At 46.2% G+C, this 71,612-nt stretch overlaps 2 protein-coding genes across 3 annotated transcripts; both read right to left on the bottom strand.

The window, feature by feature from the left end:
- Nucleotides 1-20,057: 20,057 nt before the first annotated feature.
- Nucleotides 20,058-29,853, bottom strand: SLC38A7 (solute carrier family 38 member 7; the record flags this gene model as incomplete). Its single annotated transcript, XM_084256659.1, has 10 exons — nt 20,058-20,160; nt 22,794-22,848; nt 24,923-25,122; nt 25,637-25,784; nt 26,389-26,503; nt 26,703-26,760; nt 27,394-27,492; nt 28,368-28,512; nt 28,732-28,930; nt 29,584-29,853. 10 exons carry the CDS (start codon nt 29,851-29,853, stop codon nt 20,058-20,060), a joined length of 1,392 nt encoding a protein of 463 aa, XP_084112785.1.
- An 11,290-nt stretch (nt 29,854-41,143) lies between these two features.
- On the bottom strand, nt 41,144-60,780 carry GOT2 (glutamic-oxaloacetic transaminase 2; the record flags this gene model as incomplete). Of its 2 annotated transcripts, XM_084257464.1 has the most annotated exons (10): nt 41,144-41,266; nt 41,735-41,885; nt 44,325-44,490; nt 45,041-45,191; nt 45,753-45,857; nt 46,390-46,551; nt 47,327-47,386; nt 49,312-49,440; nt 50,424-50,580; nt 60,441-60,780. In XM_084257464.1, the coding sequence occupies 10 exons, from the start codon at nt 60,527-60,529 to the stop codon at nt 41,144-41,146; spliced, it is 1,293 nt and encodes a 430-aa protein (XP_084113590.1). The 2 variants fall into 2 exon arrangements, with proteins under 2 accessions (XP_084113590.1, XP_084113589.1); XM_084257463.1 differs by lacking the exon at nt 49,312-49,440 and having other exon boundaries at nt 60,441-60,529.
- Nucleotides 60,781-71,612: the final 10,832 nt, after the last annotated feature.

Here is a 71,612-nt window from a genome sequence, read left to right as displayed (position 1 = left end):
CATGTGGGTCAGCTTCCTGACCGGGGATTGAACTCATGCCATAGTGGCTGGCAATAGCTTGATAGCGCTGAGACTTTAACCCCTGCACCAGCAGGGAGGCCCTCTTCACAACAACTTTTAAGGTAAGTTTTATTGTTTCCATTTCTCAGATGAGAAAGCTGAGACCCAGACAGTTTTATTTGCTCAAGAGCACATAACTTAGTATATGGCAGTGTCCAAATTTGAACTAAGCAGCCTGTTTCCAGGATACACATTATGCTAAACTCCTAAATAATCTAAATCCTCACAATGCTAATGTTCTTAATGCCCATTTTATAGATGAGGAAGCTGAGGGCTGCCGAGGCTCAGTACCTTGGTCAAGCTCCCCACTGCTCAGAGGTGCTGGAGGTAGGATTTGCCCCACCTCTGTTTTATCTGAGCACATGATCTGACCCTGCAGCTTTCAGTACTGCTCCAGAGTGTTTGTTTTCTGTGGAATTTTACTCGCCTGATTCTAAAATTTCCACAAGGCAATTGATGGGTGAAAAAAGCCCAGGCCTCTTTCCACCACAGGGAGAGGCTTGCTCTTCTGTTGCCTTCCCAGAGTATGTGGCTTTGAGCCTCACTGACCCCGCCTCCAGCCCTGACTGCCTGACACCAGGTTGAATCAAGCCCCTCAGCTGCCCTGCCTGTAGCTCTGGTTTAGATCAGTAGGGAAAAGTAGGCCAGATCCTCCTGCCCGACCCAGCAGTGCTGGGAGGTGGGGTGCAGGAAGACACCCCTGACCACAAACACACCCCCAATAGGGCCCATTCTCAGCCAGAATTCCCTCCATGGGGCTAGTGCCAGGACTGCCCCTCAGCCACGCACCAGACATTCTGATGCAGGGTTCTCTTGGGACTCCCCAAATCTGAAGGGAAAGTAATCCCCTGGCCTGGTGTTCCAGGGTGGCCAGGCAGGGCCAACTTCACCAGCATGCGAGAGGGCATTGTGCGGTCACAAGACTCTGTGCACACAAAGTGCCCACTCTTGGTTTACTGCTCTGCTGTCATTGTCTTGAAATTCTTCATAACTTTTGAACGAGGGCCCGACAAATCATACAGCAGATCCTGTGATCAGGAGATCACCCGTCTGCTTGGAAGAGAGCCTCTCTTTGCTTTTCCCCCAGGAGTCTTGTGTTGGCCAGGAAAGCTTGGCAAAGACACCTTTGTTTTCTAGGGTTCTTGCTGAGAACTCGCATTGCAAAAGTTCTTGTAGATGGTTCCTGGCCTGACTGCAGTGCCATCAGCCGTATGTGGTAGGTTGGGGGTTAGGGGGTTGGGTCTATAAGGTCAGTTGGTGGCAAACTCCAACTAGGACCACAGGGTTCCCAAGTCAGAGGACCTCAGCAGACATCTAGTAGAACCCTCCCACTGTAGAGGAAAGATACGTGTGTGAGGTTGCATCCCAGGGGGTGCTTGGGTTAACAGAGTGCTGCTTTCATTTCTGCCTGTATCCTGCTGGAGACAGACAAGCAGTGAAGAGGAGCTTTCATTTTATGCTGGGCTGGGTCTTATTAAACTGTGTGAAGTTAGATTTTAGCTCCTGGCAGGAGGGATCCCTGCAGGCTGTGAGCAACCCTGCCTAGGATTCAATAAAAGAAGCAAGGCCTGGGCCTCCCTGGTGGCGCGGCGCGTTGAGCGCAGCTCAACCAGCCTCTGCAGCGCTGGTTTGATTCCCGGTCGGCCAGGGAGATACCCACATGGTGGAGCAGACCTCTCCTGTCTCGCCTGCTGCTCCCCTCAGCAGTGTACTTCGGTCCATCTGCCTGTTCTGTTCCCCGCTCTGTCTCTGGTGAATCCTCTCACCCCCCTCCCCCGCACCGCTGACCTGTACCCCAGTTCTTGTATAAAAATAATAAATAAATTTACAAAAAGAATTGAAATCCTAAATTATGCCTTACATTAAAAAAAAAAAAAAAAAAAAGCAAGGCCTGGCCAAACTGGAGTAAAAGGTTCTTTTCTTTCTTTCTTTCTTTCTTTCTTTCTTTCTTTCTTTCTTTCTTTCTTTCTTTCTTTCTTTCTTTCTTTCTTTCTTTCTTTCTTTCTTTCTTTCTTTCTTTTTTTTTGATGAGCAGATTTTATTTTTGCAGGTAAAATTGCAGCAAAAACAATCTAAAGTTAATTTTTAAACTGTGACCTCACAATGTCCAGGTGACTCTCATCCTGAAGAGGGCTGAGAATCCTAAGTTTGATAGGTTCAGGTTTAGGTCTATAGTCACAATGCTGGAGATTCTTCCAAGTGATATCAAAAGACCCAGCAAGCGTGGTGGGTGGTTGGAATTTTTTTTTTTTTACAAGAGCCCGGGTACAGACCAGATGCGTGGGAGGGTGAGTGGATTCACCAGAGACAGAATGGGGAGCAGAACAGGCAGACTGATTGAAATACACTGCTGAGGGGAGCAGCGGGCGAGACAGGAGAGATCTGCAGTGCCATGTGTGTTGTTCTGAGGCCGGTGGGGATCGAACTGGCACTGCAGAGGCTGTGGAGAACTTCACAGCACTGTACTCAACTGCCTGTGCTACCAGGGAGGCCCTGGAATTTTTTTTTTAACAAATATTTTATTGTAGTACCATTGGTTTACTTTGTTGCTAGTATTTTGGAAGTATAGGATCTCCTGGGGCCTCCCTGGGGTGGGGGGGGGGTACAAGGGATTAAGTCTCAGCACTATGAAGCTATCAGCAGCATGAGTTTGATGCCCGGCCAGGGAGCTACCCACATGGTGCAGCAGACCTCTCGTGTCTCGCCCAATGCTCCCCTCAGCAGTGGATTTCAGTAGATCTGCCTGTTCTGCTCCCCACTCTGTCTCTGGTGAATCCTCTCACCCCCCCCACCCCTGTACCTCTGGTCTATACCCCAGCTCTTGTATGCATAAATAAATAAAATAAATCTTTTTTTAAAAAGTATAGGATCTCCTCCCTCAGGTATACTCTTCGAAAGTAGCGTACCCACCAAGGTACGCTCAGCCTGAGTCTGGAATCTTTTGCTGACTTTGCTGCTTGGGATTGGTGGCAATTCTTTCCACTCTTTCCTGTCTCTGCAGAGGAAAGCTATAGGAGCAAGTCCTTTGAAACGCTCATGCTTCTAGCAGCATGGCCTTTATTCAGCATCCCAGATTGTCTTTGCTAGAGCAAAAAATGGGGAGCCCTGGCTGTGACACTGGCAGTCCAGGTGAGGAGCTGGGTATAGGTGGAGGGTTCATTGGGCATAAGCTTCTTTGAAAACTGAGAAAAAATGAGGTGGGGGAGAATCAAGATATTACAAAAAGAGAGGAAAATTCAAAATCCAAACCTGATTACCCAGCAGAGCCCCTCGGCAGAACATGCTTGGCAGAGTGGCATGTCCTGGCTGCCACATCAGCTGTGCATACACCCTGGGCCAGGCCCAGTGCTGAGTGAGGACTTTCTACCACTGAGTGCACTTAATCCACTCAACAAACCTGTCAGATACTGCTTTTGTTTCCACCTTGCAGATGAAGAAATTGGGGATTAGGGAGGTAAAGTGCCTTTCGTGGGATTTCTTAGGCAATGCTTTTAGAGCCCAGATCAGATGAGATAATGCATGAAGTGTTGGACACAATGCCACATGCATAGTAAATGCCCAGTAATGGCTGGGCCTCTAAGACCAGCAGAAATGGGAGAGTCTGACTCCAACGTAGACCTGACCAATGCCAACTCTGTACTCGTCTTCCTGCTGGAATAGAGCTGCTGAGTGCCTGAGCCTTGTTAAACCTCTACTGATGTGAACTCAGCCACCTAAAGCTCACAGTTAGGTTGATTTTTTTTTCTCCCCCTGACCTTTCAACTCAGAAGAGTCAAAAAAAAAAAAAAAAAAAAAGCAAATCCACAACAAACAACTAGGATTCATAAGTCCATGAGGCAATTTCTCAGGGCTGTTCTGCAGTTAGCACCTTCTCCAGCTCACTATGCTTTTTCTGCCCTCAAGTCTCGACAGAGAGTGACACATTGTAGGTGTTTAAAAACAACATGGGGGCCTCCCCAGTGGTGCAGCGGTTGAGCGCTGGGTTGCGAAGCTGCCCGCAGCCTCTGAAGCGCCGGTTGGATCCCCGGCTGCTCCCCTGCCACCGGAGGAGGGTCCCACATGGCGCGCAGACCTCTCCTGCCACCCGCTGCTCCCCTCAGCAGTGTACTTCGGTCCTTCTGCCTGCTCTGCTCCCCGCTCTGGCTCTGGTGAATTCTCTCACCCTCCCGCACTTCTGACTGTACCCAGTGCTTGTGTAAATAAATAAATAAATAAATCTAAAAAAAATTAAAAAATAAAAACAACACGAAGTAAGGAAGGAAAGGAGGGAGGGAGGGAAGAAGGGGCTTAGCGAGATCTTGCGAGCAATAAAGATTTCAGTTATATCTATAATATAGTTTTTGCTAAAGAAGAAAGAATTCCTAACACATTTTAGAATTTTTTTATTTTAAACGTACGGTATATATGGTTCAGGCATTAACTCATGTTAACCAGGAATTCAGTAAACAGAAAGGTTGAACATTGGATCTGGCTACTTGTAGGTCCAGCTATAAAACACAGCCCCGAGGAAGCCTCCCTTATACTAACATTCATGGTGCCCAGGGACCTGGCTCCAGAGAAGGCAGAGTCAAACTTCTCCCTGGGCTCCTTAGCCACAAACAGCCAGATAAGCAGGGAAGATGTCAGGGCCCTGTGAACTGCCAAAGTTCAATGGTGAAACCAGGAGGCTGCATCTACCTCACCTCACTTCCTCCATGGTCCTGGCTATTGTCTCTGGCCAGTGCAGTCCCTTCATTTGCCTGAGCTTCTGAACAGAGGCTGGTAGGACACCTGACTCTGGTTCAGGCACCTGCTCATCCTCTGGCTTGTCAGAGACTGGGGGCAGATGCTAGGTTGAGGGGGAGCACAGTGGTGGGCTGTGATTGGCTAATTTGGCTCCAAGTAAATTGCAGAGCTCCCAAACTCAGATATACCTCGGACCAGGCAGGGAACACACAGGCGAAAAACTGACAGGTCAGCACTGTAGTGAACTGGAGAGCAGTGTCCACCCAGCTCTAGAGGGTGACTTCTAAAAGTGACCAGATAGCTAGTTTCTCAGACAAGCTGACATCAGAGTTTCTATGTAACGGCTTTTATTTATTTATTTTTAAGATTTATTTTATTTATGCATATAAGAACTAGGGTACAAGCCAGAGGTGTGGAGGGTGAGAGGGTTCACCAGAGACAGAGTGGGGAGCAGAACAGGCAGATTGAAATACACTGCTGAGGGGAGCAGCAGGTGAGTGAGGAGAGGTCTGCTGTGCCGTGTGGGTAGCTCCCTGGCCGGGGATCGAACTCGTGCTGCAGTGGCTACGGGTAGCTTCATAGGTTGCATCTTAACCCCTTGTGCCACCAGGGAGGCCCTGTAATGACTTTTAATTTTAAAATTCTCTCTCCCTTTTCTCTCATTCATTTTCCTTCTTCTCCTTTTCCTTTTTACAAAATATACACACAAGGGTTTCTTTTTACAGCCCTTGGGATGAGGATCTGGGGAGGAAAAGGCTGAGGACAGTACAAGGAGCCAGACCTGGAGAAACCACAGAATCATCCTCGCCATCTCATTTCACAGATGAGGGACCAGAGGTAGCAGGACATGCCCGAAGTGACCCCTTGGGCAGTGCAGGAGGCAGCCCTGGACACTTGAACTCAGGCTCAATCTGGAGGGAACATGGAGAACTGAGACAGGGCAGAGGGCACCCCAGTTTCCTCAACCAGGTCCCTCTTTATAAAGCTTGCACCCTAACTCACTCATCTCAGTCCCAGAGCTGCTGCATCCCTGCTGACTTGGTCATTTGTTCCATCTGCTCCGGGTGGTGCCTACCTCTATTCTGAGGGTGTCTCAGTCCACATTGGACATTTGCTTTGGGAAAATCTTTCCCTTTATTCTTTTTAAATGGATCTTACACCCACATTTGGCTGAGTTCCCAGTTCAAAGAATCCAGATGGTCACTACTAAACATGGAGTGCCTTAGTTGTTTGGTGAATGAACGTCAGTAGGTAAACTCAGGTGGTGAAAGGAAATAATCATTTGTCTACACCTGGGAGCCTTGATACTCAGAAAATGTGGTATCTCCCTTTGGCTTTAGGCTCTCTGGCCTCAGAGGACCTCTGAGCTAAGATTTTGTGGGTCTCACCAGAGCCTCCCTGTCAGCACCCCCTTGAGTCCTTTTCCTATGGCCACAGCTGCAGTGGGGGGAGGGGGCTGGAGAAACCAAGGAGGGGCACATTCTGCAACTTCTACCCATGGACAAGCTTCGTCTTCAAATTGATCACTGCTGAGTCTCTGTTCTTTTGGGGGGGAAAGACAGAGGAGGGCCCCAGGGTTTTCCCTTCCTAGTCATGTCCATCTTCCATCCCTCTATCCTCTGGAGTGAGCATTAAAGACATAAGGAGCTAAGTAAGTCAGAGTAAGTCAATAAGTCAGAGGAGATCAGACACTAGGCAGGGAGGCTCAAGGCCTGACTTTCCAGGCTGCCATTAACTGCTGTTGGCCTTAGTAAGTCACCTTTACTACACCTCAGTTTCCTCCTTGTTTTAGCATGGGTGCTTGTTTTGATCAGGTACCCAGATTTGGAAATTTCATTGAAAGTAAAAGTTCTTACTTTTACTTACTTTTACCCCCAGTCCCCAAAGGTTAAGATGTATACAGTGTTGAAATATTTTTGCAAATATGGGCATTTTATTTAAAAAAAATAATTTCTACTATTATCATAAAACCTAGTTTCAACTATCTTTTATAAAAGAAAATAATATGGATACTAAAAATTAGAAGGAAGTAACAGAAAAAAAGGGCTTTTTTTTTAAAGATTTATTTATTTATGCATACAGAACTGGGGTATGGGCCAGAGATGCGGGGGGTGAGAGGATTCACCAGAGACAGAGTTGGGAGCAGAATAGGTACATTTCACTGAAATACACTGCTGAGGGGAGCAGTGGGCAGACAAGAGAGGTCTGCTGTGCCATGTGGGTAGCTTCCTGGCCAGAAAAGGAATTCAGTCCATAGGGGTGATAGAGCTGAGACTTAACCCCTAGGCCACGGGGAGGCCCACAATGAATAATTCTGCATATGGTTTTGCACATGAATCTTTGTGCGTATTTCTGTTTCCTTAGGATATGTAGTGAGACATGGAATAGCTAGGTCAAAGGCCATGTGGATCATTAATGCTCTTTTTGCCAAAGAATCTTCTGAAATGGGTGTGCCAACCATTAGGGTTTGAGAGTGGGCTTTTGACTTCCAACCATAACCACAGCGCTAATAGGGAATGTTTTTGGCCTTCCTGTGGGGCTTGCTACTGCTAAGTGCTCTGTAAGCGTGATCTTTTTTTTTTTTTTTAAGATTTATTTATGTATGAGACCAGAGGTGTGGGGTGGGGTGGGGGGTAAGAGGATTCACCAGAGACAGAGTGGGGAGCAGAACAGGTGGATCCACTGAAATACACTGCTGAGGGGAGCATCGGGTGAGACAGGAGAGGTCTGCACCATATGTGGGTCAGCTCCCTGGCTGGGAATTGAGCTTGCCACAGTGGCTGGCAATAACTTCATAGTGCTGAGACTTTAACCCCTGCACCACCAGGGAGACCCTAGAGTGGGAATTTGAATCTGGATCAGACTCTGGACCCTGTACCCTTCCACCTCCCCAACCCCTTGACCAGATGAGGCCCTGTTACTGAGTGTGCTGGTGCCTGACACCTCAGCCATGTGGTTTCCTCTACTTTGTGGCTGATTCTCAGGGCCTCGTGGGTCACTCTCATCCTGCCACTCAAGGTTCATTACTGTGATAATGAAAAATCATTATTTATGGTAAAGACTGTCTTCTCTCCAGGATCAAGGAAAGGCAAGACTCTAAGATGACCTCTGCAGGATAGTCTCTATTCCCAGAAGCCCAGAGCTAGTTGTTCCTGTTTGGAAAGAAGCCTTGGCCCACATCCTTGGGTCTCCCTGGGAGAGGCTGTGGACAACTGCAGGAAGCCACAGCAGTCTGAGAGAGTGTGGTTTGTGCAACCACCGTGGGAGTCACTTTGGCATTGCCTTGTTACACAGCGTTGAAACCTGTCAACTTGGGAAGCTCTGCCTGGCAGGAGAAGACTTTCATTTTGAGTCCAAAGCTCTCTATTCCCCCAGACTCCCACTCCCAAGGCTTTGACTTTGAGCAATCTTTATGTAGTGTGATGTGATAGAAAGATTCACACAGTGGAATATTATTCAGACAGGAAAAAGGAATAGGCTAGTGACACATGTTACAACATGGATGAACCTTAAAAACATGCTGAGTGAAAGAAGCCAGTCACAAAAAACCTCACATTGATGTAAAATATCCAGGATAGGGAATTCTATAGAGACAGAAATAAGACTAGTGGTTGCCCAGGACTTGAATGGGGACTGACTGCTGATGGGCACAGGGTTTCCTTTCATGAAAATGTTCTAAAATCGATTGCAGTGATGATTGGACAAGTCTGTAAATATGCTAGAAACCACTGACTTATACACTTAAATGCATGGTGTGATACATGAATTTTATCTCTATAAAGTTGTCATTAATATCTAACTAGAGCCCCCATCATTGTATAGCATGTCAGTCTGCTTCTCTCAGAGTGTGTTACTACTTGATCTTATTGTGTGTTTACTGCTCCTCCATAAGACTCAACTCTAGATGGCAGGGATCCCTATATATCCTTAGTATTTAGTTCAATTCTTGGCTCATGGTAACTACTCAAACATTTGTTGAGTAAGTTAATGAACAAACAAATAACTAATGGACACACCACCTCATTCCTCCATCCTTGGGTCTTTTATGGAGGTTTCTGCACATCAGCATGATTGATGTGAATTCAGTCTCCATTTCCTCTCCTCTTCCTAGAGGCTGGGCAAGTGGGGTGGGTGGCCTGAAAGTCCCAAACTTCTTATCTTGGCGTGATCTTTCTGGTGACCAGCCCCCACCCTGAAGCTATCCAGGAGCTCACCAAGGGTTACCTTCCTGAAACACAGTGCACTCTGATCACACAGGAAATTTTTAGGAATTTAGAAGCTCTGTGTCAGCAATAGGGGTCAGATACCAAATATTAGAACAAAAGATCCTCTCAGAGGTCTTATCACTTAGGAAATTGCAAGGGTTTTAGAAACTCTATGCCGGAAACTGGGAGCAGAGACCAATACATGTATTTTCTGTTATTTCACACATTTTATTGAATGAGGAAGGGGGCACGCAGTCTTCACTGCAACAACTTTTGTAATATATAGGTGAGAAAAATCAGAGGCCAAATGATTTCAGTAACTGCCTACTACAATAAGTAGCAAAGCTAGAATTCATGACCTATATACCTCCCTTATTTAAAAATAGTTTGTAGCTCTTTAATAAAAGCAAACTAGTCATGAATCTAGTTTAAAAAAAAAAAAACCCAATGGTACTAAAAACTTTTTACATAATTGCCAGCAGTTGTATCTATCTGACAGACTTGGAGCCATTATTGTCTGTGCCAAGGTTTCCAAAGTACATGCAAGAAAAAAGTGTTCTTGTGCTTTCTGTCTGCCTCATAAGTTTGTACCCAAGATTGAATGGGGAACTGTAGGGGGGGAAATGCCAGCAGTTCCTTGTCTTTGTCTGCCACTAGCCAGTCCTTTGCTCTACCTTCCCCTCTTTTAAGTTGGTTCAAACGTTTATCTCAGTATTTTACTTCTTTTTTTTTTTTTTTATAGAGGCATGCTTTTATTTATTTATTTATTATATTTGTTTGTTTGTTTTGTTTATACATGCACTGGGTACAGTCAGAAGCGCGGGAGGGTGAGAGAATTCACCAGAGCCAGAGTGGGGAGCAGAGCAGGCAGAAGGACTGAAGTACACTGCTGAGGGGAGCAGCGGGTGGCAGGAGAGGTCTGCGCACCATGTGGGATCCTCCTCCGGTGGCCGGGGAGCAGCCGGGGATCGAACCTGCGCCGCAGAGGCCGCGGGCAGCTTCGCAACCCAGCGCTCAACCGCTGCGCCACCGGGGAGGCCCTATCTCAGTATTTTAAAATAATGCACTTATACTATTCCTTGATTTTAAAGTTAAAAGCAGTAATTACTGATTTAACTTTGTTACACTTGACCCCTGAATTTCCTTTCTCTTGTTTTGAAACATCATACTGCAACCTTTAGGGTTAAGTAATCAGTGTGTGCAAATTATTATGAGCACATAAATATTGTTCATTGTTTTTGCTCGTTTACTAAACTTACATTTACTTTCTTGTAAAGCTTTTTGGTTTTCCTGGAGTTAATAATTGCTACATTTTCCCATTTGCTATTAATGTACATACTTATCCAATGTTCCAGCAGACCTGCCATCATTCATTCCAGATGCTTAGACAAATCAGGCATCCTCTTAGCTTTATTTTTCCCTGCAGCTCTTCACATTCGTGTTCCAACTGAACTGGCCACCTTTTGTTCAGCTCCCCAGCTGCTATTCCAGAACCACCGTGGTCAATTTTTTGAGACTGATCTATTTCCTGAATGCTTTGTCTTCCTCTTTGTTGCATAAAGCTCTGTTTTGCTGAAGCATATTCTGCAGTGATTTTCTAAGAAAGGGTGCATTGGATGCAAATTTATTTACTCCTTACTTATCTGAAAATATTTTGATGTTAGCTTCACAATTAATTGAGAGTTCAATTGTTTACTGAAACCCTAGGTTGAAAATTTTCACTCAGGATTGTGAAGTCATTGATCTTTGAGTTTGCTGAGAAGTGATGCTAAAAAGTATTACTTCCCTGCCCTCTACTGTCTAGTACACTGTTCTTAAAATTTTAATTTATTGTTGTAAATGTGGAACCTCATGTCTTTCAGTTATGGGAAGTTTTCTTAAATTGGTTCTTTGATAATATCCCTTTTCTCTCTGGCCCTGTCTATCTTCTCTGTTCTCTATTTCTGGAAATCAGATGTTGGACCTGAGTTTAAAACTCAAATTTTCTCCTGAGTTAAAACTCAAATTTTCTTATCTCTTCTTCTCTATCTCTGCCTTTTTGTTCTGCTTTCTGGGAGATTTTCTTAACTATCTTCAACTCTTCTTTTGATTTACTTTTTGACTCTTTTAATGTTCAAGTGCCATTTTTTATCACGTTCATTTTTTAAAGCATTCTTTCCTTGTTTTATGATTGTAATATCATCTTTATTTCATTTTTCTTCTCTCTAAAGAGCTTTTAACACTCCTTTAAGGCAAATCTATGGACAACAGATTCCTGTAAAACTTTTTTTTTCCTCTATAGGTAAGGTGTTCTTCTTTTGTTGTATATCAGAATATTTTTTTCTTTACCCTAGTTATTTTTCCTATGACGATATAATTAGGTGTTATATTTTGGGGCATTTATCCTGATTGGTGTTCTCTGAACTTCCTGAATCTGTGGTTTGCTCTCTGACATTAATTTGGGGGAAATTCTCACTTACTGTTTCAAATATTTCCTCTTTTTTTTTGCTCCTGATATCCTTATTGTGCATATATTACTCCCTTTGTAGTTGTTTCACAGTTCTTGGATTTCCTATCCTCCTTTCTGTGTGCTTTTCAGTTTCAGAAATAGCATCAGAGATAGCTCCTCAAGCTCAAAGATTTTTTTCCTCTCAGTCTTGGCCAATCTGCTGTTGAGCCTATCCAAAGCATTCTTAATCTGCATTAGGGTTTTTTTTTTTCTCTCTCTAGCATTCTTTCTGGTTCATTTTTAAACATTTCTCTCTCTGCTGACATTGCATGCTGCCTACTTTATCCACTAGTGCCCTAGCGAATCAGTCATAGTCATTTTAAATTCCTTGTTTGGGGCCTCCCTGGTGGCGCAGTGGTTGAGCGCTGGGTTGCGAAGCTGCCCGCAGCCTCGGCAACGCTGGTTCGATCCCCGGCTGCTCCCTGGCTGCCGGAGGAGGGTCCCACATGGCGCGCAGACCTCTCCTGCCGCCCGCTGCTCCCCTCAGCAGTGTACTTCGGTCCTTCTGCCTGCTCTGCTCCCCGCTCTGGCTCTATTGGGTTCTCTCACCCTCCCGAGCTTCTGACTGTACCCAGTGCTTGTATAAATAAATAAATCTTTTTTTTTTTAAAGATTTATTTATTTATTTATTTATTTATACAAGCACTGGGTACAGTCAGAAGCACGGGAGGGTGAGAGAATTCACCAGAGCCAGAGCGGGGAGCAGAGCAGGCAGAAGGACCGAAGTACCTGCTGAGGGGAGCAGCGGGTGGCAGGAGAGGTCTGCCCGCCATGTGGGACCCTCCTCTGGTGGCCAGGGAGCAGCCGGGGATGGAACCGGCACTGCAGAGGCTGCGGGCAGCTTCGCAACCCAGCGCTCAACCGCTTCGCCACCGGGGAGGCCCAATAAATAAATCTTTAAAAAAAAAAAATCCTTGTTTGGAAATTAATTCCAACACCCCTGCTATATCTGTCTAGCCGTGATACTTGCTTTGTTTCTTCAAACTATGTTTTTTGCCTCTTATAATTTTTTCTTGGTAGCCAGACTTAAAATACCGGGTTAAAAGGAACTGTTGTTAATAGCCCTTTAGGGGCCCTCCTTGGTGGTGCAAGGGGTTAAGACACAGCACTATGAAGCAATCCACAGCCACTGCAGCATGAGTTCAATCCCCGACCAGGGAGGTGACCCACATGGCACAGCAGACCTCTCTTATCTCGCCCACTGCTCCCCTCAGCAGTGTATTTCAGTCAGTCTGCCTGTTCTGTTCCCCACACTGTCTCTGGTGAATCCTGTCACCCCACCCACACACCTCTGGCCTGTACCCCAGTTCTTGTATGCATAAATAAATAAATCTTTAAAAAAAAAAAGCCCTTTAGTAATGTGGTTGTAAGAGGAAGCATTTTGTGATTATATCTTATCTTATTATCTTATCTTATTATTATCTTATATTATTATGTCTTTTAGTCAGCCCATGTGCTGCTAGGTTATGAACATCACTCCTACTTCAGTTTACCCCCATCCCTCTTTGGTGTGAAGTCAGTGTGGCTAGCGTGCTCTGGAATTGTGTGTATTTTCCCTCCTCACATGGAAAAATCTAGGGTTGGCTGGAGTAGGGTATTTCTCTTCCCCTAGGCCAGTTAGGCTCAGATAAAACCCTAGCAGGTGAGACTCTGGTTAAATTTTAAGTTTCTCCTGAGGGGAGATCTTGTTAAGAAGAACAGAATGCTATGATACATTTCAGAATGTTCGTTTTTACCCTCCCCTGCCCTAAGCACGAGGGGAATTTTCTCTGAGGCTTACTGTGAGAATCTAGTAGAACTCCAGGAGGCAAAACTCCAGAAGGTATTTGGGTCCTCCTGATGTCTGGGTGTCCTGGTGTTTTTTTCTCTCAGACTTGCCCACACTGAGCCTCCAGCATTTCACTAATCACACTACTGGTTTTCCTCCTTTGCCACTGATTCCTGCAGAGGTTTCTGCCTGTGGGTTTGTGTCTGCATTTGCCTGTCACCCTCCAATTTTGGGTTAGTGATGTGCCCTGTAACTGGAGTTATATTACAGAATTAAGAAGATAGAATTAGAGGGTCTCCCTGGTGGCGCAAGGGGTTAAGGACGGCACTGTGAAGCTATCCGCAGCCCCTGCAGCATAAGTTCGATACCTGGACGGCCAGGGAGCTACCCACATGGCACAGCAGACCTCTCCTGTCTCGCCCGCTGCTCCCCTCAGCAGTGTATTTCAGTCAGTCTGCCTGTTCTGCTCCCCACTCTGTCTCTGGTGAATCCTCTTACCCCCCTGCATCTCTGACTTGTACCCCAGCTCTTGTATACATAAACAAATAAATCTTCAAAAAAAGATGCAATTAGAGATTTGTGGCTGAACTTAATGTAATATATGCTAGTTGATTCTCAGTGATACACACCTGTAACTTAAATGCTATTAGAATGCAATGTTACTTCTATTATAAAAAAGAAAGAAAAGTTGTTGAATTAGCACTAAACCTGTTCAGCTTTTTACTTGTTAGGATAGAGTGACCATTTCCAACCTTTTTACATGCAAGACTGGAAGTATCAGTTTCATTTTGAATGGCCATTGACCAATCGAATGGATCTTGGGCCTATCTGCCTTCCTCCCCCCACAACACAAAGGGTTAAGGATAGTGTCTGCCTTCTCCTGGTGAAATATCTCTGGTCTTACTTCACATCTACTTAAAAAGTTTCCATTGTATCAGCAATGTAATTCATTAGCGAATCTGGATTTATGATATCTAATCTACATTTAGCATATGTACCTACACAATTAGTTTCTGTGATTTGATCTAATTCTTCCCATCAGACTACAGAGCATGACCTTGAGGTGGTTTTGTCCCACAATCAGGATGCTAAAAAGAAGAACCAAACAAACAAAAAAAGAGGTAACAGTTCCAAAATGGAGTAATTTTACACTAAGTCCCATATCACAAACTGAGATTTAATACCTAACTTAAGGACAGTTTCTGCCTCTCCTTGGAATGGAATCTTAACTGAGTCAATCTAGAATTACCCAGATAATATTAGTGAGGTAATCTGCCAGATAGAACCCTGCCCTCCTCTAACGGAGATGACCTTATTACAACCACTCTGCTTCTTAACAGTGTCATGTCCTTGTCCCACTCCCTTCTGCCTATAAAACCTTTCTTTTTGTACAGTTTCTTGGAGCTCCTTTCTGTCTGCTAGGTGGTGCTAGATGGACTGCCCAACTCATGAATCATAGGATAAAGTCAACAAGATCTTTAGCATTTTCCCAGTTGAAGCATGTGTTTGTGTATAGAAGAACTGGGGTGTAGGCCAGAGATGGGGGGCAGTGAGAGGATTTACCAGAGACAGAGTGGGGAGCAGTGAAAGACACTGCTAAGGGAAGCAGCAGGCGAGACAGGAGAGGTCTGCTGTACTATATGTGGGTTATCTGCCTGGCCAGGGATCGAACTCAGGCTGTAGTGATAATAGCACTAAACCTGAGGCTACCAGGGAGGTCCTGAAGTGTGTCTTTTAAACTGGGTTGTTACTCAGATGTACTGGGCAGCTGCTGAGCCACCAGGAGGCCGGCTGACTCAGAGGCTTGGAGTTTTGAGGCTGCAGGCTTGGCACTTTCCTTAACAGAAATGACACATGGATGACCTCTATTGGTCAAAGGCAGAAACTGCAAATGAACACTCCTTAACTGACAAAATCCCTGCTATCTGCCAGGCACTTCACATGTATTATGTCATTTGTCTTACAGTTGTCCCTCAGGATCCCTGGAGGATTGGTTCCATGACCCCTTTCTATAAAATGTCATAGTGTTTGCCTTACCTTTTATACATCCTCTCCTAAATTTTAAACCATCTTTAGATTATTTTTAATACCTAATACTGTGTAAATGCTACGTAGACAGTAGCTGTGCTCTACTGTCTAGGAAATACGGGCAAGATAAAAGGCCTGTGTATGTTCAGCAGAGATGAAATCATTGTAGACCTAACTACATAGTAGTACTTTCAACCCACTGTTGGTTGAATCTGCACAGTTAGAAGTTGCAAATATGGAGGGCTATGTATCTACAAGGTGGGCACTATCACTCTCATTTTATGTTGGAAAAAAAAGAGGATTCAGACGCCTAGGTCTTCACTGTGTGAGTGGCGTTGCTGAGATCCAAGCCAGGTCTGTCTGAATCCATACGTTTGCTCTGTCCACTAATCCCCTGCAATTCAAAGTGTGGTCTGAGAACCAGAGCAAGGGCACACGGGGACCCACTGAATCAGAATCTGTACCCTAAAGGGATAAAAATTTTGTATGTACATTTCAGTTGAAGAAAGGCAAACCCTGATGGGGGTAGGTAGATGGGGTGGGTGAGGGGGTTGACCCGGTTTGTGAGTCATCACCGGGCACTTCATATAGGATAAAGGCCTCCCTGGTGGTGTAGAAGATAAGTCTCAGCACGATCACCTCTACCACCTGAGTTTGATCAGGGCACAGCAGACCTATTCTGTCTCTCCCGCTGCTCCCCTCAGCAGTGTATTTCAGTAGATCCGCCTGTTCTGCTCCCTATTCTGTCTCTAGTGAATCCTCTCAGTGAATCCTCTCAAACTCCTCCCACCCCTGCACTTCTGGCCTATACCTATTCTTGTATGCATAAATAAAAATAAATCTTAAAAAAATGGGACAAAACCCAAAAGCAGATTTACATTAGGAGTGAGGAAAGGGAGGCCTAAGGGAGAAAAGAAGAAAATTTACTGGCTGGCATGTGTTCATCAGCTGAACAGAAACTGGGGTGCACGTGGAAACCAAGAAAGAGCCTAGCTGACCTGTGTTGAGTAATTTAAGGTCCACATTGTGACTCTGCTGCAGCTCTAGTTCCCAGAAGCCCCCATTCAGGGAGTCAGAAAGCATCACCTTTTACCAGCGAGTTGGCTGTGAGTGCCCTGGGTACCACCCAGTGGCACAGAGGTTGCATGCACCTCACTCTTACAGAAGCACCGACTCCTGGGAAGGGTTGGAGACTCCCCTGCTTATGTGCTGTGGAGAGACTGAGTTTTCTCCCTTTGTAAATGAGAATTTCTGGACACAAAGTACTTTTTATTTTTAATGTATTCTTTACATCAGCTCTCCTCTGTGAAGTAAATAACAGTAGTGATTGTCATCCTTAACTCAGTTTTAGAAACAAAAGCCCAGAGAGTTGAAACAAGTTGCCCAGACCCCCTAGTTAGCCGCCTGCAACTGCTTGATGTGGCCTGGCTGGGAGAGTGACCAGGGGTTCCCAGCATGCGGGTCACAGATTCCTGTGCCTGCCTTTTGGGGTCAGAAATCACCAGGCTGGCCCAAAGGGAGCCTTCTGCACACTTTTATTCATGCATGCATAGCAGGAATGTTCTGGCTTTAATTTTACTTCTTGTGCATCTCTGGGCAAAGTAGTTCACCTCTCAGCTTTGCTTCTTCACAGTTGTGAGAATCAAGTGAGGATGATGCAAGTGCTGCATAAGATAGGAGTTCAACGAACATTAGGTGACACCCACCCATTCAATAACTACTGAACCCTGCTTATCATATGCCAGGTACTGGGCTAAGAAACCTGATGGACGAGGTGGATGTGGCCCTGCTCCTGTTGCGCTTACAGTGTAACGGGGGAGACACACTGATCAAGTACTTGTGAGTATGGTGAGCAACAGACAGACAGGGCAGGAGTTAAAATGGATGCATTTGGCTTTCGCAAAGAAGTAGCCTTTTCTTCCCTCTGTTCAGAAAGTGAAACCAAACCTCAAGTTTAGTTCTCTAGATAGGTGTGAACATGGCTCAAAGCTGTCCTATCTTCCTAGCCCTTTGGTAGTGTTTTGTCCTTGATAGAGTCCCCAACGCCACCAGAGAGGATTCTGGAAGAGGGAGGAGTGGGGTGGAAGATGAGCTGGTTGGACTTTACTCCAAGGACCAGGGAGAGCTATTGAATATCATCTTAGAATGTTTTAGTCTTAACTTGTGATGTATCCCCCAAATCCAGTTGCCCTCCCACACCCAGGCAATGTTCCCCCTACAATGGCCACACTTTAGTGTCTCAACCAACCATGTTCCTCCCTCCACAGGGCCTTTGCACATGCAAGTCTCATGAACTGAAAAGGTCTCCCTGCCTCTCTTTACTCAGGAGGTCTCCCCCTCTTTATCACTCAGGGGTTAGCTCAAATGTCATTTGCTCCAGGAAGACTTCCTTGACTCCTCAGACAAGCTCTAGGTTCTCCAACAACATTTTATGTTTTCCTTTCCTGTCACTGACACAATTTGCAAGTAAAGTCATATGTTGCTTAACAACAGATTCAAAGAAATGTAAGATGATTTCATCATTGTGTGAACGTCACAGAAGGTACTTAAACCTAAATGGTATAGTTTACTGCATACCTAAGGATATACATGGACCTCCTTTGTGTACGTGGCCCATCATTGATCAAAGCATCATTCTGCAGTGCATGCTTTAAATATTCCTGTGACCTCTTGCTTAGCAATAGACCCAGAGACTCAGCAGATCCAGAACAAAGCTGGTGTTTGTTTTACTGAGTATCTTCTCACCAGCATTCAGCATGGTGATTTACTCCTCCACCGGGACACCAGGGTTGCACACACATGCCTCTGACATGATGGGGGTGTTGATTCTCAGGTGTTTAACTCATCCCCAAATATAAGGCCAGGGAGGGACAGGCAGCAGGACAAGAGACAGAGACAAATTCCCAAGTCAGCAGAGAAAGGCTGATGGGATGTGGGAAGAGAAGGGAGCTGTCAAGAACCACTTACAGTTTCAGGTGTGGGAAGAAGAGTGTGGTAGTGCCCATTCCTGAGATGGGGGTCACAGGTGGTGAAGCTTAAAGGGCTTGCTACACACCCTGCCTTTGCAGCCCCTTGTCCTCCCATCAGTGGCCTGGACTGTGTCCCAGCACCAAACACAGGTCTCATGGCTCAGCAGCACAAGCCCCTTTTTATTAACCATCCTCCCTGGTTTGAATGTGCATGGTTAGAACAGGAACAGTAGAAGAGCCTGGCAGGGAGGGGAGGGTGTGAGCTCCTGAGGTTAGGCCAAGAGGCTGGATTCTTGCTTCTCCTGACTGGTTCTTTGTGATGACCCTTTAAATGTCCCCTACTCCCACTAACCAAGTTAGAGGCTGTGCAGCCCAGCTGCTTACTGTGCTGTCCTGACCGTGTCAGGGATGGGTACTGGCGGGGTCTGGTGCTGGGCAGCAGGTTGCAAGACAACAGCAGGGTTGAGAGGAAAGGTGCGTCACCCAGTCTGGGGACTGAGCAGACGCCTATCCAGTCTCCGCTGCTTTGATTTCACTGCCTTAGGTGGTGCGCTGCTGGGCAGGGAGGGGAATACAGGTCTTGGGCAGCTGCCAAGGTCGGGCCTGGTGGAACTGAGGACGTTGACAACAGAAACTTTGGTACCCCTTCACCTTCACACTTTGGCGAGCAGGAGACTAAGCTATGTGGAAAATGGGTGGGGGTGAAAAAGGGATGGGGGTGTGCAGGAGAGATCCAGGTTGCATGACTACACTCATATGTTGCCCCATCAGTGGGCGTTCAGCTGTCTTTCTGCTCTCTGGAGAAGCGGTGGTGCTGAGGATGGATGGATGGGGAAGGGGGAAGAAGCACACAGGGCAGAGAAGCAATCACTGAAAAAGAAGGTCTCAGAGATTCCCCTTGATCCTGACCCAGCCTGCATCGGTCTGAAAGGTTCCCACAATCTTTTCCATCATCCACTCTGTGCCTCTAAAAAGAAAGACCCATCTGGACTCTGAGCAAGGAAAGCAAACTCCCCCTGTGGGGGGCCTAACAGAGGAGTACTCAGCACCGTGGCACGGGCGGCCCTGGTCCCTGGCTCAGAGCCAGGCTGGCACCGCCTGTAAACATTAGACTTGGTGATGTCCAGGGATGGAGGAGGAGAGAGCTACCTGGACCATCAGGTTTGCAGGAAGAGACAGGGTGAGGCCCTGAAAGGCTGAGGAAATGCCAAATAGCCACAGAAAGAGGGGTATCAGGCTCACTGTGGTCCAGGAGGGAGTGGACAAGGCATGACTCTGCCTCTGTGCATCCACGTGACTTCAGTGTTTCCTTTGGATGTTGCCAGACAGGTCCCAGACGAACACTGCCAGCTGGGCTGCTCACGGACTCGAGCAGCTCCGGGTCCCAGGGTAATGAGTACAGTCCCTAATCAGGAGAGGCCACACGGGAGGACAGTGGCCTTTTACCCACAATCTTTCTCCAGAGGGAAGTCAGGCTGGGTTCCTCCTTCTGAGACTGGCTGATCCCTTCATCTATGGATTCCAGGCATGGAGATGTGGTGAGCTGGCGCGGTGGGTAGTGTAGTCTCCTCTGCAACATGAGACCTCCTCCCACCATCCTCGGCACTGCCAGGGCAGGGGATCAGCTAGGAGGGTGGGTCTGAGCTGTCTAGGTGTGGGGGTCTGATTTGGCCCCAAAATTATCCCTGGAAGAGGATGTCCAGATGTCATCCCATCAGCAGAGGGGAATGATGCCAGACTTTGGATGGTCCCACAGCTCTATGTGACAAGTTCTTGCAGCCGATGGTCAACGTGTGTTCCCTGGGAACTGGTGGTTATGCCAAGAGATCCACAAAGATGGCATTGGCTGTGGTCTGCCCGAAGATGAAGGCTCCCAGGGTGACTAAGAGGACTCCGTAACTGACCAGTGCCCACCAGCTGCAGGGCAGAGGGAGAGAGCAGCCTGGTCATTCAACCCACCATGACTCTGCAGACTTCATATGTATGTATACACACACACACACACACACACACACACAAGCACATAAAGCTGACCCTTGAACAATGTCAAGGTTGCGGTGCTAACCCTTCACACAAAAATCCATGTAGGAACCTCCCTGGTGATGCAGGGGTTAGGTCTCAGCATGATGAAGCTGTTGCTAGCCACTCCTTGGCCTGTGACCAGCCAAGGAGCTAACCACATGGTGCAGGAGGCCTCTCATGACTTGCCCGCTGCTCCCCTCAGCAGTGTATTTCAGTAGATCCTCCTGTTCTGCTCCCCACTCTGTCTCTGATGAATCCTCTCATGCCTCCCCCACCCCCTGCATCTCTGGCCTACACCCCAGATTGTCTATGAATAAATAAATTTTTAAAAAAATCCACGTAGACATTATAGCCAACCCTCTGTATACACAGGTCCTGTATCCCCCTTCATAGTCAACCTACTAACACCTGTAGTTGGCTGAATCTGTGATGTGAACCCCTTGGATAGAGAAACATCTGAGCATAAGTGGAGCTGTGTTGTTCAAAGGTCAACTATATGCCAGTTAATTACTGTAATTACTTAAACCACTTCTATGGGTAGAGTACTTTGTACTTCTCAAGGACTTTGCATACAAAGGTATGTGGGGCCAGATACATGAGCCCCCATCCATGGGGAAGGAGACCAAGACCAAATGGGATTAAATGACTAGTCACAGCAAGACCAGGACAGGATCAGGATTAAAATGCAGGTCTCTTGGGCCTCCCTGGTGGTGCAGCGGGTTGAGCGCAGTGCCTTGAAGCTGTCTGCAGCCTCTGCAGCGTGGCTTCTATTCCCTGCTGGCCAGGGAGATTCCCACATAGCACAGCAGACCTCTCCTGTCTCACCCAGCAGTGTATTTCGGTCCATCTGCCTGTTCTGTTCCCCGCTCTGTCTCTGGTGAATCCTCTCACCCTCCTGCACCTCTGGCCTGTACCCCAGTTCGTGTATAAAAATAAATAAATCTTTAAAAAAAATGCAGGTCTCTTGACATTGGAAAGAGAGTCAGGACTGTGGGTCATGTGTTTTTTTCATTAAAAAAAAAAAAAACCAACCCACAGATATCTGCAAATATATGCATCAAAAGTAGTAACAATTATAGGTGGGTATTGGGATTGAGGTGAATTTATTCCTTAGATTTGCCTATCTCTTTTAAGTTTTCACTAATGAATGAATATTACTCACACAATATGCAACCTTTTCTCAACCTCTCTACTATTCAGGGAACTATGCATATTTAAACAAGCTTTCCAGGGGGCCTCCCCGGTGGCGCAGCGGTTGAGCGCTGGGTTGCGAAGCTGCCCGCAGCCTCAGCGGCGCCGGTTCAATCCCCGGCTGCTCCCCGGCCACCGGAGGAGGGTCCCACATGGTGCGCAGACCTCTCCTGCCGCCCGCTGCTCCCCTCAGCAGTGTACTTCGGTCCTTCTGCCTGCTCTGTTCTCCGCTCTGGCTCTGGTGAATTCTCTCACCCTCCCGTGCTTCTGACTGTACCCAGTGCATGTATAAACAAAACAAACAAACAAACAAATAAATAAATAAACATGCCTCTATTAAAAAAAAAAAAAAAACCGAATGAAGTTTAAAAAAAAAAAAAATAAACAAGCTTTCCATCCATCAGGGTGATGGAGCTACAGAGCTGGCATGGGTATGGGAAGAGGGCACTTACTGCTGCTGGCACCACCTTTTTTGGAGGGTACTTTGAACCCTTGTGCCTATATAAAACAGAGCATGTGTTGTGCTCCAGAAACTCCCTTTTAAGAATTGAGCATACCAGATTCTTGAGCAGGAATGCTAAGAGGTATATGTGCAAGCGTGTTCACACATTTTGTGTTCATACCACAAAATACTCAGTAAGCATAAAAAAAAGAAGTATATCTTCTTGTTCTGACATAGAGTGCTCCCTAAAACATACTGTACAATGGGAAAAAAAAAAGTAAGTGGCAGAAGAATGTGTCTGGCATAAAACCATTTATCATTTTTTAAAAAAGAAACTAGTAAAATCCCACAAGTCTGTGTATACGTGGGCATAGTGTGCATAGACACAAACTTGCACTGACATGGAGCCTGGGAACATGGTGGGGAGGCCTCTGGGAAAAGAGGGAGAGTTCCACTTTGTTCTCTAAAGTCCTTCAGTTCTTCAGGTGGAACCATTAAAACTAGCATGTGTTACCCGTTAAAAGTATGCAAGTCATGGGCCTCCCTGGTGGCGCAGCGGTTGAGCGCTGGGTTGCGAAGCTGCCCGCAGCCTCTGTGACGCCGGTTCGATCCCCAGCCAAAGCGCGAGAGTCCCACATGGCGTGCAGACCTCTCCTGCCTCCCACTGCAATGTACTTCGTCAGTCTGCCTGTTCTGCTCCCCGCTCTGGCTCTGGTGAATTCTTTCACCCTCCCGCACTTCTGACTGTACCCAGTGCTTATATAAATAAATTAATTAATCTTTAAAATAAATAAATAAAAATAAAGGTACGCAAGTCTCCTGACCCTCACTCCTGACCCCTTCCCCCTGCATTCAGTAGCACCCCAAGAGGACCATGGGACAGTTCCTACTTTACCTGGCTGGTTTGACTTCCTCCATCTCTGAGAGTTTGGCTTGAATGAGGCACAGCCCTGGAAGAAAAGAAGTGGCCCCCGAGAGAGTTTGGGTGGGCTCCCTGCCTCATGCCCAGCCTCCCTCCTTAGCAAGAGGCAGTGTGATGGAGAAAGGCCTAAGTTAACTCTTCCAGATGTTTTATTCCCCCCTACTCCACACCTGACTAGAGGCCTGGTACCTGCTCTCCCAGGAGAGACCATTGTCTGACAGGCACCACTTGGGGTGCACAGAAAAATGAGAGCTAAAGGGGCAATATTGGAAGGTGACTCAGTGGTGCCCACATCCCAGGGCCCTTTCTACTGCACTTTTTTTTTTTTAAGATTTTATTTAGGGCCTCCCCTGGTGGCGCAGCGGTTGAGCGCTGGGCTGTGAGGCTGCCCGCAGCCTCTGCAGCGCCGTTTAGATCCCCGGCCGCAGGCGAGGGTCCCAAATGGTGCGCAGACCTCTCCTGCTGCCTGCTGCTCCCCTCAGCAGTGTACTTCGGTCCTTCTGCCTGTCCTGCTCCCCGCTCTGGCTCTGGTGAATTCTCTCACCCTCCTGCGCTTCTGACTGTACCCAGTGCTTGTATAAATAAATAAATAAATATTTATAAAAAAAAGATTTTATTTATTTATGCATACAAGAACTGCGGGGTAGGCCAGAAGTGCACACGGGGAGTGAGAGGATTCACCAGAGACAGAGTTGGTAACAGAACAGGCAGACTGACTGAAATACACTGCTGAGGGGAGCAGCAGGCGAGGCAGGAGAGGTGTGCTGTGCCACGTGGGCCAGCTCCCTGAAGGGGGATCAAACTTGTACTGCAGTGGCTGGGGATTGCTTCATAGTACTGAGACTTAACCCCTGTGCCACCAGGGAGTCCATTCCCACTGCAATTTTTTTTTTTTAGCATAACTGAAAATTTATTATAAATATAACCATAAGCAGACTTGAATCACCAAATAATTATTTAATGTTAGAGTCATGAATCCAGAAGTGTGGTCACAGTTATCAGGCTCATTAACTTTACTTTTTTCAGATCTAATTATCAAATTTATAGATTATTTTACTTTTCCTTCCATTTCACTGCTGACTAGCTTTTAGCAGAGAATGGGAAGGTATTCAGAATATTATTAACTCTGGCAAAATGTTTGATGAAGAACCTTTAATTAACTGGTTTGAGGTCTATCCTGTTTGGCTTATTATAGCTATCTGTATTTCTGACACCGCAGGTTACTAAAATGCACTTTTAAACAGACATGGGTCCCTGTTCCATGCAAAGTGACAAGGGCTTTCATCTCCTGGATAGAAGCAAGCTCAGCACAGGCAGAACTCATGCTGGGCAGACAGGACAATTTTCCAGGGATCTGGCAGAAGACTTGTGCCTGAAACTCAGGTTTCCCAGCTTCTGCATTAGGGTGCTGTCACCACTCCCCACTGCCCACTGCTATAATGGGCTGAACCAACCAGATCCCTGGTAGTCAAGCAGCAAGAGACATGATCAGCCCTCGAGAGCCGATATTTCCCGTGCAGAGCAGTCTGTTCCGTGTTCAACCAACTGTGGACTGAAAGTACATACTGGGGCCTCCCTGGTGCCACAGGGGTTAAAGTCTCAGTGCTATTAAGCTATTGCCAGTCACTGTGGCATGAGTTCGATCCCCGGCTGGCCATGGGTTCACATGGTGCAACAGACCTCTCCTGCCTCGCCCGCTGCTCCCCTCAGCAGTGTATTTCAGAAGATCTGCCTGTTCTGCTCCCCACTCTCTCTGGTGAATCCTCTCACCCCCCCACACCTCTGGCCTGTACCCCAGTACTTGCATGCATAAATAAATAAATCTAAAAAAAAAAAAGAAGTATAAATTGTGGACCTAGACAGATTTGGGTTTGAAAAGGTCCTGTCACTCATTAATTGAGTTGTTAACCTCTATGCAAGTTTGTTATCCAATCTGTACCTCACATCTCATGAGTAAAATGGACATAATTATACTTTCTTTTTGGAATCCAATGCTTAGACAGCACATGGCCCGCGAGAGGGATCAATAAATGCTGGTGGTTATTCTCCCCAACAGGTGAGTGAGTGAGCTGCTGAGGCCAGGGAGAGCCAGGGGTGCAGACCTGGGAAGACGAAGATGAAGCAGGCAGCCAGGCCTCCGATGACTGAGATGACCTTGCCGATGTCAGGGATGAAGAGTGCCAGCAGCAGGGTGAGCAGGAACCAGACCAGTGTCTGCAGCACGCGCCGCCGCCTCTCCCGCCCCACGTCCTCCTCCACTGGCATCCCCTGGTAGCGTAGCCACAGGCCTTCGACCACCGCCCTGTCCACACAAAAAGGGGCTCAGAGATGCCCCTGATAACTGCCTCCCACCTCCAGGTCACAGAGTCAGACTCCAGTCTGGGTAGATTGTGGGTGGGTCAGGTCTTATCCCCAAGCCTCTGTTTCCTCTTCTGTAAAATGGACCTAGCAGCACTGTTCTGAGGTTGCCATGGAAACCAGATGAGATGGGGAATGCTTGGCCCAGGATGTGCTCACCGCGTGGGAACTGATATTCTTAAACAACAACTAAAGAGCAAGCATCTAGGGTACCCAGAAGGCTGGGGATTCAGGAAAGAACTGGACTGGAGATTTTTCGAGGGGACCCTGTGACAAAGGCGAGCCCGAAGACCCAGCTGGGGCACTAGCAGGCTCATTCTAGGTACTGACTTTTTCCTACAGGCTTTAATTTCTCCCAAAAAATGGGTTGCACACAGGACCCAAGCACCAGAGGGCTTTGGGGGCCTCAGGGGTCCTGGTTGGAGGGAGCTCCGCAGTGGGGTGAGGAAGGGGCTCACCGCCCACAGAAGTGCAGGATGGGGTAGGAGGTGAGCACACTCAGGATGATGAAGGCTCGGGCAACGGCCACCGCTATGTCCTCCGAGGGGTAAGACAGGAGCACGTCGGGGTCCACAGCAGCTCCAAAGGTCAGGAAGCCACAGATGCCTGGGGGCAGGGACAAGTGGGCTGGGCTGGGGCACCCCTAGGAGGGAACAGCGGCTGGAGCATTGGAGCAGCTATGGAGGCTCAGAGGCGGGTAGGGGCTGGGATCAGAAGCCTCCTCCCTGTCTTCAAGTTCCCTGTCCTAGTGCTGCCATCTTCCTGACCCCGAACTCCCCCTGCAGATGCCTGCAGAGCTTCTGCTCTATGTTCTGTCACCATTCACGCTGCCACCTCCTATCAGGCCTCAGGAAAAGATGTCCTTTTCCTCAGAGAAGGTGTCCCAACAACCATCTCCCTCCCCAGGCTTTCTCTCAAGTTTTATTGTTTTATAGTTTTTTTTTCTCCTACTTGTGTACTGTGTCTCACAAACTAGAACATGAGCCCCAGAACAACCGGGATTCTATTTGCCTCTCTTGTTCTGGCTTTGTCCTCTGAGGCTAGAAGAGTACCCCCCAAGAACTATCTGTGGGAGCAATCACAGAGCCAGTCTTCCAGATCTCTGGGTCCTGCTCCCTCATCCAAACCATTCTCCACACAGCCATCTGTTACTGAGCCACGTCCCTCTTGGGGAGCAGCCCAAGCCCAGCCCTGGGAGGGGTGTACTCACCTGTGCCCAGATAGACAGCGAGGGCTATGACCATGGCGGCTGTGACCACCCAGCCCCAGGTCTTCACCTCGGGGTGCCGCATGCTGTTGAAGACAGGCACACTGCTCACGTGGCACTATAGGGTGAAGGGCGCAGTTATGATGGGGAAGTGACCTCACCCTCCATTTACAAAGGAAGGTATCCTGGGGACAAGGGCAAGTCCTGGGCTCCCTATTCCATCCTTCCTTTCAGGATACCCCAGACTGTTGCATCATGGGTTCCATCCTAGGGTGGGAAGTGAGCTAAGGGGACCACAGGGACCTTGCAACTGGTACCTGAAATCCGAAGCAGATGGTGGGCATGGCATTGAACACAGAAACCCAAGAAGTCGGCCTGTGGACAGATATAGCAAGTGCGGCTGATGAACCCTCAGAGCCATCAAGTGCCCCCCCACCCCAAGTTCCTATTCTGCATTCAGCCCACCATGATCTCTACCAACTAGCATTCCACACTGAGATCACATAAGTCTGGGCACAGGAAGATGGCACATCTCCATTTCAGAGGTCAGTAAATGAAGGCTCTCGAAGGCCCTTCTGGGACCCAAATCCCGAATGCCTGGCTCCTGCACCAAGCTTTTGCTTTTCTGGCTTGTTCCTTTCAAAAAAAGGGAAACTTTTCTCTTAAGTAACAAAAAAGAGTTTCATCCCCATATAGAAGATACAAAAATTACAGACAAGCACAAGTTGGAAAATGTGCCGTTTGGCCCTGGTAGTCACCATAACCTGGGGCCTAGTCTCATTTGGCTCTAGCTGGAGTTTGGTGGCAAAGTCTCCCCTGTCTCTGGTTCTCACTTTTCCCTCCAGTAAAAAGAGATCAGGACATCTGTCTCCTTCCCATCATGGCCAATGAGCTGAGCCCCATTGAGCAAGTAAGCCCAGGAGAGCACCTGTGTGACCTTTGGATGCCTGGCCAAGGGGACTGAGCAGCCGCATCTCCCCCCTAGTATCTCCTGGGGCCCTCACCCACCTGGTCAGGATGTCCCCTGGGGTCATTTCTCTGTCTGGCCAGATGTATTTTATGATGACGATGGCAGTGACGTACCAGGTGCCCACGACACTCAGGAAGCTGCCGGAAAGGAGGGATGAGTTTCTTCCTCCCCAGCCCCAGCTGTCCTTTCTTTGCTTCCATCCCAGGGGCATCCACCCCCATCTCTAGTGACCATAAGTGTTAATGGAACAATATGGGAGACTCTGACTCAGGAATTGCACAAGAAATAAGTCTCAGGGGAATTGGCCATGGCTAGGAGGAAACTGGTCTCCAACAGGGGACCAGGCATCTGACATTTGTAGCCATCGAAAGGTATCAGCTGAACAATAAGGCTGAGACTGTGGCAGGGGCCTGGTTTTCAAAGCACATCTCCTTCAGTTAGAGCAGCCCAGACCTGGCAGGGAATGCAAGCAGGGCCATTGAGAACAAGGAGAAGCTGGAGGTAAAAGGGTTATAAGTAGAAATCGTGGAATGTCAGCATAAAAGGAGACCTCAGAGACAGCTGAGTGTGACCCTTTCGATTACAGATCAGAGGAAACAGTCTAGAATCCCACAGCTTTTTAGACCCAGAGATAGGAAGCTGTTCCTCTCTCTTCATACCAAGCTACATGCACCACCAGGCTGACAATCCCAAATAATCAAAGACCCCGTCCTCCCTGGGAAAGCCAAGATCCAGGCCAGGAGCTGCCTTCACATTCCTATCATCCATCCTTTCTCTGACCAGGACATTTGGAATGGAGTCTCTCGCTGATGTCCAGGGCCACGTCTCCCTCACTGCTAACAGAAACGAAGTTTATGTTTGAACCTCTGCAAGCCCTGGTGTGCCCTGCCTTGCTCGTTGTGGCTACCCCAGAGGTAAGACAGCCTGGAGGGAACAGGCTTCCCAGCAGCCTGTCTCCAGCTCCCTGGATCAGAGCTTCTGTCTGGCCTAGGCTGGGATGGGGTCTTCGAACCTGGCATATTTCTGGAAGCCGATCTCCCTGGGGATGGAGAGAGGCAGGATGAAGAGGAAAGCAGTGAGGCTGATGGTGAACTTTCGGTCTGTGTACCAGGGGCCACCGCTGGCGCCCTCAGGCTCCTTTGTCATCACAGCTATAACTGCACAGGGAGGAAGCAAGGAACGTCATGCCAGTCTACCACGGGGCGCAGCCTTCCTGCTCTGCTGAGCCTCTGCCTGTCCAATGGGCCAAGCAGACAGGAGGCAGGCTTCCCAGATGAATGCTGAGCCTGGACTTGGGCAGAGGTTGACACCCCCCATCCTTGCCCCCAGGGCCCCCCAAAGGGAGAGATGAGGTAGGAACTGTGGGGGACGCTCACTCTTGTCCTGCTGGTCCCCGATGATGATGAGGAAGGCGATGCAGGTGCCGAAGGTGTAGATGGCAATGGCCACCTCACACAGCACGCCTGTCAGCTTGCCGCACACAGCCCACACCACCTCCTGGTAGGTCCTCTCATTGCTGGCCTGGGAGCAGTAGGCCAGGATGACGAGGCCGCTGATGATGAACACCAGCATTCCCTGCAGGCAGGGGCAGAGCAAGAGGGTGTGGGCAAGGCTGGACAGCAGAGGGCAGTCTGGTCTCGCTCAGCCTTTACTGGCTCCATGCCCACAGCCAGTTTGGCAAAGCAGTCTCATTTCATAGGTTAATTTTAATAGATTACTAAATTAATTATTAGATTACTAATATTAATAGATTGCCAAGTTAAGATTTTCTTTAAAAACAGATGTGGTTTTGTGGAATATTCTAAACACAAGCGTAGACAGAAGAGTATCATGGGCTCACAGGTACCCATCACTCAACTTTAAAAGTGAACAACGAAAGGCCTATATTGTTTCACCTATTCTCTCTCCCACACTGGATTAACTTGAAAATGTGATTTATTTTAGCATGCAGATGTAGTTCTAAAAGATAAAAGTACACTTTTAAAACACAATCATGAAATGGTTAAATATGTGGCCCTCTCTGGTTCCTGGGGAGGCTTGTGAAGCCTCACCTGAGCTCAGAGGAAAGAATGCTAGAATTGATTAGTAATGTCTGCCATGTGTGAGGGCAGGGAGAGGGGCAGCACATGTCATTTCCCAACCATCCCTGATCCAAAGCCTCCCCTATAAGACAAAAAGCTCAGACCCACCACCCAAATGGCATCTTTGCCCTCCCAGCCAACACTTACCATCTGCAGCGTGATGCCGGCTGCCACGCCCCCCGCGGTGCTGAAGGCTGCTGGGAAGTTGAGCAGCCCTGCACCCAGGCAGGCATTGACTACGATGAAGATGGCCCCAAGAGTGGAAGTGGTGCCCCTGGCCGGACCCCCTGGAGAGGCCTGCCCCTCATTCTTGGGGGCTGTGTCTACACAGGGACTCTGCAGCAGACGTGCCCGCTCCCCAGAGTCTGAGCTTGAGGCCCACTCGCCATAGTCATTGTTGATGCTGACCTGGGCCATGGCCCTGGGAGCCCCCTTGCTGTAGGGTCAGCTGGTTCTTTGTCACGACCACATCCCCTGCGCAGCTGGAGGGTGGCACCAGCCTGTTCAGGGCTGTTATTCTAAGAGGCCTGTGGACTCCTGCTCTTCTCAACCTAGATGGGATAAAAGAAAGAGGACAGATATGCTGAGGTGAGCACAGAAAGGTGGGACATAAAGAAGGGAAAAACTGGGCCTCCCCGGTGGCACAGCAGTTGAGCGCTGGGTTGTGAAGCTGCCCGTCAGCCTCTGCAGTGCTGGTTCGATCCCCGGCTGCTCCCTGGCCACCGGAGGAAGGTCCCACATGGCGTGCAGACCTCTCCTGCCGCCTGCTGCTCCCCTCAGCAGTGTACTTCGGTCCTTCTGCCTGTTCTGCTCCCCACTCTGGCTCTGGTGAATTCTCTTACCCTCCCGCACTTCTGACTGTATCCAGTGCTTGTATAAAATAAATAAATAAATCTTAAAAAATTAAAAAAAAAAAACCTCACAATAAAGGACTCCTCAAAAAAAAAAAAAAGAGGGGAAAAACTGCTCCGAGGTCACACAGTTAGGAGGCAGACCCAGGTGTGCCTCTGGGCAGCATGCTGCTTTGGGTGTGGGTGGCAGAGACAGACCATGTCAGATGCAAATCCTGCTGGCTTCAAATTTATGGACCCATCGGGTAAGACATAAGCAGAAAAGAGAGGCGTGCTAGCACATCAGGGGTACTGACACCCTAGAGAGAAGCCATCACTGGGCAGGTGTGTGATGGATGTATCTTATCTCTTTCAGTCCTATGACTCTGGTCATAAGTTTCAGAGAGATTAAATCACTGACCAAGGTCACATACTATGAGTTACAAAGCAGGATCCAGATCATCTGTGTGACTTCTCAGCCTGCTTCCACTCGACAGGGTCCCAAGAACATGGGGTCATCTACGACCACGGATATTTCAGTGAATCAGAGCTCACCACATCTCCCTCTGGCCCAGAGTCTAAATTATGTCGCAGGCCAATTCTCACTCTTTGCCCACTTGGCAAGCTCCACCAACCTTGTCATGTTTGGGTCCTAGGGAAAACAACCACAGATCCTGTGCTAGGAAGGCTCCTAGCCCCTTTGCTAGTCCCCCTTCCAGGTCCCACTTCTCGGACACTTACTGAGATCTTTTTGGTGCCATCAGGCCCTGCGGTCCAGCATTGCTCAGGCTGGTTTCCTCAAAGTAGTCTCTCACCTGCCAGAATTTCACAGATACCAGGCTTGCCCTCCTAAGCGAGACGCCAGGCTCTGATGCCAAACAAGTATTTTTTTTTTAGGTTTTGTGTGTGTGTGTGTGTGTGTGTAGAAGAACTGGGGTATAGGCCAGAGATGTGGGGGTTGAGCGGATCCACTAGAGATAGGATGGAGAGCAAGACAGGTGAATTTATTGAAATACGCTGCTAAAGGCAGTAGCGGGTGTCATAGCAGTGATAGCGCTGAGACTTAACCCAGGGAGACCCCCAAACAAGTATTGTTACAATCAACTGCTGCTGCTGCAGATATGGAAGTGCTTTATTGCATTCAATTCTCAAAATAGCCCTACAAAGCAGGCATGACTGTTACCCCTTAACTAAGGAGGAAACGGAATTCCAGAGGGGTTAAGGGTTTACCCTAAGTTACATAGTGGTCAGAGGTGAAGCTGAGATTCAGCTCAGTCTGGTCTCACCCTAGAGCAGTCTCTGTATTTGTCTCATCCCTGGGCTCACCATGATGCCTTAGGCAGGACTCAGTTAACCAACTTGTCACCCACTGACTGTCTTTACTATCTGGAAAACACAGGTGACTTAGAGCTGCTTCTCTGGCTTTGATTTTCTTCCTTAACAACTAGGAAGAAGCTTCCAGCTTCCTCTTTTCAGAATCTTGAGATACTCTGAGGACCCCAGGCCTGAAAAATGATCTTCATTATTTTCAGGGTTCAGCTTACAGCCTGAGAGCCTCAAGAGAAATGATGGTCATGAAGATCCAAGTCCATCAGATCGAAGCTGCCCTAAGCAGGGAGGTTTTGTGATCCGGGATTCTGTTTGGGTTCTGAAGTCAGAATGCTGACTCCTCCATGCTCCAGCTGTGTGACCTCAGGCAAGTCACTTTATCTCTCTGAGTCTTTACATCATCAGTTACTGTGAGGCATGCATTATTATTAGTATGGGTGTAATGCTCAATACAAGGTCATTGCTACTGCTGTTTTTTGTGTTTTTTTTTTTTAAAGAGTTATTTTATTCATACAAGAACTAGGGTACAGGCCAGATGTGTGGAAGGGTGAGAGGATTCACCAGAGACAGAGTGGGGAACAGAACAGGTAGACAGACCGAAATACACTGCTGAGGGGAGCAGCGGGAGAGACAGGAAAGGTCTGCTTGCCATGTGGGCTGCTCCAAGGCCAGCGGGGATCGAACCAGCACTGCAGAGGCTGCGGACAGCTTCACAGCGCTGCGCTTAAACACCTGCGCCACCAGGGAGGCCTGCTACTGCTGTTTTTGCAGATGCCCTTTCTCATGCTGCCTATCTCCGGAATGCCTAGGAATTCTCAATCCTAAGCAAGCACAGAGCAAAAAACTGATCAAAACTAGGTCTAGTGCTACTTGCCAGGTAAAAATGGGCACAAATGCACTGGGATAGCTAATGGAAGGAAGAGCAACATGAAGCCCAGATTAGAAGGCAAGTGCTGGGTGGGTAGTAAGGAGCTACGTTTGGCCTTCCCCAAAGGCTGCTTACTGGCAGTTACTACTCAAAATGGGAACTGTACCAAAGGCTCCCCCACCCCAGAGATTCCTCCCTTCTGAGACCCGAGCCTATACTATTCACACAAAACTCTGCATTTTACACTCTATTCTTTGCAGCCCATGGAGAAGGGGACTGATCATATTTGGTCATAATGACTGAGCTAAATACTTTCTACCACAGGGGCCTCCCTGGTGGTGCAAGGGGTTAAGATGCAGCACTATGAAGCTGTCTGCAGCCACTGCAGCACAAGTTTGATCCCCAGCCAGGGAGGTGACCCACATGGCACAACAGACCTCTGCTGCCTCATCCACTGCTCCCCTCAGCAGTGTATTTCAGTACATCTGCCTGTTCTGTTCCCCACTCTGTCTCTGGCGAATCCTCTCACCCCCCCCCCACCTCTGGCCTGCACCCCAGTTCTTGGATGCATAAATAAATAAATCTTTAAAAAAGTACTGTCCAGCACAGAGACACACCCCTTGATGGCCTCAGCACACTGGGGGTGGGGGGTGTATGAGTTTAGAATGGTAACAAAGCTCCCAGGTAGTCAGATGCTTTCCTTTGTTCCTCCTGGTGAGGCTCTCTCACATCATGGAAAATGGAAAAGTTCAGGTGCTCTCAGACATTGGTCACCAAACAAGAAAATCAGTTCCAGAGGAAATATCCCTCCGCTGGCTCCAACTCCAGAAAGATCAGTCAGATGCCAGAGGGCTTCCTCTTGTGCAATCTGCCACCCAGCCAGCAACTCAGCAAAAAATGAAAGCAGTCAGTAGTGAGGTAGAGTTTAGGGCTCCGGGGCTGGAGCATAGCCCCTGCGAGCCTGTGAAGTGGGTGCTGCAGCAGCTGTGAGCCCTCCACCTGGCCCACATCTCAGGCGCAGGGTCTCTACACTGGTCCAAGAAGTCTCAGCCTCCCCTCCCCCAAATCATTCAGCTCCATTTCCCACCTTACCTGATCCACTACGGTGCGGGGCTGGGAGGCTCTTCCTTACAGTTTCTTCTCCCAGAGATCTGAAGCCTGGATTCTCCTCACTTCCTTCTCTGGCCCCAATTTCTTCTTTCTCAAGACTTTACATAAAATCTGCTGGCTGCTGAGAAAAGAGTTTGGGCTGTTTCTGTGCTAGTCAGCAGAGTGAAGGGAACTGCACCTCTAACTCAGAATGGAGCATCAGATCAGATATGAAAACAGGTTTCGGGAGGAAAAGAGGAAGAACCAGTTGCCTGATGGCCACATACTCAGGCCGGAGCTGCAGGCCTTGCAGGAGGCCCCTCAGATCCCAACAGTAGCAGGTTCAAGCCCACTTCGGGACTAGATCCCAGGAATACGTGGGGCGGGCTGCATTGGCAGGCGTTTCTGGACAACCCGGGGTGGGTGGGTGGAGGGACGATCCCCAGACCTGAAGGGAAGCGAGTGGGCGGCTGCGGGGTAAAGTGGGGAGGGGCTCCGGGACTCGATCCAGGCCTGGGGCAGGAGGAGAAAGGCCGGGGCGAGGCGCTGCCCGAAACCTCACGACAGAGAGCGAGCGCTGGAGCGACCACACCAGGCTCTGGAGCCCGGTGAGCAGTGAGCAGTGGGCTGTCGGCAGGACGCTGCCGACAGGGGCTGCAGGGACCCGGGGAATCTACCGCTTTTACCTCCTGCCACTTACCTACGAAGCTTCTCTTCCCAGCCCGCTGGGGAGGCACGTGAGCGGCGGTCACGTGACCGCCCGGGCTTGGGCGTGGCGCGGGACACCCTGGGAGTTGTAGTTTCCCGCAGGTGGCTCTCTTGGCTAACACTGGCTCCACAGCATTGCCCTGAGCCGGTCTCCCACCCGGCCCACCCATGTTTATCCTCTTTTTTTTTTAGTCCTGGTCTTTTGGCCAAGCTAAACACCGCTCCTTCCTCCCGGGAAGACCATTTAGGAGGTCTGGCTCTTGGCCCGCCTGCTGCGTGGGTCACAGCTGTTGCCAAAGCTGTTTGGTCTCATTGTCCATCCGTGTCTCCCTCCCTGCCTTCACACCCACTGCCTGTGACCCTGAGTTCTTTTTTACTGAGGATGGTGAGGGAACACTCTGACTTCCTAGAGCTGTGGGCTTTCCTAGGAGAGAGAGGTCTGGTGTGAATTTTGTCCAGATCTCTAGCGCTGAGCCTAGATTCTAGAAGTTTCTGAGGCATTATAGTCATTCATGTAAGTATTTGCTGCCCTAAGGAGAGCCTTGGTTTGTGTTATCGACTGTGCTACTTGGCAAGTTGTCATATAACCCCCAGCTTTCCAATGTCCTCATCTGTTATGAGAATTTTCTCTCAACTACAGATACCTTCCCATGCATCAAAGGTCATCACTGAGGGCCTCACTGGTTGTGCAAGGGGTTAAGACACAACTATGAAGCTATCTGCAGCCACTGCAGCATGAGTTCAATCCCCGGCCAGGGAGCTACCCACATGGCTCAGCAGACGACTTACCCGCTGCTCCCCTCAGCAGTGTATTTCAGTCAGTCTGCCTGTACTGCTCCCCACTCTGTCTCTGGTAGGTCCTGTCACCCCCCACATCTCTAGCCTGCACCCCAGCTCTTGTATGCATAAATAAATCTTTAAAATAAAAAAAAGGTCATCACTGATAGGGGTATTTATGTTGTGACCACTGCAGATATACGTGCAGTTATAAGAAATAACTTGAACCAATCCTGTGTACTGTTTACTGTTTCCTTCACTGGTGACATTTTCAAAACTATAGTGCAATGGCACAATCAGGACATTGACATTGACACAATGCACTAATCATGTTCAGATTTCCTGTTACAGTTAGTCATTTTGGGTGTCATTTAGTACTATAAGTTAATCACCTGTGTAGGGGTTTATACAGCCATACCACATTCAAGATACTGAACATTTATACCACAAGGATCCTTCTAGCTGCCCTTCTATAACTACGCTCTCCACCTTCCAGCAAAAAACCCCTTCTCTGCCTCTGGCAGCCACTAATCTGTCTGCCATCTTCACTATTTCAAGAGTTATGTAAATGAAATCTTTCAGTTTGTAACATTTTATTTTAAAGATTTATTTATTTATGCATACAAGAACTGGGGTACAGGCCAGAGATGCAGGGGGTGAAAGGATTCACCAGAGACAGAGTGGGGAGCAGAACAGGCAGACTAACTGAAATATACTGCTGAGGGGAGCAGCAGGTGGGACAAGAGAGGTCTGCTGTGCCATGTGGGCAGCTCTCTGGCCGATGATCGAACTCGTGCTACAGTGGCTGTGGATAGCTTCACAGGTTGAGTCTTAACCCCTTGCGCCACCAGGGAGGCCCCAGCTGGTAACATTTTAGGACTGGCTTTTTCTCCTCAGCACTATTCCCCCCAAGATGCAGCCAAGTTATGTATATCAACATGTATGTTTTATTACTGAATAGTATCCCATGGTGTCTATGTACCAGTTTGTGTAACTGATCACTTGTTGAAGAACTTATGAGCTGTTTGTAGGTTTTTAAAATCTAGCGTTATTGAGATTTATGAATTTCACCAGAAATTTCATGTTTAAAGTGTCAAAATACAGTGTTTTTTCAGCCAGAATCCCTACTTAAAGTCATCACTTTCCCCAGGGCCCTGTAACCATTAGCAGTCACTTCCTATTTCTCCCTCCCCCAAACTCCTGGCAACCATTAACCTACTTTGCTTCCATGGATTTGCCCTTTGTTGACATTTTATATAAATAGAATGTGACCTTTTGTGTCTGTCTTCTTTCACTTAGCAGACTGTTCTAAAAGTTCATCCATATTGGAGCAGATGCTAATACTTTATTTCTTTTGATTGCTGAATAATACTCCATTATTTGACTGCACCATTAAAAAAAATCACCAGTTCATTGGATATTTTGGTCACTATGAATATTGTTGCTGGAATACTTACATACACATTTTTGTGTGAATTTGTCTGTCTTGGGTTCATATGTAGAATGGCTTGGTCAAATTGTGACTCTGTTTAACCTTTTGAGGAATTGCCAAAGCAGCTGCACCATTTTGCAATCCTACCAAGCTTTTGAGGGTTCCAATTTTTTCATATCCCTGATAACCCTTGTTTTGGTTATAGCCACCCTGGAATATGAAATGAGTGGGGACAGAGTGGGGAACAGAACAGACAGACTGATTTCATTGATCTGATGACTTAATGATGTTTATACTACAGCTTTCAGATGTTTACTGGTCTTTAGTTTTCTCTGAAGAAATGTCTATTCAGACCTTTTCCAGTTATTAATTAGGTCTTTTTATTATTGAGTTGCAAGAGTTCTTTATACATTCTGGATACAAATTCCTTATCAGGGCCTCCCTGGTGGCACAGCAGGTTGAGTGCAGTGCTGTGAAGCTATCTGCAGCGTCTGCAGCACTGGTTCAATTCCTGGCCAGCCAGAGAGACACCCACATGGCGGGGCAGACCTCTCCTGTCTTGCCCACTGCTCGCCTCAGCAGTGTACTTTGGTCCATCTGCCTGTTCTGCTCCCCGCTCTGTCTCTGGTGAATCCTCTCACCCTCCCACGCCTCTGGCCTATATCCCAGATCTTGTATAAAAGTAAATAAATCTTGGGCCTCCCCTGGTGGCGCAGTGGTTGAGCGCTGGGCTGCGAGGCTGCCCACAGCCTCTGCAGCGCTGTTTCGATCCCAGGCTGCCAGCGAGGGTCCCACATGGCACGCAGACCTCTCCTGCTGCCCGCTGCTCCCCTCAGCAGTGTATTTCATCAGTGTGCCTGTTCTGTTCCCCGCTCTGGCTCTGGTGAATTCTCTCACCCTCCAGCGCTTCTGACTGTACCCAGTGCTTGAATAAATAAATAAATTAAAAAAATAATAATAAAAGTAAATAAATGTTAAAAAAAAATTCCTTATCAGCTATGTGATTTACAATACTACTCTCAACATTTACGTAAGGCTATCATTAACAAATAAAAGTTGGTTTTTTAGTTATTAGTTATAAAAAAATCAACAATTTCTGCAAAAAAAAAAATCACACCCCAGAAAAAAAAAAAGTTCAAAACAAAATTCTCAAGCTGAGGGCCTCCCCTGGTGGCGCAGTGGTTGAGCGTTGGGCTGCGAAGCTGCCCGCAGCCTCTGCAGCGCCAGTTCAATCCCCAGCCGCTGGCCACATGGCACGCAGACCTCTCCTGCCACCTGCTACTCCCCTCAGCAGTTTATTTCGTCACTCTGCCTGTTCTGTTTCCCGCTCTGGCTCTGGTGAATTCTCTCACCCTCCCGTGGTCCTGACTGTACCCTGTACTTATATAAATAAATAAATCTTAAAAAAACAAATTAAAAAAAAATTCTCAAGCTGAGCTGAATTTAAGATGTAAACCTGAGGCATTTAGTCTGATAGTACCCAGACTGATCAATGCAAGAGCTGTATCTCAATCACCTAGATTTTTTTCTCTATTTAAAGTAGGTTCTTTTTTGATATAAATTAGATTAAAATTTAGATCCCCAAGCCTTATCTCAGATATTTTGAGCCACAATGCCTGGAGGTAAGAGCATGGAACCAATATTAAATAAACAATCTAGACCTGGAAATACTTCTACCTTAGGTTATATTTTTCTGGGCAGGTAAACCGCCTCCTCCAGCAGGTGGAAGGCCATTGTTATCTTACACCCTGACTAGGAAACTCAGAAGGGTTGAAGGCACATCATCTGAACTGATGAGAAAATGTCAGGGTCCATGTCTCATATGACTGGTTCAGTGAAGAACAGGACTTAAGTCTAGAGTGAGCTGGCAATACATGGGTTTAAAAATAACAAAGTCAGCAGGGTGTTCAAGTTCCTTTTCCAGCAGAGGTCTTGACAGCCAGCTTCAGCCATTCTCTGGGCTCCACACAGGGAGCGTTAGCACAGTACCTCCTGAGGCAGTCAGTCCCTGAAAGAACATCTGACCAATATGTTTATTGTTCCCATTTGAGGGATTTTTTTAAAAAAAGATTTATTTTCTTATTTATGCATACAAGAACTGGGGTACAGGCCAGAGGTGTGGGGGGTGATTCACCAGAGACAGAGTGGGGAATAGGCGGATTCACCAAAACACTGCTGAGGGGAGCAACGGGTGAGACAGGAGAGGTCTGCTGTACCATGTGGGTCACCGCCCTGGCCGGGGATCAAACTTGTGCTCATTCTGCAGTGGCTGTGGACAACCTCATACGGTGCTGCATCTTAACCCCTTGTGCCACCAGGCATCCTTTTCAAAGATGTCAGTGAACCACTTGTTCCTTCCTTCACTACCTTGGTGTCTCTATTAGCAGTGGGGACATAGAAGAGTCGAGTGAGGAGCGATCCCACTGTGCTGTCCCTTGAAGTGAGAAGCAAGGGGAACAAACTTCTTCCCCCTCCTATACCTGCCCCAACACTGGATGGTCTGAGTCCTGCTCCACTGCCGGTCCAACCAGTAGCTGCCCCATCTTGAATGACTCTCTGCACTAAGCAGAATGGGACAGAATAACCCTGTGGTAGGCCTGCTGCCAGGCAGGTGCATTGCTATATGTCTGCAGACAGATATGGCTTTATGCTACAGGCAATTTATGCCCTGGCAATTTCTTCTTTTCATTTTGCATTTTTAAAAAGCCAAATTAGTTGTGGGCCTCCCGGGTGGCGCAGTGGTTGAGTGCTGGGTTGCGAAGCTGCCCGCAGCCTCTGCAGCGCCGGTTCGATCCCCGGCTGCTCCCCGGCCACCGGAGGAGGGTCCCACATGGCGTGCAGACCTCTCCTGCCGCCCGCTGCTCCCCTCAGCAGTGTACTTCGGTCCTTCTGCCTGCTCTGCTCCCTGCTCTGGCTCTGGTGAATTCTCTCACCCTCCCGCGCTTCTGACTGTACCCAGTGCATGTATAAACAAAACAAACAAACAAATAATAAATAAAACATGCCTCTATAAAAAAAAAAAATTAAAAAAAAAAGCCAAATTAGTTGTAAACTTTTAAGAATCAATAGACCTCCCACAAAAATCGGGATTTCTAATTTTGAATTTTTTTGCTGAAACTGAAACATATATGACCTGTGACCCTGGGCTTTCAGTTTCATGGTGCTTGTCACTTCCTTGGTACTCAATAATGACGGGGAAGATTGGTCACCAACAATCATTTCACATTCAGTCTGCATTACTTTAACTTTACATTCACTGTTATTGGTCTCACCTACTTTGCTCTTACAGACATCTCCAGTTGCCAACTATCCCCCATCCCTGCCTATATCCACAGGATCCTTCAAGGTACCCCACTGGTCCCGCAGCACTAAAGGATTATACTCACATTTGCAACATCTTTGGATTGGAGGAGTCAAAGATGTGTCTCTGGTCTCTATCTGGAACAGCTAACAGAGCTTTTGGCTTATGGTCAGCAGGACATGCTCCTGTTAGGATATATGCTCCCTCTTACCCTTTCCCCCATTAAAGAAAAAGACAGAGTATAGTAGATGGTGGCTGGGTCTACAGTAACTTTATTGTAACAGAGAAACCAGGCTGCAAGAAGTCTACATGATTTGAGCAGATCGTGGGTATCTTTTCAAAAGTTGGAGTCTGAGCCCAGCTGGTAGCACACACAGATAAAAACCAAAGCCCAGAGCATCCTCTTTCCTGGTCCTCCCCTGCACTGCCCAACTCAGGATGAGGGACAGGTGCCTGCGCAACAGCACTGAACTAAGGGGTGAAGTCCAACTGGGCAGAGGCAACATCCTGATGAGACAATTGAACAACCACTGAAGAGGATTCTGAAATAAAGTGCAATTACCCACTCTGCTATTTTTTGATGAGAAGGGTGAAGGTGTGGGATGAGCAGTAAATTATGCTCTTCATTCTTCAAACAAGTAAATCCTATAGGACGGGGTTGCTGGTCAATCAAGCAGTGGAAGAGGATGAAAATCTAGGCTAGTTACAGAACTTTGTGCCTAAGGGAAAGCAGAGCAGTGGCAAGGGAGAAGAGAAGAACATTGAAATGCCCATGAATGTTGAAAAGAAGAGCCTTCTTTCTTTTTTTATTTAGATCAGATGGGATGCAGCATCTTTTATTTTTCCATGCTGCAGTGGCAGCCAACTCACTGGTTTTCGTAAAACATGATTTTTATTAATATGGTCTGGTAACAAGGTTGCTAAATTCCAAGAGGACAAACACGAGGCTGATGGTTAGTGTTAGAACTAGGTCTTCTTCCCAAAGCCTCTGCTAAGAGCTATTTCTCATGTTGGAGCCACAGAGGGACCCCCAGCACCATGAGGTGCTGCAGTTAAAGCTTCTGAGAATATCACAATGGCATGATCGAAAGGGTCATTTTTGGGCTATGACTTTTTTGTACATGTAAACTTTCAGAAAAGCTGAAGATACAAGGATGAGGGAGTTTGGTTTAGAGTCACAAAGTTCCAGACACCAGTCACAGATGCCTCTGCCCTATTCACTACACGTTCTTTTCAGAGAAACATGTTCAGTCGCTGAGTATTAAGCACTGTGGTTGAAGAAACGAGCTGCTCATCGCCATCCACCCCCCTTCTCAGTGTGAATCTCACGACTGAAGACAGGAAGGTTATCTCTGTTTCCTCTCACCAGGAAGTTACTTGGTGACCTGATGAATGGCATGGGCAAGGTAGCCCACGTTACCGGAGGTGACCCCTGCCACGGAGATGCGGCCATCCTTTGTCATGTAGATGGAGAATTCCTTGGTCAGCCGCTCTACCTGCAAAGAGAAGGCACTCAGGCACTGCCTGGGCAGGGTGGGGAGTCTCCCTAACCAGGCATAAGAGCAGAAGGACCCAAAAATAACAAAAGCTTTATTTTCTCCCTTAAACCCTATACTCAAATTTGGTGCGCTAGTTTAAAGTAGGAATAAAAAGCTATTTTCAAGTGGGATGATGAATTTTGAAGGATGAAGAGATGAAAAGATTTAGCATGGTGGAAACCCAGATGCAGAATCCAGCTATGGAGAAGCCACTGCTCCTTTCATAATTCAGTCTTCTGTTTGTTCTGGTGTGAAAAGTGAAGAATTAAAAAAAAAAAAAAACAAAATGAATGCTACATACTTTCTTTACCTGAAAAGTTTCTGAAATAATGTTTACAGGTAAGCGTGAATAGGTAGGTAACCCATGAGAAATTCTGGTTTGCAAGGACTGATCAGTCAGCTATGGGGGAGTCGGAGCCCACTCACCTGTTCAGGTTTTAGCCCTGTGAAACAAAACATGCCGATCTGGTCAGTGATGTGCTGCCAATTGTGGGAGGAGCCCTCCTTCTTGAGGTTGGACACCAGCTGAGTCCGCATGCTAATGATGCGATCGGCCATGCCTTTCACTTCTTGCAACCTGTAAAACAAAACAAAAGTCCTGTGATGCAGTGCTATTCTGGCCAAGCACTGGTAAGCCACTCCCACCATATGCCTTAACTACCCACTTGACTGAGTCATGTGCTGTCACTGGTCTAAAAAGAAAGCTATTTCATGGGTCTCCCTGGTGGCACAGGGGTTAAAGACAGCTCTATCAAGTGGTCACTAGCCACTGCAGCACAAGTTCAATCCCTGGCCAGCCAGGGAGCTGACTCACATGGCACAGCAGACCTCTCCTGTCTCGCCCATTGCTCCCCTAGCAATGTGTTTCATTAGATCCACCTGTTCTGTTCCCCAACTCTGTCTCTGGTGAATCCTCTCACCTCCTCCGTACCTCTGGCCTACACCCCAGTTCTTGTATGCATAAATAAATAAATCTTTAAGAAAAAGTTATTTCAGAACATTTTGTTATATATCAGAATACTATTTTAAAGAGTTTAAAACTATTTTATTGTATTTTTCTTAAAGATTTATTTATTTATTCATACAAGAGCTGGGGCACAAGCTAGAGATGTGGGGGGTGAGAGGATTCACCAGTGACAGAGCTGGGAACAGAACAGGCAGACCGACTGAAATACACTGCTGAGGGGAGCAGTGGGCGAGACAGGAGAGGTCTGCTGCACCATGTGGGCAGCTCTCTGGCCGGGGATTGAACTCGTGCTGCAGTGGCTGTGGACAGCTTCATAGGTTGCGTCTTAACCCCTTGCACCACCAGGGAGGCCCCTAAAACTATTTTAAACTATATTTAAAAGTTAAGATATACTTGTTAGTAAAAACAAATTAATGACTAAATCTTAGAAAGGTTAAGACTTGTCATCCTTATGCAGGGGACGGAGCTATGGATTAAAGAGTAAAATATGGCCTTATTTTTAACATGGACAGTAGAAACATTCTTGTTCATTCACAGGTAACATGCTGCACTGTGAATCTACCACTAGGCCAAGCCACGTGCTCAGTGCTGAGGAGAAAGAAGGACTGAGAGCTGGTTCTGGTCTTTAAAAGCGTACAGTCCAGAGTGGCAACAGACTTACATAAACAACCAACTATGGAACAAGGCAAGACAAGGTATGTAATAGCAGCACAGGACTTAGTGGGAGCCCAAGAGGAGGAGGTTAGTTCTATCTGCGGAACTGGAGAAGGCAATCCTCTCACTATACTGGCTTCCTTCCTTCTGGACAATCTTCCCTTTCCTCAGACTCTACCATTTGATATAGCTCAAATGCTGTGCAGTCCTCACTAGAATCAAGATTCCCCCTTTAGCTGGCATTTATCTCATCTTGTATAAGGTCCATCTTGCAGCAATGGTGTATGTGACTTGTTCACTAATTATGAAGTGCCCAAGGGTAAAGTTATTTTATCATCTAGTACTAAAGATGTATCATTTTTGCACATGTAAAATGTTTATATGCACATTAAAAAAATGAAGTCTTGACTACCATTAGGGAATATGAAAACACACACACAAAAAACTTTAAAATATTATATTAAAAAAAGTTACTATAATTCTAAATGACAAAAAGAAAACCAATCTATACAAATATATATAATAGTTTGTTAAATAGTGTATTACAACTGTGGATAATAGCAAGCAAAGGGAAAAAAGCTGAGTTATGGTCAACTTTTTCCCCTTCTCCCAAACTTTCTGGAATGTTCTCACACATTCACTTTGTAATGGGAAAAAAAATAATTTAAAAAATAATTTGTTTTGTTAAGTCTAGTAGTGGTCTGTCACACTGAAAAGAATTTTCCTGAACCTGACTTGCTATTTACTTCAGTGTTTGTAAGATTAATTTAAGGTAGAAAAATGGGCCTCCCTTGTGGCGCAAGGGGTTAAGATGCAGCACTATGAAGCTATCCGCAGCCACTGCAGCACGAATTGGATCCCTAGCCAGGAAGGTGACCCACATGGCACAAGGACCTCTCCTGTCTTGCCCGCTGCTCCCCTCAGCTGTGTATTTCAGTCAGTCTGCCTGTTCTGCTCCCCACTCTGTCTCTGGTGACACCTCTCACCCTCATACCTCTGGCCTGTACCCCAGTTCTTATATGCATAAATAAATAAATCTTAAAAAAATTAATTTAAGGTAGAAAAAACAATACTGGCACATGATGACTAGGTAAGCGGCAATATTTCTTACGAACAGCAGATTGAGCTTGTCAAGAAGCTGCTTAGAGATCTATTCCTGCAACTAAGCAGCTACCCAGAGATGAGAGGATGAGGAACTGCAATGTGTGGATCACGTTTGCCTCTTCAGGACAGGACCAATTTATTTATTTGAAAGTGACCACAAAATGCACACTCCCCTCTTCCTTCCACATATGGAATCTGCGATACTGTATTTCACCAGAGGCCAATCATAAGTGAGCTGTGAGGCATCAGTGGGGGGAAAGGCGGATGGCCAGAGTGGCAGTGTGCCTTTACCACTGTTTGCGAAGATCAGGGTTGGTCAGGATGGTGGAGGCAATCCGGGCCCCATTGAGAGGAGGGTTGGAGTACATGGGACGGATCAAGATCTTCAACTGTGACTCTACCCTTTTGGCTTCATCAGCATCTTTGCAGACCACTGTGAAGGCTCCTACACGTTCACCTGAAAAGACAAAATGGATCTTGTCTTCTAGTTCTTCTGTCCAAAATGTTAAGCAAATCATGATTAAAAATCCACATATTTAAATTGCCACATAAACTGTGGCATGTCATATGTTTCATCAGAAGTACTACAAAATATACTCTCGTAGATAAAAAGTTTTCAATCATCAGAATGGTGAACCAAGGAAAAATAGAAAGTCTGAGTACTCAGTTTGTTCAAAGGTCTATTTTTATTTTATCCATTTTACTGGCTCATTAATTAGTTGCTTTTTATTTAGAGAAGCCATAATCATTTTTATTTTGTTTTCTGGAAGAAATCAGGAATATTATAGAAAATGTAGCTAAAAATAATAGTTAGAATACACTAGACCAATTTTTCTTCTCTAGATAAAAAGGAACAAGGATTGAGAGACAGACAGACATGGGTGGAGGGAGACAGACAGACAGACATACACATCCCATCACCACCAAATCTTATACTTTTGTGGCATCCTCTGCCAGCACTTTTGCAAATTCCTCAGAACACACATCACTCTGGGTCTTTAGCTTACCATATAAGCCCATGTTCTTGGCATAGGACTGGCAGAGACAAACATTAATGCCCTGTTCGATGAAGTGGCGCACAGCCCAAGCATCCTTGTTACCATCACCACTGGCAAAGCCTTGGTAGGCCATGTCAAAGAAAGCAAATAGATTGTTTTTCTGGGAAAGAAAGAAAAGATGACCGAAGCTTTAGGTAGTCCTCTGATGATGTTCCAGATGGTTATTTGTGCTTATTGGGAGCATGTGTAATAACAACTCTTTCATCCTGATAGTGCTCTCTGAATGCACAAGGCTATAACATGAAAGTTTCCTCCTAATAATTGTGACTAGTGCCTTCTGACAGCTGACCCTGTGAATGATAATGGCAATGCCAAGGACAGTGGCAAGGACAGGTGGGGGCATGAAAAAGTGAATTAAAGGATGAACAAATAACCACTCACCAGGGCAAATGAGGAACCACTAGCAGCCTCCTGGGGTCTGTGGGTGCCTAGTATACAGGCAGCCAACGACAAGTTTTAGTAGAATTCCCTATATATTTACAAACTGCTCATATCATCAACTACAGAGCTGCTAACTAAGCAAGTGAGCTCTTTCCTTCATGGAACTTTCATGCAGGCTTAAGTTATCTAACTCTCACTTGCTAGGGCTTCACCCAAGTTAAGCTTCTAAGGCTGGTTACTAAATAGAAACTGACTGTCACCAGTCAGCTGACTTCCTTACCTTCACCACTGTTGCTATTTCTTTCCACTGCTCAGGACGAGGGTCCACTCCCGTGGGATTGTGGGCACAGGCATGCAGGAGAAGAACACTTTGCTGTGGCATTTTCTAAAGAGAAAACCACCAAGAGATTATTTTGGAGCTTTAAAGGAAAGAGTTGACCAGAAATGCCATAGGGTCACTATCATTTGATAAATAACAGAGATAAACTGAGGACTGGGAATTAGCTCATTCTCAGTATTTTAAATTAGACACTGAGGGCCTCCCCTGGTGGCGCAGCGGTTGAGCGCTGGGCTGCCAAGCTGCCCACAGCCTCTGCAGCGCCGGTTTGATCCCCGGCCACCCACGAGGGTCCCACATGGCATGACAGACCTCTCTTGCCGCGCCCGCTGCTCCCCTCAGCAGTGTATTTCTTCGTTAGCCTCCCTGTTCTGTTCCCCGCTCTGGTGAATTCTCTTACCCCCCTGCGCTTCTGACTGTACCCAGTGCTTGTATAAATAAATAAATCTTTATAAAAAGAAAAAGTTGCAAATAAATTGGGGTTTAATTTAAAAAAAAAAATTAGACACTGAGATCCAGCTGGGACACTCAAATCTCTGCAAATGTTCTTTTGCCCCCTCATCCTGCAAGCCACACTTACTGAAATGTCCTCCATAGCGCCCGTGAAGTCAAAGCCACAGGTCTTGGGCTCATAGTATCGATAGCCATGGAGCTGCATGCCGGCATCCCTGAAGATGGGTGTGTGATTTCCCCAGGATGGTTTGGGCAGAAAGACATCTCGGCTGAACTTAAAAAACCTTTGCTAAAAGATGGGATGAGAGGAAACGGAAAATGAAGAAAGGAGAAACAAAAAAAAGGTTGATGTAGTTTATTGAGAGGAGTTTTCTTATTAGAAATTCAGCTTGTTTTTATCACCGAAAGAGCAGTAGGTGGGCCTCCCCAGTGGTGCTGCGGGTTGAACACAGTGCTGTGAAGCTGTCTGCAGCCTCGGCAGCGAGGATATGATTGCCGGCCGGCCAGGGAGATTCCCACATGGCGCGGCAGACCTGTCCTGTCTCGCCCGCTGCTCCCCTCAGCAGTGTCTTTGGTCTGTCTGCCTGTTCTGCTCCCCGCTCTGTCTCTGGTGAACCCTCTCACCCTCCTGCGCCTCTGGTCTGTACCCCAGCTGTTGTATAAATAAAAAATCTTAAAAAAAAATTAAAAAAAAAAAGGAGCAGCAGGCAGTGCTGAATTCATGGTCTGACACAATGGCATGTAGACAACTACCTGTCTAGGCCTTACTTTCTTCATTTGAAAAATGGCATTAACCGAACTCCCTCATAAAGATTAAATGAGTTAAGATATAAAAGCTCCTAGTAACAGTATATGCTCATTAAATATTATATCTTCCTTGTAATTTTCTCTAAGTTCTTTCATTCCCAGTTTTCCCCAGCTCCATTTATTAGAGAACAGGCAATCTTCCAATTCTGTGACAAGGAAATACACTTCTAGGTCAGCAAACACAGATGCAATAGGAAACCCCATCATCTTCAACGGACAGGTGGTCTTAGAGATTTTCCCTAAGTTTCCAGACTTACCAGAAAACTGGCTCCAATCCTTAAGGCTCCAGTTCCAGAAATGGTCTGCACGGTGACATACTGAAGGGGAGACACCTATAGTCAGCAAGTGAGGTACAATGCTCTCAACAGGCCCACACCTTAGCAAAACTGGGGTCACACCCACAAAGAAGACCTCTTCATAGTTGGTATCTTTCTTTTTTAGAAGCTGAAGTGGATGTTCCAAATGAATATTTGGAAACAAGACAATTCAAATGTTTCATTTCCCCATTTGCTCACAGACAGCCTGACCTCACCATCTACTCCCCAAAGAGCTTTCTCTTCAGTTTCCAGCACCTCTGTAAAGAAATTAATTCCTTCCGGCTATTATTAGTATCACACTGTGTTACATGAGAAACTTTCAGGGCTCAAAAATTCCCCTCCCCCAATATGAAAAAGGAGTGTTATAGAGGGAAAAAAAGACACAAATAGTTACAACATTAAAAATTACTCTAGAATTATATAAAATTGATGATTTTCTGAACATCAAAGTTCCTTGAAAAGCAAGTTAACAAGTGTACATTAGGGTGATATTTTCACATTTTAAAGGTTGTCCTAAGTGGTCCCCTTTGAATTTTCAGAATGTGAAAATAATCCCCTTTTGGGTAATAGGAATATGCCCAAGAGAAACTGTTTCTTCAAACTGGTTAACTTAAGAGATGAGTAAGAAACCACAGCAGGCATAAATTGTTTTTTAAGGTATCACAGGAGTACAAGGTGCTACAAAACTTAAACCTATTTTCTGAACTAGGGTTAAGAGCAGTGGACTAAATGGTAGGGGGACTGACTTAACAAACTCTTTACTAAACTGTCTGCAAACTGGCAAGACAGAAATGAAAACTAGTAATTAATATTACTCTGGTAATATTAATGATTGTAATATTAATGATTCGCAAAAAGGCATAGCAACTCATAAAAGACAAGCTGCTGTTATTTTAAGAGGCCTATCTTATACTTGGGGTACAACTGGCTGAATGGAGCAAAATCACAAAAAAAAAATAGACGTTTTCGTGAGAGGTTAACAGGTGGGTGGATGATTATAGACACAGAAAACTAAATCACATTCACCCTGGGGTCGAGGTTGTATGCTTTCCTCTGTGTTAATGAACTAACCTGTGGACTAAGACCACAGGTTAGTAACTATGTATTTATTTATATACATTTAGTCTGGTCTTGGGGTGTGGGAGGAGAGATATATTGACTTTTTTTTGTAACTTTGTATGTTTTCCCCCAGAAAAATAAATATTAAACATACAAATGTTTTTACTAAAAAGTACATTTGTCTCAAAAGTAAGCCCAACACAAGTGAGCTGGCAGCCAGGAGCAGGCTGTTCAGAGGCAGGGAGCACCCTACCTACCCAATGCTGGCCTTGTACTGGTGCTGGGCTGGATCTGCAGTTTCACGCAGAGACCTCTTTGTAAAACGCGAATGTGCAGTGACTTTTAGTGTCATCTTTCTTCCACAATAAGAGGGTCCTTCCAGGAGACACCCAGGGGTTGCTTAGGCTCCCCTGCATGTTGCAACGACGCTCACTGACCTACGGGGAGGGCGGCATTGGTAGTGCCGCTGTTCCTGGCCCCGAGTCCACCTGGAGCTCTTTCCTGACCTTCTTCCATCTAAGCTGGAACTCAGTACATGAGGGCAGGGGCCAATTATAGACCTAAAACTTGGCACAGATGGCACTTCCAAAGCATATTCAAAGTAAAATCAACATAAGTGCACAGAGACTAGCAGCAAAAGCAGTGTCAGGTCCATCAGTCAAATTACGACTTCATTTTCAAAATTACTAGTACATTTTTGGAATTGGTGTTTTATAGATTCCTTAATTTGTCCCAATTTACTATCTAAAGAAGACATATTAGCAATAGTGTAGCTACCTCAAAACAATATTTTACAGCATTTCAAATTTGTTTAAGATGTTCAGTTTAAAAACAGACCCTGTATGATACCAGTCTGCTCCGCTTACCCGGCTACTTTTCAAAACTTCGTTGTTCTCACCCAGGGCGAGCTCTGCAGATGCCTTACAGAAGTCGGCCAGTCCTGCAATGGGCAGGTATTCTTTGTCCAGATTTTTTGATGCAATCTGGGCCTCCGCCTAGAAGGGAAAAAGCATCCATTTACTTTCTTCTCCCTGCCCAGAATTAGCCTGATTAATAGTTAATGGTCTATAAATTAAAATTTGCAAGTAAAGCCTTGTTTTTTATTTGAGAGTTAGTCCAAGGAAAAGGGTAAGTAGGACACTTGATATTTCATATCACAGAATAGAAGTATTTTTTATCATAGTATTTTGTGGGTGGGTACACAGTATCTCTGGGTTACCATTTAACATGAAATGGCTTTCTTGAAAAGCATCCAAGAGTCAGCGCTAAGTTCTACTCCTCCTACGCACTCTCAGGATTAAACATGACACTGTGCCTGTTTGATGGATAATCAGAGAAGTGCAATCTGGGAGAAGACCATGGAGTTAGTTCTACCTCTTATTTTTACAATCAAGGAGACTCTAGCCACGAAAGCTGAAGTGAGTCAAGCAGTCCCTGTCTGTTGGAGAAGGGGCAGCAAGAGAACTGACTGCCTTTTGATCAGCCAGCAGAACTCAGGAAGATGGAGGCTCCTTATTCCCTCCCCATGTAATGCACCTTATAGCCTTGCTCCTCGGAGAACACACTGTCAGGGTGGAGCCAAGGATACAGTCTTGAGAAAATGTGTTGTAATGCCCAATGCATTGCTCAGACCTATCTGGATGGCATGTGACTGAAGACAGTTAAAGCTGTTACTTAAATGTCTGCAAGGGGGCTGGGTGGGGCACATGCAGGAAACTCTTGTCTTGCAGCCACCCAAGACAGAGCTTCTTGAGTAAAAATTGCTACTGACCAATCTGGAGTGGCCTGCCTCTTTGGTCTTTTCTTCCCGCGTGTATGGGGGCTGGTTTCAGTGCAGATTTCAACTGGGGGCATTCTAGGGTTTTGACCCAGCAGTGCCAGAATTAGAACCCAGGTCTCTGAACTCCCTCTGGCATGTTCTGGGAGCTCCCTTCAGGTTATTTATCCCAATTAGACAGGAGATGGATGGCAAGCTCACCTTCCGGACGCTAGGGAGCACATAAGGCTTTCCATTATCATCCCGGTAAGCACCAACTCCCAGATTCATCTTTTTGCTATTGGTGTCTCTCTTAAAGGCTTCTGTGACTCCCAGGATGGGATCTGGGGGTCCCATCTCCACGTGGGTCCACCAGGAGCTGAAATGGGAAATACAAAGTATCAGTAACTATGGCTAGATTTCCATGGCCAGAGACATTGCAAATCTACCAAAAATCCACTACAACAAATGCCTGCATGTATACTTTGCATAGGACATACCAATAGACTCCATTCAACCAACAACGCACAAGTTTTCAAAGCATTGTGTAGGAAAGTGGAAAAGACCAATGATTTTCAAACAAATGCTATGAGAAACAGAAGGGTATGCTTAAATCATTGTATGTAGGATTTCAAGGTTGTCTGAACTTGACCTAAATTCCCAGCAATGAATATTTCAAGTAATTTGAATGGTAAAAAATGAAACTAGAGCAGCAAGGGCAACTGCAAGAAGATTATATAACCCTCAAAACGGGCTTGGGTTTTATCCTATTCCCAGATTTGTTAAGAGTACCATTTGGAATCTGCTGAAAATAGGTTTTGGGGCTCCACTTTGGAAATGCATAGAATTCCTAAAGAATTTTTTTTTCTGGGGGGCTGGGGAAAATGGCTGATCAGTTAAGGGGAGTAAAATGAATGGACTTGCATTTTTAGAGCTCATCTGGTGGTATGGTGAGGTACTGAATACAGTGGTAAGGGCAGATGCAGAAAGATCACTCAAGAATCTGGTTCTTTGTCTGGCAAGAGATAAAGCAAGGAGGGTAGCAAGTAGCGTGGGGGCAGTAGGGGTGGAGAGGAATGCAGAGAATTGTTGGGTATGTAGGTATTAAAACTAGCAGAACTGTTTATAACATCCTAATGATGCCCTCATTTTTGAGTTATGTTTGGTAGTGTTATTTTTATTTGTACTAGTTACGATTTTGCATTTAAGTATGATCTTTTTTTTTTTTTTTTAAAGATTTTATTTATTTATTTATACAAGCACTGGGTACAGTCAGAAGCGCGGGAAGGTGAGAGAATTCACCAGCGGGGAGCAGAATAGGCAGACTGACGAAGTACACTGCTGAGGGGAGCAGCGGGTGCTGCAGGAGAGGTCTGTGTGCCATTTGGGACCCTTGCCCGGTGGCCAGGGATTGAACCGGCCTTGCGGAAGCTGAGGGCAGCTTCACAGCCCAGCGCTCAACCACTGCGCCACCGGGGTGGCCCACATATGATCCTTTAACAGTCATAGAGAACATGACTGGTCAAGTGAAGTACAGAGCTGGGGATATATACCTCGTCTTTCCTTGGCTCCCAGTGAATGCCCAGAGGCAACAGAACTTTAACTCTCTCTAGCTTGTCCCCACCAACAACTGCTCTGGGGTTTGGCTTGTGGTCACTTATAAGCCCTACTCCCCTACCACACTTGTCCCAAGCAATGACTGAATTTGGGTAATGCTCTGACCATTCAGTGATCTCTGTAAAGTTTGCAGTAGAAATCTAGTTCTCTGTTCGATGAGAGATGACAGATAATCTGGTTTGTTGTCTTTTTGTCTTTATGGATTTGGAGCTAAAATTAAGAATGTTGTAAACTTTTTCTTTGGACCCATGAGGCTTTTCTTGCTGTTTACTCTTTGATCAGTGACTCATGTTGTCTATTTGAAGAGCTATATCCTCTCTATGAATCAGTAATTCAAAATAAGTGTTTTTTGTTTTACCTGAGTGTCTAAATCTGAAATGTTTTCCATCACAGGAGGGTACTAAAAATCATAAAAATTTCAAGGGTACTCTGTTCTGTTTGTGTTGTAGAGATTGAATTTCTAGCACTTTAAGTATGGTAGACTTACTATTTTCCCTCTAAAAAATATTTTTTCTTAAAAAAGTCAAATGTTGGGCCTCCCCGGTGGCGCAGCGGTTGAGCGCTGGGTTGCGAAGCTGCCCGCAGCTTCTGCAGCACCGGTTCGATCCCCGGCTGCTCCCCGGCCACCGGAGGAGGGTCCCACATGGCGCGCAGACCTCTCCTGCCGCCCGCTGCTCCCCTCAGCAGTGTACTTCGGTCCTTCTGCCTGCTCTGCTCCCTGCTCTGGCTCTGGTGAATTCTCTCACCCTCCCGCGCTTCTGACTGTACCCAGTGCTTGTATAAATAAATAAATAAATCTTAAAAAAAAAGAGACTGAAAAAAGTCAAATGTTTTAAAAATTCAAATATAAACATTTGATAAATAAAACTAGTTTAATTCTGATTTAATAAAAAGTTAAGTCTTTTATTTATTCATATTAAGTATAATACATGCATATACTCTAATATATGTGGGTTTGTTTTTCCTAAACTTACACTGGTTTACTTAGCAAATAAGCTAACATTACTCTTATACACTTTAAATGTTACTCCTACACGAAAAATGTAAATTTGTGTTTGAGTTATCATTCTGACAAATTTTTAATTTCAACAATTACATATTTTTTACTCCTTTAGTAATAGGTTTTATTTTTATTTATTTTTTTATTTTTTAAAAAGATTTATTTATTTATACAAGCACTGGGTACAGTCAGAAGCGAGGGAGGGCGAGCGAATTCACGAGTCAGAGCGGGGAACAGAGCAGGCAGAGTGATGAAAATACACTGCTGAGGGGAGCAGTGGGCGCAGCAAGAGAGGTCTGTTGTGCCATGTGGGACCCTCGCTGGTGGCCGGGGAGGTTTTACTTTTTAGAACAGCTTTACATTTACAGAAAATTGATAATACAGAATTTCCATATACTCACCCACCCCAACAATTTCCTTTTGTTAACATTTTACATTACAACTAGTAAACTAACATGGATACATTATCAAGTCTACAATTTATTCAGATTTCTTTAGTTTTGACTGTGTGTCCTATTCCTGTTCCAGGATCCCATCTGGACACCTCATTACCTTTGGCTGTCATGTCTCCTTAAACTCCTTTTGGCTCTGACAGCTCCATATATTTCTTGTTTTTGATGATCTTGACAGTTTGGGCAGTACTAGTCAGGCATACTGTGGGATCCTCTCCTGGAATTTTGTCTTATGTTTTCCTCATGATGAGATGAGATGGGGATAATGGGTTTTTGGAGAATGTTATATTTTGTAATATTGGCAACCTGAAGACAATTTTTAAGATCTTTAAGTAGCTTAAGTCTTGGAATAAATTATGAATTGATGGGTTTATCACTGGATACCCAGATAATTTCTAAAATAAGATATACTTTGATTACTAAGCATAATTCAAAGTATACTTTATTTTTATAAGCTTTAGGGTGGCTGTAACTAAGTTATTTTAGTGTGCACATTCTTTGTTGCCATTTTAAGGAGATCTAAAAAGAATGTGTGTATCACTTTAGAGGCTGTACTGTGTGTTCATGAGCTTTATGAGCCTGAGAAAATGCTGTGCAGCACTGAGAGCAATTCCCTTTCTCCTCAGTTTTGTCTATGAAATCGAAGTTACTTAAACTAAAAGTTCAAATCAATGAGTGGTTGAGACAACTAGTATCAACAGTAACATAAACACAACTGTGTATGAGCTTTTGTTTTTTGATGAACAAGAGTTGTTTGTTGAGTCCTAAAGCAGTGGTTCTCAACCATTTTGGTCTTTGTATCTCTTTATATTCTTCCAATTAAGAACCTGAAATGGCTTTTATTTAGGTGTGGCCTAACTACTAATATTCACTGTATTGTGGCAAGTGAATTTTCAATTTATTTTAATAACTAAGTCTGAAAATAAACTATGCAACATGTTAACATTTTAACAAAGTTTGCCCAGGCTTCCTTGGTTTAGTGATTAACAACTTCACCTACAATATGACAAGTTATCTTTACCTTCTATGTAATCTGCCTTGACACTTGAGATTCTGGGTTTTACGAGAACATTTCTCTCTGCTTTCTGTTGACTCTCTTATGTCCTTGATTAAGTATAGAATAAAACAAACAAAAAACTTTCACATATGAGCTAAGGTTGCTTATAATCATGCTATATGTTTACTTTTAAAGTTCTTTCGTTTCTTTTAAATAGGAATGAAATTATTTCTTAGGCACTCACAATCCTATCTTAATCAAGTGACCATATCATGTAACAACTTTTTTGATTTGGCCTTCTCAAAGTCTTTGATTTCCTTAATCAACCACTGAAAACCTGCTATGTGCTAACCTGGGTATAGAAAGAAGAGAAAAACATAATTCCTGCCCATCAGATTAAGTCCAGAGGGGTGACCTGTAGGGAATTACAAACAGTGCAGACAATGATGATGTACAGTGAAAAAGACTGACTCAAGACACAAAGAGTTCTGGAAGGCACAAGGAAAAGACCCATTTTTTTAAAGATTAATTTATTTATGCATACAAGAACTGGGGTACAGGCCAGAGGTGCGGGAGGTGAGAGGATTCACCAGAGGCAGAGTGGGGAGCAGAATAGGCAGACCTACTGAAATATACTGCTGAGGGGAGCAGTGGGCGAGACAGGAGAGGTCTGTGGGTCACCTCCTTGGCTGGGGATCAAACTTGTGCTGCAATGGCTGCCTACAGCTTCATAATACTGACACTTAACCCCCTGTGCTACCAGGGAGACCCCACAAGGAAAAGACCTATTAATATTCCTGGGAAGGGGAGGGAAGAATAGGCTTAGGAATGTTTCCAGGAGGAAGTGACCTATGAGAATAAAGTCAAGGTGAAAAAGAGTGGGTGGGACAGGTGCTGTAGAATCAAGAAGTTAGGGAAGCAAGGTTCCAAATTATTGAGGTGACACAGTCCAAATTCTCTTAGTGATCATTTCTCCAGTCTCAACCAATCAAATGTTTTAGCTCAGCACAACTGAAGTTCTCAGTGCTTATCTGCTGATAAGCTCAGCGACCTGTTCCATTAGAATTTCTTTCCTGGGTCTCCCTGGTGGCACAGGGGTTAAGAAACAACCTATGAAAGCAATCCGCGGCCATTGCAGCAAGAGTTTGGTTCCTGGCCGGGCAGGGAGAAACCCACATGGCGGGACAGACCTCTCCTGTCTCGCCTGTTACTCCCCTCAGCAGTGTACTTCAGTCTATCTGCCTGTTCTGTTCCCCACTCTGTCTCTGGTGAATCCTCTCACCCCCTGCATCTCTGGCCTGCCCAATTCTCGTATAAAATAAAAATAAATCTTAAAAAAAAAAAAAAAAAGAATTTCTTTCCTAACAATGGTTCTCTGGTTGAACTTGTGGTGAGTCAGCACTCAAACACCTCTGTGTGCCATGAGGGGAGCATTGCTTCAACGGCTGGGTGGCTGGTTGGCCTCAGCAGCAGAGTGAAATTTATGCTCTTTTGACAAGCTGAAACTTATCTCAGTAGCTATAATACTTTCATTCTGTTATTAAAGGGTGGATTATTCTGCTTTTGGATTTCTTAGGCTTTTCTTTGAATAGCTCACAGTGGGCAATGTCAATAGTGGGCAAGATGTGTGAATTCAGGTAACACCTACCTGCGTGTGAACACAGCTAGGCCATTAAACACCTATGTTTCGTCTTTTCTTATCTGTAAAATGGGGGCATAATAGTACTTATCTCACAAGGTTGTTATAATGGTGAAAGGGGTCATAAAATACAAAACATTTGCAATAAAATCTGGCTCAGAGTGTGTGCTTGATTCAGTAGTAGCTATCACTTTCACTACATTACCATTAGACTTTTACTTAAGGCAAGCATGTAGCAAGCAGAGTCACAGCTTTTCAATTATTATCACTTAGTTTTTTTTCTAGAGCCCCAGGAGACATTATCATTATCACCCTCTCCCCTCCTAGCTCTATTACCAGGACTCAAAATCCCTCTTCTCCTTTTTCCTTGTTTAGGCTGCCTAGGCATAGCAAGAAACAAATATCTTGAAACAACTTGTGGACCTGGCCTGGAGGAAGCTTTTGTTATTTTCTACCCACAGTTCAGACCCTGAAAACATGTAGCCACTTGCTTATGTACAACACTGTCATTAACTGATGAAAGAAAGAAATACTTTTGAGTTTCAAGGACATTATCATAGAAAATTTCTAGTAAGCAGTTTTCATTTTAAAAAGATGGTTCTCTCTCCAGGGCCTTCACTCAGAGATCACAAAAGCACAGCCTTTAACCCAACGGACAGAAGGCACCATTCTTGTAAAATGGTATGAAAAGTACTTATCTGTGAAGTTTTTTAAAAAATTCATCTAGCACCCAAAGGACACAAAAACATTGATTCAAAAGAATACTTGTACCCCTATGTTTATTGCAGCACTATTTATAATGGGTAAAATCTGGAAGCAACCCAAAGGCCCCAAAATAGATGACTGGATCAACAAGATGTGGTGTGTGTGTGTACACACACACACACACACACACACACAATGGAATACTATTCAGCAATCGAAAAGACAAACTCATGCCATTCGTAGCGACATGGATGGAGCTAGAAGGAATTATGTTCAGTGAAAAAAGCCAGAAGGAAAATGAAAAATATCAGATGGTTTTACTTATAGGAGGAATATAGGGGACCCAAACAAGAGATCAGGGGGAAAAATAGCTATATTAAACATAACAAAAAACAAAATAAAAAAAAAAAACAAACAGATAATTATAAACCAGAGACATCCTGCAGGGGAGGAGGAGGGAGAGGGGTCAGAGGGAGGAGCACAAGGGACTGAGGTGATGGTGCACGGGTGCATTGGGGAAGGGAATTCTATGGGGACTACACCTGGGGGTGGGGAGAGAAAGCAAACATTGTTTAAAAATGAACAACAATGTAAAAAATATATAAATGAAAAAAACAAAAAAATTCATCTAGCATAGAAATTTTCTCAGAAATGATTAGCCCTGAATTTTCTGTTAGAGAAAGACATCTGGATGAAAATTGTAGCTTTTAAGACTTGTAAAAAGCAATCTGAAAAGAGTGAGTCTCAATACAAATATAGGAGCAGGCAACTCAATTTGATCAACTCTGTATCAGTCATGTTCTGAGCCTCTATGTTCTTCTTTACTCAATTCCTTAAAAAAAAAAAACAAAACCAGTCAACACTGTACCCCCATAGAAAGAACTCTAATTTTTTTTAGGACTAGTACAAGACGAAAACGAGTATTCTAAGGACAATATTGATGCTGATCGGTAACCTACAAAGAGATTCCTATCTATGCACTTTGGACTTAAGTTCAAAGCCTCACCATTGAGCAATACTAACTATCCAACCAAAATAGGTACAAAGTATTCAGATAAGCATTTCCAAATTAAATGCCTTCAAAATTTCCCAGGAGCCTACCTAGTGCTTTATGTAGCTTTAAAAATGCTTTCCCTCACATTCTTGTTTTAAAATAACAAGAGATGTTAACTTGCACATCATTAGAGAGCTAAAAACAGCAAAGACAATACTACAATTTTGATCTTCTAGTTACTGGTTGTATCACTATTGTACACTGCCCTTCTAAAGCACCTCATGATAATCCTTCAGTTATTGCCCTAAAAATTACTCAGAAACAATTAAGAACCATATCATGATAAATCAGAATACACCTATCTATTTTTATTTCTCATGTCACTAGGCTTTTATAGCACTGGTAAGTAAGAAAAGATTAAATGTCCAGTGCTTTGCTTTAAAAAATGCAGCTAAATAAAACACTTGAACTTAATTCTATAAATGACCTAAGAGGGAAAAATTAAGTATTTAATAGGATAAAATAAAAATAGTTATTTCTTCAGAATACAACTCTGAAGGTTTTGGTGTATTAGGATGAGGCTTTTTTAAAAAGAGAAACTTAAATGGATTGAGTATATTTTAAATGTTTTCCACTTTTACATTTGGCTTCAGAAAAAAACGTAACTAAAGAAACCACTCTTACAGCTGGCTTGTTGAGTAGCAGGAGTGAAGGTCTTGCTGTCTGAACAGTGAACAATCATGGCCAGCTATGGCATCGGGCTCTATCACCCCATCACACAACATAGTTTAAATTTGAACATTATCTCCTTAACAGCAGGTGCACAAAAATCTTAAGATTTTTTTTTTTTTGGTACGCATTTTGCACCATGTTGGTTCCCCTATGTATTTAGGCTTTGATTCAAAATACAACTGTAAAATATTTGTTTCTCTTGCTTCAATTTTAAAATCCAGGTTTAAAATAAAAACATTCAACTTTATAGACTTGCCAGGCACTACGTGCTCTGATGTAACAGTGAACAAAGTGGGTAAGGTCTCAGCTCTCATGGAACTTACTTCTAATGGAGGAAAAACAGAAAAGTAAAATGAGTCAGGCTTTCAAACGGGATGACTAAAAGGTCACACCCATAGGGAATTTCACCAAGCACTGTAAGTAGAGCTGTAGGCTACTAAGTCAAATCTGTAAAAGAGGTTACTTTAACAACGGTGAAAAAGGGCCTCACTGGTGGTGCAGGGGTTAAAGACACAGCGCTGTCAAGCTATTGCCAGCCCCAGTCAGGAAGCTGACCCACAGGGCACAGCAGATCTCTCCTGTCTTGCACGCTGCTCCCTTCAGCGGGTATTTCAGTAGATCTGCCTGTTCTGTTCCCCACTCTGTCTCTGGTGAATCCCCTCACCCCCCACACCTCTGCCCTACACCCCAATTCTTGTATGCATAAATCTTTAAAAAAAAAAAGGTGAAAAACTTCCTCTTGCTCATTGTTTTAGGCACCCCTTCCTGTTCTCCAAATTTGCTACATAAACGATAACCTCTCTTTAATTCTGCTCCACTGAAATAGCTGTCTTAAAGAGCATGTCTTGACAGTAGGCCAAGAGGAACCAAATCAGGGAGAAATCAAAGCTCAAAAGCCTGGGTAAAACTGCACACCAAGAGCGTGGGGCTCTGGAAGGACATTCTGTCCTGCTGGCTTAAAGACATCGTATATCCTTTTACCCTTTTAAACGAAAGGCCAAGGCACCTCTCAGAGGCCAAGGGGTTGCTGCTTGTAGCTAATATCTGTGGGGTGGTTTGGAGCCCCGGTTCCTTGAGTGAATGAAAAATCCAAGCTCAGGTCTCCACCAGGAAGGAATTACTAACTTCTCTCATGCCCTGTCCTTTTCTCCGAAACACTTATCACGCTGTTGGAAACGACACACTTGTGACTTTTTTTGAGTGGCAACTGTTCCTCCCTCAGGCTAGTTCACCGCTGTGTCTATCAGCGTTTGGTCCAGTGCCTGGCGCAGAGACTGTGGTGACGAAATACAACTAAATGAAACAGCACGGGGGGATGGAGAGGAAGAACGGCGCCTTCCTCTTACGGGCTTAAAATAAAAAGAGGTGCATTACACCCCGGCGCTTTTCCATTCTGAGGCCAAGCAGCGTAGTTGGGGAGGTGGTGGGGGGGGTAAGACCGGGACGAGGAAGATGCCGGGCGCCAAGGTCACGGGATGCTGAGAGCAAACCCCGGCCCGAAAGCGAGAGTCACGGGCGGCTTCCTCCGGGGCGCTTCCTTCCGCGGGGCAAATGGCAGCCGGGCGCCGCCCAGCCAACCCCCGTCGGGCCAGCGGGACCACGACAGGTGTGTCCCGCCGCCCCCCAGGGCAGCTGGTCAAGGGCACTCGCGCCCCGGGCGCCTCAGCCAATGGGCGCGAGGCAGCCTCGCCGCCTCAGCCAATGGGCGCCAGACCCGCGGGGCGCCGCAGCCCGCGTACTCACCCCGCGCCCCCCGCCCCCACGGCGCACAACCTGCGTCTCATGACCCCCCCCACCCTGGAAAGGGAGTCCGGGTGCCCGGGAGGGCCACACTTCCTAACCTAGGAGAACGCGTTGGCCCGCCCTCCCGCGGTCCTCAGGGCAGGGGACCGGAGGGATGTAGGACCGCGGGGGGTCGCTGGTGAGGGGGGGCAGGTTCGTGAGGCGAAGGCGCCTAACCCCAGGGAACCCTCACCCCCGTGAGGCCCCGCGAAGCCAGGAAGGCGTGTGTGTCCGTGCGGGGGGGTGTAGGTGTCCCGGGACCCCCGCAGCCCGGCGGGGCAGGCCCGTCGTCCCGGGTCTCTTCCCCATCTCCCCGGTTACCTGGCTCTGGCAGAAGCCACGGCGGCGAGGCCCGGGTGGAAGGCGGCGGCCACCCCGGACAGGACGCGACCCGAGTGCAGCAGGGCCATGGCGGGCGGCGAGAGGGCAGTGGGGAGCTGCGGGACGGAGCGGAGGGCCGGCGGGCGCAGACACCGAGCCGCGGGTTCCTGCTGAAGGTAAGGACAGCGACTCGCCGGCCGAGGCTAGAGCGCCCCGGCCCGCGCCGCGTCACAGCGCACCCTGGCGGCCGGCGCGGGGCCCGCCGAGCAGTGGGGCGCGTGGGCCCGCCCCGGAGGCCGCCCCGAGGGACTGGGACCGTGTTGGTCGCGGTTCGTAGCGTTTGGCTGGTCTCGTTCCTTTAATTACTACGGGCCGGGCCGCCCTGGTGGCGCAAGGGGTTAAGATGCAACCTGTGAAGCTATTAGCACCCACTCTAGCACAAGTTCGAGCCCCGGCCTAGGCAGGGAGCTACCCACATGGCGCGGCAGACCTCTCCTCTCCCGCCCGCTGCTCCCCTCGGCAATGTATTTCAGTCAGTCTGCCTGTTCTGCTCCCCACTCTGTTTCTGGTGGATCCTCTCACACCCCTTACCTCTGTCCTGTACCTCAGTTCTTGTATGCTGAAATAAAATAACTTAAATAACATAAATAACTCTTTAAAAAAGAGTTTAAAAAACATAATTACTACCGACCGGTCACAAGAGGTAGCCACCATGGTGACGGCTTGGAAACTGGAGACATGTGGGCTGATGGAATGTGAAGGGATTGGCCCAACACCATCAGCCAGTACCAGTGTGGCCAGCCCCAAACCTTCAGTCTCTGTTGCTCTGTGGTCAGGCCACTCCACTGTCTTCCTGAATGTTTCTTTATCGCTGTTAAGGAGCAGATACCATGCCTATCTCTGGGGGCATCTGTGAGGATTAAGTGAGATTAGCCGATCATGACTAAAAACAGGGTCTGGTTGACCAAGCACAAAGTTACCCATGGTTGTTAATGATAAAATTTGTGCTTGTCAAACCCTTACAGTTATGTGTGGAAGAGAATTCCTTTAAAAGGAAAAAGCTAATGCATTTGAGATACTAGAAGCTGCAAGAGTCAAATAAGCGCTCTAGAAAATGGCAGCTTCACTGACTGTCTTTTTTATTTTTTAAAGATTTATTTATTTTATACAAGAACTGGGGTACAGGTCAGAAGCTCAAGAGGGTGAGAGGATTCACCAGAGCCAGAGCGGGGAGCAGAACTGGCAGACAGACTGAAGACACTGCCGAGGGGAGCAGCGGGTGAGGCAGGAGAGGTCTGCCAAACCATGTGGGGTTCTCCCTGGCTGGTGGGGAATCGAACCGGCACTGCAGAGGCTGCAGACAGCTTCGCAGTGCGACGCTCAACCGCTGTGCCACTGGGGAGGCCCTTCACTGACTGTCTTGAAAACCCCAGTCACACCATGCGCCTTGCCAATTTAATTTATCCTCTGTGCTGTGGCATTTCTTGGATTCTTTTAGAGACCCACCTAGCGTCACCTTCTAGAACCTTCTGTGCCTAGCTCTACTTTCTGTCTCAGGCTCTTTTGTTTTCTCTCTGATCTCAACCTGTGCTCCCTCTTCTGTTCCAGCGCTGTGTTGGTTTTCTGCGGCTGCCATAACAAATTGCCACAAACTGGAGTAAGAATGGGTTATGTCTAATAGTGAGATGGTCCTGAGTCTCAGAGAAGTCCATTCCTCACCATACTCAAATCTCACCATCATTGGTATTATTATTTAAAAAATTACCTTGACCACTACTGGAAACTCTGGAGTTATGAAAGCTGCCTGGAATTGAGCTGTTGGTCACCATGGGTCAGTAAAGACAGAGTTTCACTGGGAAATCAGTCCCCTCTTCCCACTCCCTTGCCTGTTGAAATTATAGATTATAGAACCCTAGAAACTGTCAGGAACTCATTTGGGACAGTGCTTCTCACACTATAATGTGCCCCGTGACCTTGTGACAATGCAGATTCTGATTCAGGGGTCTAAGGTGGGGCCTGTAGTTCTGTATTTCTAATGAGCTCCCGGTGAGACCTATGTTGCCAGCCAGCAGACGATTGTACAGGAGCATCTGTGAAGTCCATGCCCATCTATAAGTGTCACAGGAAGCCTGTGTCCCAAACTGCAGACTTCCCACTATATATATGGAAAATTTGAGACCCAAAGAGGGAAGTATTGCCTAAGGTCATACAACCAACTGGGACTTGAGACTAGAAACAAAGGCACAGATTTCAGCAGCAAATGCAGATAGCCTGGAGGATCCTGATTTGTGTCCAGCCCTGCGTCACCCAGGAGTTAATTTATGGCCTCTACTTCAGCCCCAGGCTATAGGATCAGTTCAGCAAGTCAGCCTTCAGGATGCTGCGAAGAAAAGACCTAATCTCTTCAGACATGAGGATTGAAGACCCTTGAGAAAGGGAGAGCTCTGCACACTCAGTCTGTATTGGGGAGCACCTGAGCAACACCTGGGGAATGAAGAAGCCGGAAGAGTAGGGAGCTGTGCTACAGAGGTAACCCAGGCTCAGAAGCTGTCATGGCCTTGAAGAGTTTTCCTGAAGTGGGGCACGGGGGCCTGGCTGGGATACCTCTGCATGACTCTTCCTCCCAAACCTCCTCTCTCCTCCTCCTTCTGAGTGACTTTGCCTGGGCAAGTGATTGCTTCAGTGGGACGAGGGGCAGGGTATCTGAGCTGCACCCCACAGCATCTCCTAGACAAGTGTTACGTGAAATGTGTGAGGAGAGAGTACTTGGGGGCCCGTGTGTACCTGATATGTGTGTGTAGCTGTGTATGGACTTGCCTGTCCCAGAGTCTGTAGAGCACATGGGGTGACTGTGTTTGAGTATGGCCCTGCTGTGTTTTGCATCTGTGTGCATCTGTGGAATTCAGTGTGTTGTGTATCTCTGAGCAGATGTCCACACGTGTTCCGTGTCCTGTTGCTGAAGAGAACAGAGGAGCCGACTGGGCCAGAATGTGGATGCTGGGCTGCCTCAGTGGCCTTGGAAGGGGAGAGGATGGTACTGGGGGAGAGGGCCACGCTCATTTGCAGAAGTAGTCCTTTCTTTGGACTACTACTACCCTTCTTCCAAACCCAGCCTCTGTCAGGGAATACAAAATCACAGAATGAGAGCTTGGATAGAGTAGGGGTATGCTGGAGGCAGCACTGTCTCATCAGTCAGCCTCCCTTTGGGGAGGTAGGAGAGTGGAGTTTCTTATGATGCTGCTCCTCCTCAGGGTGGGGAACCCCTGTAGAGAATCCCTAGAAAATCTCCCTGAAGCCTCTCCCTCTAGCTGACCATGTCTCCAACACTTCTGTGTATGTGAAATACTCTGGAAATGTACACCCATCCACAGCCACCTGAGAACCGTAAGGATTTTAATAAATGATTGAAAACATACTTGACTCATTGTGTCCATCTATGATTTCCCATGTACAGTCTCTGGGTGTCTTTTTTTTTTTAAGATTTATTTATACAAGAACTGGGGTACAGGCCAAAGGCGCAGGAGGGTGAGAGAATTCACCAGAGACAGAGCGGGGAGCAGAACAGGCAGACGGACCAAAAACACTGCTGAGGGGAGCAGCAGGCGAGACAGGAGAGGTCTGCCACACCATATGAGTATCTCCCTGGCTGGCCAGGAGTCAAACCCTCACTGCAGAGGCTGCAGACAGCTCCACAGCGCTGTGTTCAACCTGCTGCGCGCGACCAGGGCGGCCCCCTCTGGGTGTCTTGATTCCCCTTTGTTCTTTTCACCTGTTGGCTGGGATCCTGACAGCAGGGACCCCAGTTCCTGGACTAGCCCAGGTTCTGGTCTAGCCCACACTTACTGGCTGCAGGTGGGGGGGCAGGGCAGCTCCTGGGACAGCAAGTGCCCACTTGTACAGCGCTGTGCCAGAGGCCACTGTGCTAGACGCTGCAGGGTGGGCAAAGGCCAGACAGCCCTGTGGGTGCTGGTGTAACAGGGTGGTCCCCAGGAAAGGGGGAGGTTCCCTGCCCCACCCAAGGGAGGGTGGAGCTGAGCAGGAAGAGGAGAAGCTGAAGAAGAGACTAAGGAAGGAAGCAGGATGGAGCCAGGAGACCTGGAGGAGGCACGTGGAGCCTAGAGACACGTGAAGAAACTGTGCTTGTCTTTTGGTCGTGGACTGGGTAACACAGATGTGGGTGAGACCCATGGGGAGGTGACCATGGCAGCTTTTATTTTGATGTTGATTTTGCTCTTTTCCTTCCGGCCTTGTCTGGTAGTTTCTGACCCTTTTCTGTGGGTCCCCACTGGAAGATGCTTTAGACTTGTGGCAGGCTTTGGGGCCTTGCTCTGGGCCAATCCCATATGGATGGACTTTTACCCACGAGGGGATGGGTAACTTTGGGTGCTTCATTTAGAAACTAGACTCTTTGACTTACCTGTATTGTTTCCTAGTTTTATTAAAGTTCCTTCCCATTAAAGTCTCATATGTTTTGTATTGATGCGGCGGATGGCAGAACCCTACATAGAATAGGCAGGTTTGCGGGGTTTGGGCTACCCCTCTCCCCGTCCTATAACACTGGGTGTGGGAGTTATAGGAGCCAGAGTGGGAAGGCTCTGGGCACCAGAAGAGGGGAGGAGGCAGCAGATGAGTAGGACCTTGAAGGAAGAAGAGGTGTTTCAACATGAGCTCTACTTCCTAGTTCTCTGTATTGGGGAGACCAGGTCTGGGCCCTGTTGTTCTCATTTTGTGTGAGTGTGGGCCCCAAACAGTGAGGGGACTTACTGGGGGCACACAGAGCACCTTGGTATGGTGCTTTTATCTCCTAAGTTCTGTCCTTTCTAGCTGACTATGCTCCATCCTCTCTGCCCTATCCGTGGGGGTGTGAGGACAAGGTATCATAGCCAGGGCTGAGGGGTGAAGGTCTGAACATATTCCACCCACAGATCCCAAATATGTCATCCTTTCACCTATCCTAAGACCAGACATGCTCATTGTTGAGTCACTTCTGACTTATCTACTTATTTCCTTAAGCTAAAAATCTAAGAGTCATCCCTTGATCTGGCTTTCACTGGCTTCCCAGATTCCCCAGTTCATCTCTAGAACATGTCAGGACTGCTGCTGCTGCTAATGCCACTAAAACCTTTATTTCTCATAATAATTGCATGAACTTGTTGCCCAAATTTGGAATTAGCAGCAGCTGTCCCTCCTGACCAGAGGAAGTAGATGCCTCTCTCCATCCACATGGCTATGCCACCAGCCCTCTCTAGGGTCACACCAGAAGCCCCTCACTAGACTGTTAGATCTAGTGTTGCCCCTTTAGGACATTCCCTACAGAGCAGCTAGTGGGATCTATCGAAAACAGACCAATCATGTCTCTGCCTTGCTTAAATCTTTTAAGAGGCTCCCTAGTGCCCTCAAGATCCTTGCAGGATCTTCCCACTGACAGAGCAGATGCTGACCTCCTCCCATGTTGCAGATAATCCACTGCTGCATCCACACTCTGTGGGCCCCTTTACTGTCTTGGTGTTCTCTGTCCCACGTGTGCCTTCACTCTCAATAGTCAGCCATTTTGGGGCTCCCTGGTGGCGCAAGGAGTTAAGCACAGCACTATGAAGCTGTCCGCAGCCACTGCAGCACAAGTGTGATCCCTGGTCAGCCAGGGAGCTACCCACGTGGCGCAGACCTCTCCTGACTCGCCTGCTGCTCCCCTCAGCAGTGTATTTCAGTCAGTTTGCCTGTTCTGCTTCCCACTCTGTCTATGGTAAATCCTCTCACCTCCCTCACCCCCTGGCCTACAGCCCAGTTCTTGCGTGCATAAACAAATTTTCAATAACAACAAAAAGCAGTCAGCCATTCTGTGCCTAGAGTATATTAGACACCCTAAGGGGACATTGCAAAAAAGGGCAAACACAGAAGAATAGGCTGCATCTGCCACGAGCCAGTGAGTGTCCTGAAGGAGTGTCTTTGGGTTGTCTAAGTTGCTACTGCCAGGAATGCAGAACACAGACTCCCAGCTGGGATTCAGGAAAAACCACCTGGAGGAGAAAACATGTGACCAGAGTTGAGAAGAATGTGCAGAATGAGTAAAAGTTTATTAAGCTAAAAAAAAAAAAAGAAGGCTGTTTGTTACCTGGATGAAGTAGCAGCACTTGTCAAGGCTGGAAGACGCCAGAAAATCTGTTCAGATAATCAGACCAAGTGAAGATGCAGCCAGGTATTACAACATGAGTTGGGGAGGGTTAGAGATGCTCTCTTGCTCCCCAGTAATGATTTTTTTTTTTTTTTTTGGGTCAGGGTTATCAGAGCCATTTTACAGAAAGAACATTCTGAGGCCCAGAGAAGTCACATGATGGGCTTAAGGGTCACAGATCAGGAAAGCCAGTGCCAATTCTATGATGTTTCTCCCTGCAAGTCTGTGGCCCTAACGGGGTGACCGAGGGGCTTTAGACAAGGCTCTGACCTCCTTTAGCTGAAGTATGGAGGGCAGGGAGAGGGATGCCCTTAATGACCTCAAAGCCAAGACTGTACTGAGACAGGTTCCCTGTGCTCATTGGGTAAGAGGATTTGAGCTCCTCCTAATTGACTGGAGAAACAGAAGCCAATGTACACATTCACTTATTTTAGTCCCCCCAAATAAGTTGTACTAGTATTCTAAGGGCCTCAAGAAATAGGAAGAAAATAAGAACAAACTTTGAACTGGAAGCTGTTCTACGGCCTTTAATCCAAGCCATTGGGTCTGGTTCCACATCCAGGCTCAGGTGTTACTCTCATTGGTTTTGTGGGTTGAAGTCAACATTTTCACATAAATGAAGCTTCTTGATTTTTTTATTATAAAAATGGATCACAAACAGTCCAAGCCATTGATTTAGTAGACATAGGTTGTCCCCAGAACTGGAGCGAGCACTTCCCAAAGAGTAAGGGTGCCATGAGAGTGGGCATTGACCAGAGGGATATTGTGCCGCCTCCTTGAAAAGGCCCAAAGGGACTTGAGCTCTCTCCACCTCCAGCTATTGCTTGTTGGAGGCTGAAGAGACCACAGTTCCCTATACAGGACCAGTTGGCTGCTGTCCCAGGTCACACTGACCATGGAGTTGCTAGATTAACAGCTGCCCAGTTGCCACTTATTAAGAATGAAACAACAATCTCAAATTTCATCAGAGCACAGAGACCCTCTAGCTCAACATCCTCACTTTTCAGATGGAAAAATGCAGCATTCAATTAGGAAGGTGACTTGCTCCAAATCAAGAGTAGGTTTGTGATACTGGCAGAAGTAGATTCAAAATTTTCCAGATTTGAGACCATCACTCTTAGTAGGTTTAGCTGCCTAGAAGGCAGAAAAAGACTCCTGGATCCATATTTTTCTTCCCATCTGATTACTAAAGAAGAGCTGTCCAGGAAGTGTGAAAAAACAGAACACTGGTGACAGTAAGAACATTGGGAAGCTCATTTACAGACTTGTGCTGATGTGTGTGTAATTTGCTGGCATGGCTCTGTAAAAACAGACCTCTCAGTTGCTTACATCACATGATTCAGGAGTGGCAGTGTAGTCCGTAGCAGTCAACAAGACCATCTGCATTCACAGCTGAGCCTGAAACGTTGGACTCAGAGATGATAGTAGTGTCAGAGATGTTGGGAAAAAAAAAAAAAAAGGTTAATGTGGTGAAGATGCTTAGTTTACCTGGTCCAACATTTCCTACAGTCCATCCGATGGATCCTCATTTGCTGTCATGAGGACAGAAGGGTCCTGTGGTCAAATGAAATTTGGAAACTTTGAGCTAATTCAAATCCAGCACATTTCTTTTCTGCAGAACCTCTCAGTGTTTTTGCTATATGCTTTATAGATTTCTAGGGAGGGAGAGAATTTCCCAGACTTGTGTCTCCAAAACACTTTTTCCTCCGTTATGATTTTAAAAATCAATTTGTGAATTGCTGCAAAGAAGCAAGCTGAAATTTTGGGAGGGACTGTATTAAACCTGTAGATCAGTTTGGGGAATATTGCTATCTGAAAAATATTATTTTCTCATCCACAAACATAGGATTTCTTTCCATTTATTTAGTTCTTTGAAAATCTCATGTCTTGTACTTTTCAGTAAACATGTGTGCTTATTTGGTTAAATTTATTTTTTTTAAGTATTTTATTTTTTTATGCTATTACATGGGTTTTTTTTTTTAACTTTCATTTCTGGATTGTTCATTGTTAGTGTATAGAAACATAGCTAATCTTTATAGATGGATCTCATATCTTGCAATTTGCTAAAATTTGTTTATTCTCTAATTTTTAATAGATTCTCTGGGGTTTTCTATATACATAAGGACATGGCATCTACAAATGGACATAATTTTACCTCTTCCTTTTTGATATGGATTTCTTAATTTTTCTGTGCCTAGCTGCTCTGACAATGTTGTTTTGTGTTTTGTTTTTTTTTTAAAGATTTATTTATGTATACAAGAACTGGGATACAGGCCAGAGATGTGTGTGTGGCGGGGCGGTGGTGGGGAGGTTGAGAAGATTCACCAGAGACAGAGTGAGGAACAGAACAGGCTGATTAACTGAAATACACTGCTGAGGGGAGCAGCGGGCGAGTCAGGAGAGGTCTGCTGTGCCGTGTGGATAGCTCCCTGGCCTGGGATCAAACTCGTGCTGCAGTGGCTGCTGATAGCTCCATAGGTTGCGTCTTAACGCCTTATACCACCAGGGAGGACCCACGTTGTACTTTCAGTACATGGTAAAATGGAAGTTGGAAGAGAGGACATTCTTGTCTTACTCCTGATGTCAGGAGTAAATTTTAGTGTTTCTCCAGAAGTATAATATTAACTGTGCATTTTTCATTGTGCCCTTTATCAGGCTGACAAACCCTCTATTTCTTTGTTTTTTGAGTGTTTTTTTTTTATCATGAAAGGATGTTGGATTTGGTCAAATGCATTTTCTGAATCAATTGAGATAGTCATCCAGTTTTTGTTTTTATTCTATTGATATATTACATTGATTTTTTTTTTTGTATCTTGAACTGATCTTTTATTCCTGGGATAACTTTACTTGGTCAGTGTGTAATTATTTTTAGGCATGTTCATTTTACCAGTATTCCGTAGAGGATTTTTGCATCCATATCCATAAAAGACATTGGTTCTTAGTTTTCTTTTTCTGTCATGTGCCCTATGCCTCATGTCTTTATCTAGTTATGGAGTTAGGGAAACAATATTGGTCTCATGCAAAGAGCTAGGAACGACATCCAAAGAGATAGTCTTTTGTGACTACACCTTAATCATATGTCATATTACTTTATACTCACAGACCAGCCACAGATGTGAGGAAATGGTTGCTGGTGGCTTAAATCATTTGATTCCATCACTTGGGTGATCTGTTCTGTTTTGCTAAAGGTGATTAATTCCAGAATTGCTGCCTTGGTTCTTTCTCTCTCCAGCCTTTTAACAATAAAATGTCTGGTCCCTACTGATTGAGAACAAATAGGTAAAGAAAAACCCAACTGGAGGGAGAGCATATATGTTGGCTTGGATGGTAGTCGTTCGCCTTCATATTTTTCTCTTAATAGTCCTTGGGTTTCAGTGTCCGTTATCATGTAATGGTGTTTTTGCAACTTGCTGTTAAAAAACCAAATTCATGCGAATAAATTTAGAAATCAAATTTGTCTTATTAGAGCATTTGTGAATTGGACAGCATCCCACAGAGCAAGTAGACAGGCTCTGCCCAGGGCTGTAGAAAAGTGGAAGGCTTTTATAGTCAGAGAGAGGGTGGGGCAAAGTTACAAGCAGAAGAAAAGAGATGATTTCAGGTCAAGCCACTTTCCCTCAGGGAAGGCAGAAGTGTCTTCTCATGCAGATGACCTGGTGAGTGCTGACCTGGAACCCCCTGGTTTACAATTCCGCTTTTGAGAATGACTTAAATTGGTTAGATTGAGTAGTAAGTTTTGGTGAAGCCCTGGAATAACAACTCTATTTTGGGCCTGTTGTTTCTTTTTTAAACATTACCGAAGATGTTCCACATCTCCTCAACTCTGAGTGGATTGATGTTGATACCGTAATTTCAGTTTTTCAGGCCTCGTCTCCCAGCCAGGAATGGAGTCCAGGCTGTGATGGCAGCGCTGAGTCCCAGCCACTAGACCACCACAGGGTGGTGTCTCACGAAGCCACAGCAGGAAACTTCGCTGGTGCTCAGGCAAGCAAGTGGAAAGAGGTACATTTGTTTAGAGAAAGAAAAAGTTTATTAAGGAGAAAAGGAACAGAAATAAAGTGGGGCTCCCAAGCTGGTGGAACCAGGCCAGGGAGAGGCAAGGAAGCCAAGTGGAGTTGTGCCTCAGGGACTGTAGACCTTCTTTCCCTAATCATTTTTTTTTTAATTTTTTAAAAAGATTTTATTTTATTTATGTAAGAACTGGGGTACAGGCCAGAGGTGCAGGAGGGTGAGAGGATTCACCATGGAAAGAGTGGGGAGCAGAACAGGCAGATGGACTGAAAGCACTGCTGAGGGGAGCAGCGGGCAAGACAGGAGAGGTCTGCTGAGATCTGCCGAGGTCTGCCATGCCATGTGGGTGTCTCCCTGGCTGGCCACGAATCAAACCTTCACTTCAGAGGCTGTGGACAGCTTCACAGCACTGTGTTCAACCTGCTGTGCCACCAGCATTTTAAAGCCCCATTGTAACAGGGTGGTCCCCAGGAAAGGGAGTGTGGAGCTGAGCAGGGAAGAAGAAGCTGCAGAAGGGACAGAGGAAGAAAAGAACCAGGATGGGGACCCAGGAGACCTGGAGGAGGCACATGGATCAGAGAGACACATGAAGAACCTGCACTTGCATTTTGGTCAGGGACTGGTCGAAACAGATGTGGATGAGAGATCGTGGGGAGGTGACAATGGCAGCTTTTATCTTGATTTTGATTTTGCTTTTTTCCTCCCAGACTTGTCTGGTTGTTTCTGATCCTTTTCTGTGGGTCCCCACTGGAAGGTGCTTTTGGGCCTTGCTCTGGGCCAATCCTGTTTGGGTGGACTTTTACCCACAAGGGGATGGGTAACTTTGGGCATTTGATTTAGAAACTGTATTCTTTTTTAAAAAAATATTTATTTATTTATGCATATAAGAACTGGGGTACAGGTCAGAGGTGTGGGGTTGAGAGGACTCGCCAGAGTCAGAGTGGGGAGCAGAACAGGCAGAGTGACTGAAATACACTGCTGAGGGGAGC

Source organism: Talpa europaea, assembly GCF_964194135.1.
Source record: "Talpa europaea genome assembly, chromosome: 16".
Taxonomy (NCBI): domain Eukaryota; kingdom Metazoa; phylum Chordata; class Mammalia; order Eulipotyphla; family Talpidae; genus Talpa; species Talpa europaea.
The sequence above is the reverse complement of the archived record's forward strand: the minus strand, read 5'-3'. Positions and strand labels throughout refer to the sequence as shown.